This window comes from Helianthus annuus, chromosome 3 (assembly GCF_002127325.2).
Source record: "Helianthus annuus cultivar XRQ/B chromosome 3, HanXRQr2.0-SUNRISE, whole genome shotgun sequence".
In the NCBI taxonomy this organism is placed as follows: domain Eukaryota; kingdom Viridiplantae; phylum Streptophyta; class Magnoliopsida; order Asterales; family Asteraceae; genus Helianthus; species Helianthus annuus.
Genome location: NC_035435.2, coordinates 167,568,289 through 167,640,377, shown reverse-complemented (window position 1 = coordinate 167,640,377; position 72,089 = coordinate 167,568,289). Strand labels below are relative to the sequence as shown.

The 72,089-nt window shown below is 36.8% G+C and overlaps 5 protein-coding genes and 3 long non-coding RNA genes across 24 annotated transcripts; 6 read left to right on the top strand and 2 right to left on the bottom strand.

The window, feature by feature from the left end:
* The first annotated feature begins 19,047 nt into the window (after positions 1-19,047).
* LOC110928270 lies at positions 19,048-22,337 on the top strand. The gene is made up of 3 exons (XR_002586253.2): positions 19,048-19,200; positions 20,196-20,279; positions 22,127-22,337. It is a non-coding gene; the product is annotated as an uncharacterized LOC110928270 (long non-coding RNA).
* A 1,867-nt stretch (positions 22,338-24,204) lies between these two features.
* Positions 24,205-27,490, top strand: LOC110930568. The gene is made up of 3 exons (XR_002587921.2): positions 24,205-24,357; positions 25,353-25,436; positions 27,280-27,490. It is a non-coding gene; the product is annotated as an uncharacterized LOC110930568 (long non-coding RNA).
* A 1,867-nt stretch (positions 27,491-29,357) lies between these two features.
* On the top strand, positions 29,358-32,651 carry LOC110930569. Its single transcript, XR_002587923.2, has 3 exons — positions 29,358-29,510; positions 30,506-30,589; positions 32,441-32,651. It is a non-coding gene; the product is annotated as an uncharacterized LOC110930569 (long non-coding RNA).
* Positions 32,652-32,924: 273 nt separating this feature from the next.
* On the top strand, positions 32,925-43,320 carry LOC110930570 (asparagine--tRNA ligase, chloroplastic/mitochondrial). Its single transcript, XM_022173887.2, has 15 exons — positions 32,925-33,508; positions 36,520-36,588; positions 37,001-37,111; positions 37,249-37,353; positions 38,017-38,154; positions 38,541-38,621; positions 38,719-38,796; positions 38,886-38,954; positions 39,032-39,106; positions 40,052-40,135; positions 40,223-40,309; positions 40,394-40,489; positions 40,563-40,637; positions 41,632-41,758; positions 43,008-43,320. Exons 1-15 carry the CDS (start codon positions 33,080-33,082, stop codon positions 43,121-43,123), a joined length of 1,740 nt encoding a protein of 579 aa, XP_022029579.1. The 5' UTR covers positions 32,925-33,079; the 3' UTR covers positions 43,124-43,320.
* Positions 43,321-48,798: 5,478 nt separating this feature from the next.
* On the top strand, positions 48,799-49,628 carry LOC110930571 (protein DMP2). Its single transcript, XM_022173888.2, has one exon. It carries the CDS (start codon positions 48,876-48,878, stop codon positions 49,425-49,427), a length of 552 nt encoding a protein of 183 aa, XP_022029580.2. The 5' UTR covers positions 48,799-48,875; the 3' UTR covers positions 49,428-49,628.
* Positions 49,629-51,354: 1,726 nt separating this feature from the next.
* Positions 51,355-53,322, top strand: LOC110930572 (putative pentatricopeptide repeat-containing protein At5g47460). Its single transcript, XM_022173889.2, has one exon. The coding sequence runs from the start codon at positions 51,510-51,512 to the stop codon at positions 53,232-53,234; it is 1,725 nt and encodes a 574-aa protein (XP_022029581.1). The 5' UTR covers positions 51,355-51,509; the 3' UTR covers positions 53,235-53,322.
* A 564-nt stretch (positions 53,323-53,886) lies between these two features.
* Positions 53,887-57,609, bottom strand: LOC110930573 (protein NONRESPONDING TO OXYLIPINS 2, mitochondrial). Of its 17 annotated transcripts, none has more exons than XR_004888858.1 (5): positions 57,293-57,603; positions 56,382-56,553; positions 55,080-55,144; positions 54,600-54,640; positions 53,887-54,072 (listed from the first exon to the last, which is right to left on the bottom strand). XR_004888858.1 is itself a non-coding variant. In XM_022173898.2 (4 exons), the coding sequence occupies exons 1-3, from the start codon at positions 57,442-57,444 to the stop codon at positions 54,621-54,623; spliced, it is 291 nt and encodes a 96-aa protein (XP_022029590.1). In that variant the 5' UTR covers positions 57,445-57,603; the 3' UTR covers positions 53,887-54,072; positions 54,600-54,620. The 17 variants fall into 17 exon arrangements, 8 of the variants coding, with proteins under 8 accessions (XP_022029590.1, XP_022029588.1, XP_022029584.1 ...); XR_004888859.1 differs by having other exon boundaries at positions 56,435-56,553; XR_002587925.2 differs by lacking the exon at positions 54,600-54,640.
* A 2,747-nt stretch (positions 57,610-60,356) lies between these two features.
* On the bottom strand, positions 60,357-61,548 carry LOC110932506 (metalloendoproteinase 1-MMP). Its single transcript, XM_022175835.2, has one exon. The coding sequence runs from the start codon at positions 61,508-61,510 to the stop codon at positions 60,413-60,415; it is 1,098 nt and encodes a 365-aa protein (XP_022031527.1). The 5' UTR covers positions 61,511-61,548; the 3' UTR covers positions 60,357-60,412.
* Positions 61,549-72,089: the final 10,541 nt, after the last annotated feature.

The following is a 72,089-nucleotide window of genomic DNA, read 5'->3' as shown; positions in this document are numbered from 1 at the left end:
GTATTTAAGACTACACGTTCTATAAAAATACAGGTATATTAAAACTTTTACAATTAATAAGTTATTCAACATAGCGTGATCGAATCCGTCGTTTAAAAATTTCGACGAGACAATGTGCGGAAGCATGTATCTTTATCGTGTTCGGTTCTTCGCTGAGCTTGATCGTCTTCCGGCATCCAAAATGTACCTACATTTCATAAACATGAAATGCTTTAGTCATACGGGAATTAAATCGTATCCAAGCAAGTCCGGTAAACAACCGAATTTCAAAAGAAAAGAAAACAAGAATTTGAAAATGATCTCCACCGTAACTTACGGTGGCACCGTAAGTTACGGTGGCCTCTGCGTTCATATTCTTCTACCGTACAACAGTAGATCATCACCGTAACCCCATCAGCTCCACCGTAAATTACGGTGGCACCGTAATTTACGGTGGACCCTGCATCCAGCTTTTCCATTTTGTCGTAATTTGACACGAAATCTTTCATATCTTTCGGACCGCTTATCCGTCTGACCTACTGTTTCTTCCTACATGTTTGAAATTTGATTCTCCATCATACGGAGTTGAAATCCGACATTCGGCTTGATAAAATTTATGACTTTTGAGTCTTCGGCTAATTACCCTCTTGCCAAATTTTGACCCGTTCATAATTTAAACATCAAACATGTTTATTTGGTCCTTGTTCTCATGATACTCATTGTTTCTATAATTCTTATCATATTACGTTCTAGTTACGGGTCTCATACGTATCTTAAACCCGTTTACGCTCATATGCATATTTTGACCTGTTAAGGGTATTTATGCATATTTTGACCATGAAACGCTCTCATTCATTCCTAGCATTAACATACAACATTTCTTATCAAGTGATCTTCCACCACAAACTTATTTGTGGTGGACTTAAGGGGGAAATCTATATAATCCGAGTTTTTCTCGTCGGATTACTAAATTGCGACAAGAACTCATATAGAGTCATTTGACCAAAGGTTTACATCTTTTGCGTCTTTATACTTATTTCAATTACTTATTCGATCGTAAGACTCATTTCAAAACTACCTTTAAAGGTAGTTTTTTCCAATTTAGCTTATAAGGGCGTTTTAGTCCGTTTAGCCATTCATTTACGATGAAGGACTTTTGAAAGTATATTTGACCCATAACCCCTCTTTTAACCTATGATTTTTGTTTGAAAAGTCACTAAGCTTTTTAAACGCAACGTTCATTATTCAAAACATTCGGTTTACTTATCAAGTAACCAATTGTTTATTTTGACATCTTTTAGCACTCATTGAACCACATATTCGAAATGGGTGTCACCCTTTTTCACATACCTAGCGCGGATCAATATATTGACCCGTTGTTAAATACCTTGCTTTTATAACCGCTAATCCATAGCGTTGCTAATACCATTTGACACTTACTCCTGAAATAATATAACTCGACAACGATCATTAGTCGTTATAGTCAAAAGGTGATATCTTCACCTTTTGACCCATTTGGTCTAAGTGACCGATTATGTTGACGAGATGATGTTTATTACCATCTCATCTATATGACTCGCTCCGGTTCAAACCGTGCGGTCATTTTATTTATTAATCGTTTCTTAACGCTTTTTAGCCTATCCTTGCTTAAGTCATACATTGCCTTTCAAAACCAAAAGTTATGGTCAGCGCGTGACCAATTACCAATTTAGCTCCTTTTAAAACATCAACATGATTTCTTGTCATGCGCGGCTATCTTGTCCCGTACGTTTACACGCCGGAACATCATACCTCAAATTTTTTTTTGTATTTATCTTATTCGTAACTAATACAATAAGAGAATATTCTAAAATATAGGACTAGTGTTGTCACACCCCAACCGATGGCGGAATCATCGGGGCGCGGCACTGAGCGAAACAGATTGTTCAGAAGTTTCCACAACAACTATCACACAATTCAGTTATATAACACGTCCCATACCGTGTCCCAAATAATAACAAGTTATCATAGAAATCAACTAAACAATATGGGAACTGTTCCGACAACTCAAATTCTTAATTATTACAGACCGAATTAAATATTGTTTTAAGACTTCTAGACGACTAACTGTAGATCTCACTGACTACAGGTGCCAGTACAAGATCTACAGATAATTATGACCCTGGAGCAGGTATGTGGACACTGTCCTAAGGTCACAGGCTCCTAGAAGCTTATTATTGCCTCGCTTCCCTAGCACGCTAGTAGCTTAAACACCTGTCACATACGTTAAAATAAAAGTCAATACATATAATGTAAAGGTGAGTACACAAGTTTGATATAGCATATAAGGTTCGAAAAGTTTACGCATAACCAAGCACGTACACAAGGGCAAACGATGCATGTAAATTATCAACATGGGACCATCGATACCAATGACTTCAAGTTGACTGTCCGAGACAGTTCGCAATACATGATTACCACCGTAATCCATGCAAGTAATTGTCCTTAGCAACCCCCGTGTGAACGGGTGCTGAGTCCAAACTATAGTACTACGTTGCTAAAGCAGGCAGATAGCACTCCACGTGTAAACATAATAAACAGCAATCATTTAGACAAGTAATACATGCAAGTAGGTTAGCGTTCAAATTGTTTGTGTTGTTTGTGAATTTGATAGATTACGTATGTAACACCCAAAAGTGCTGAAAGCAAAAAGGGATCGAGTATACTCACAGTGGTTGGTCGTGGATTGAGAGGAACACTGAGAATAGGTTAGCCTGAATAGTTCGATAACACAACGATGAGTAACGCGGAAAAAAGTAAACAATGTACTTGGATCGAGTAGGCCATTCGATCGGACAGCAGTTCGATCGAGTGGGCTGTTCGATTGGTTTGAAAGTCCGTTCGAACATCCATTCGATCGGCCGGCTGGCTCGATCGGCTGGTTCCTTCAAGTGGATTGTTTCTTCCTTTGATGTGAAGGATGTGTTTGTGTATGATGGTTTGTACTACCTTTCAAGTTGGCCGATCGAACAGCTGTTCGATCGGTTAGCCCAACCGATCGGTTAGCACTTCATTGTTTTCAAATATGTCACTCGATCGGTTGGCATGCTCGATCGGATGACATTCCAATGTTTCGAAAAGTCTAAGTGTTGAAGTGTAGTATCTCATGATTCGAGCAGTAATGATTACAATCGAGTGGCGTAGTCGATCGAACAGTACCTCGTCAATACTACACTTTGTGAGTTTGTGGGACTAAGTGCTAGTCGATCGGTTAGCCTAGCCGATCGGCTGGCATAGTCGTTCGGTTGGGCTGTTCGATCGAACAGCCTAGCCGTTCGGCCAGCTTCTCGATTCGGTTAACCTATCACTTAACACTTGGTTATTCCCGTTAATTGTTGATGTTTTAGAGATATTTTGACTACGAGTTGAACCACGAAGCTGAAGTCCCTACTTAGTCTACTGACTCGAGCAGGAACCACCCAAACTCGGTCAGAGACGGTTTGGAACCCAAGTTTAACGGTTAACCCGAAATCGGTATATCTCTCGGTAGAACCCGAATCTTGAACCATGTGTTTGTTTAGATTGATTTGTAAATCGGTTCAAGTCCCGTTTTCACCTTTTTGAGTGTAAAAGAGTTGAAAGATAGATGAAAACCCATCTTCCAATCCTTTGCCACCGTGAAATGTTAAGATCTTTGGTAGATTTTAGGTTATTTATGTGGAAATCGGTTAGATCTAAGTTATTCATGGTGGAATGATGCCAAAACTTAGTGTTCTTGAAGAACACATGATGACATCACCCAAGAACACCTAGATCTTGGTGATTTCATGGATGAAATCCAAGTTTTGAAAGATAGAAAGATGGAGAATCGATTAATGAACAAAAACGTACAAGGATTAGAGCGAAATACTTACCGGTTTGAGAGAAATCTGAGATTTAGTGAGAAGAAGAGGCTGGTCGGTCAGAGCTTTTCCAAAAGTGGAAAGTTTGACAAGGACAGCCCTATTTATAGGCTTCCAAAAGAGGAAAGGGTCAGCTGATCGAACAGCATCCCTGATCGAGTGGGCTGCTCGATCGAACAGCCTGTTCGATCGGCTAGCCTGTTCGATCAGGTTGCCCTGTTCGATCGGCTAGCCTGTTCGATCAGGTTGCCCTGTTCGATCGGCTAGCCTGTTCGATCAGGTTGCCCTGTTCGATCGGCTTGCCTGGTTTTGAGTGTTTCGCGACGATTTTTGATATTTCGACTTCGATGAACGATGATTTGAGGATGATAGAATTCCTAATCAAATTACTTTTAGTAGTAGTCGAGACTATACTTAACATACAAGCATCCTTACAACCATTTCGGGTTCGATTTCCATTGAGTTTGATTCACCTTTGAGTCTTGATTGATTTGATTGATTCACCACACACTTTACATAAAAGTAAACATGCACAAGTAACACATAAGGCACACACACACGTATAAAAAGTACTAAAATCCCCACACTTGAGTTTGATGATTGATTTGATTAGCTTGATTATTGATTGACTAGCTTTATTGCATTGTTACTTCCTATCATTCACAGTCGGTCGTTGATTCACAGTTCGATTATCGGTCGATTAGTTTGATTATACAACACTTACTCCAAATAATATGAAAATCAAAATGAAACTAAAATGAAATTTAATCTTTATTAACCTTTAATTCCAATAACAGTCAACACTTGACTTTGACTTTGACTTTTTGGAAAACACGGGGTGTTACAGTCTCCCCTCCTTTAGGGAATTTCGTCCCGAAATTAGGCCGAGAACCGTACATCGCCGTGTGATTTTACCAATTTGATGCTTCAGATCTATCTGAACAACTGCGGGTACTTGGCCTTCATGTCACTTTCGAGTTCCCAAGTGAACTCCGCGCCTCGTTTGCCTTCCCATCGCACTTTTACAATAGGAATGCGAGAGCGTCTGAGTTGCTTGGTCTGTCGGTCCATGATTTCGACAGGCTTTTCCACGAAGTGTAGCGTCTCATTGACCTGAAGATCGTCGAGCGGTATTATTGCGTCGTGGTCGGCAACGCATTTTCGAAGGTTTGAAATATGGAAAGTCGGGTGGACATTGCTGAGTTCCTCCGGTAATTCGAGTTTGTAGGCAACTTTACCGATCCTTTCCAGAATCTTAAAAGGTCCAACAAATCGAGGCGCAAGTTTCCCTCTTTTGCCGAATCGGACTACTCCCTTCCAAGGTGATACCTTTAGGAGCACGTAGTCGCCAACTGCAAATTCGCGGGGCCTGCGTCTTTTATCGGCGTACATCTTTTGTCTGTCCCGGGCCTTTACCAAATTTTCCCTTATCTGGTGGATCTTGTCAGTCGTTTCTTGCAGAATCTCGGGCCCAGTCAATTGTGAATGACCGACCTCGTGCCATACAATAGGCGAGCGACATCTCCTACCATACAAGGCTTCGAAAGGTGCCATTTCGATGCTGGAGTGATAGCTATTATTGTACGAAAATTCGACCAACGGTAGGTGTTTGCTCCAACTACCACCAAAATCAATAACACACGCACGGAGCATGTCTTCAATAGTACGAATCGTTCTTTCAGTCTGCCCGTCGGTTTGCGGGTGGAATGCGGTACTCAAATTCAGCGTCGTACCAAGAGCCGCTTGAAAAGTTTCCCACAATCTCGATGTAAACCGAGCATCGCGATCAGAAATGATGTCTCGAGGCGTACCATGATTCTTAATGATCTCGTCGGTGTAGATTTGGGCTAGCTTGGCCACCTTATAGTCTTCTCGTATTGGCAGAAAGTGGGCTGATTTGGTTAGACGGTCGACTATAACCCAAATACTGTCGTGACCTGATGGCGTGGTCGGAAGCTTAGTTATGAAATCCATAGCTATGCTTTCCCACTTCCATACAGGTATCGGCGGTTGTTCGAGTAAGCCTGAAGGTCTTTGGTGTTCAGCCTTGACTCTTGCACAAGTTAAACAGCTACCAACATATAGAGCAATATCCCTTTTCATCCCAGGCCACCAGTACTTGTAGCGAAGGTCCTGGTACATTTTGTCCGCACCGGGATGAATGGAATATCGGGATTTGTGGGCTTCGTTCATGATAATCTTTCGCAAATCTGTCCTCCTCGGAACCCAGATTCGGTCCAGATAATAGAATATCCCGTTGGCTTTGCTCACGAGCTGAGTTCCATCGTGATAGATTCGTTCTTTCTTCAACGTACGCTCGTTAAAGCATGCGTGTTGTGCTTCGCGGATGAGAGCTTCGAGGTTATACTGAGCCTGGATGTTTCGAACACCTATCACGTAATTCTTTCTGCTGAGGGCGTCTGCAACTACATTCGCCTTGCCTGGGTGATAACGGATCTCACAATCGTAATCGTTGAGAAGTTCTACCCATCGGCGTTGACGCATATTGAGTTCTCTCTGGTTAAAGATATGTTGTAAGCTCTTGTGATCGGTGAAGATCGTACACTTTGTACCATACAGGTAGTGTCGCCAAATCTTTAAGGCAAAGACAACTGCGCCTAGCTCGAGGTCATGGGTTGTATAGTTCTTCTCGTGGATTTTGAGCTGTCGAGATGCGTAAGCTATAACCTTGTCTCGTTGCATGAGAACACAGCCCAGTCCAAGGTTTGAAGCATCACAATAGACTACGAAGTCATCGCTTCCGTCCGGCAGTGTAAGAACTGGTGCATGGCACAGCATGTGTTTGAGGGTTTGGAAAGCAGTCTCCTGCGCGGTTCCCCACACAAAAGGCTTGTCTTTATGGGTAAGGGAGGTAAGTGGTACAGCAATCTTCGAGAATCCTTCGATGAATCGCCGGTAGTAACCTGCTAATCCGAGAAAAGAGCGAACTTCTGACGGATTCTTTGGCGTAACCCATCCCTTGACTGCCTCAATCTTTGCAGGATCAACGTGTATACCCCGACTATTCACAATATGACCCAGAAATTGAACCTCCTCCAACCAGAACTCACACTTGGAGAACTTGGCGTAAAGTTGGTTTCCCTGAAGCAACTCGAGAACCAATCGCAAATGCTGCGCGTGTTCGGCCCTCGATCTGGTAACGGTTACACGCGATCATCAGATCCATGAAGACCGCGGGTGCGTTGGTCAAACCAAAAGGCATGACAACAAATTCGTAGTGGCCGTATCGGGTTCGAAAAGCGGTTTTTGGGTATGTCTTCCTCTTGAATCCGCAACTGATGGTAGCTGAACGTAGATCAATCTTGGAGAAACACTGAGCACCTTGTAGTTGGTCAAACAGATCATCGATTCTTGGTAAGGGGTATCGGTTCTTGATGGTCAGCTTGTTCAATTCCCGGTAATCGATGCACATTCGGAACGACCCGTCCTTCTTTTTGACGAAAAGGACTGGTGCGCCCCATGGAGAAGTGCTCGGGCGAATGAAGCCTTTTTCAAGTAACTCTTGGAGTTGGTTTGAGAGTTCTCGCATCTCAGATGGAGCGAGTCGATACGGAGCTTTGGCCACTGGGTTGGCTCCTGGAATAAGGTCGATTCGAAAGTCGATATCACGACTTGGAGGTAATCCAGGAAGATCATCAGGGAACACCTGAGGAAATTCTCGGACAATGGGAACATCTTTGACCTCAACTTTCTTTTTCTTGTCCGTCTCTGCTACAACAATGTTGGCCAAGAAGGCTCGATATTCCTTGCGGAGATATTTGCGAGCTTGAAGACAGGACATGAGCTTGAGATCTTTTGCAGTAGTTTCACCATAAACACATAGAATATCACCACTAGCTAGCACAAAACGAATCATCTTATCGGCACACACAACTTCAGCATGGTTTTCACGAAGAAAGTCCATGCCTACTATGACATCGAAACTTCCGAGCTGCATTGGAATGAGATTAATCGGGAATATATGATTGTTGAGCTCGAGAGTACAATCACGGAGCACAGAATTGACAGCAATGGTTCTTCCGGTAGCGACCTCTACTTCGAAGGGTGACGAAAGATAAGAGCGCTTACGTCTAAGAAGCTTCTCAAATTCAAATGACACAAAGCAGTTATCGGCTCCAGTATCAAACAAACATGATGCATATATACCATTCACGAGGAACGTACCATTGACCACGTTGTTGTCAGCTTGAGCCTGGCGTGCGTTGATGTTGAAAGTTCTGGCGTGAGCGGCTTGTTGTTGAGGCTGCTGTTGTTGTTGCTGGGGTTGTTGGGCTTCTTGTTTCACCACCCTGTTCGGGCACCGGTTTGCGAAGTGGTTAGGGTCACCACATGCAAAGCAGGTCCGAACATTGTTTGCCGGGGCCTGTGCAGCTTGAGGAGCTTGAGGAGCAGGTAGCAGGGCTTGGTTAACAGCGGCTTGAGCTTGCGTTTGACGAGGACCATAGCGGCAATTCGCAGTGAAATGCCCGTAAACGTTGCAGTGGACACAGAAACGGCAGGCCACACCCACCGGGTGATGATAAGAACATGTAGCACAGAGTGGGTGGGGGCCGGTGTACGCACGCTTAGCCGGCGGCGCATTGATCACTGGCGCAGTGCGCTGTGGTTGTTGCTGTTGTGGCGGTACTGACTGAAGAGGAGCAGCATTGGTTGCAGCAGCACAACCCTTGTTCTTCTTTCTTCTTCTCGAGGACTTGGAGGCTTGAGCAGTAGGGTTGTCGGTTGATGCGGTAGTAACTTGATGCAACGACTTGGATGGCTTATCCCAGACACCAGCCTTAACTCGCTTGTCGTTAATCTCGGCAGCGAGTAGGTAGGTTTCCTCGATTGATGCGGGTTTGGCGGCGAACACATAATCTGCAACACAGTCCGGAAGAGCACGGATGTATTTCTTGATGGTCATCTCGGGAGTCTTGACCTGGTCTGGACAGATAATGCTCAGTTGTTTGAAACGGGCGGTGAGACCAGCGTTGTCGCCCTCCTTCTGCTTGATGGTCCAGAACTCATCCTCCAACTTTTGGCGTTCGTGGGGAGGACAGAACTCGTCCAGCATGATAGCCTTCAGTTCCTCCCACGTCAGCTCGTAGGCAGCGTCGTTCCCGCGCTTATTCCTTTCGGCTGTCCACCAGTCCAATGCCCGCGACTGGAAGACACCGGTAGCATTGAGAGTTCGAAGATGATCCGGGCATCCGCTTTGACGAAGGGTAACTTCCACAGAGTCAAACCAATGAAATAAGCCTGTAGGGCCCTCTTCACCGGTGAACTCCTTCGGTCCACACGCCTTAAATTGCTTGAAACTGAACGGAGCTTTGCTGGGTTCAGTGAGGGTTCGGGATTCTTCCGACGACTTGCTGGTGTTTTCGTACACCTCGCTGACAGCTTTCGCTACAGACCTTGAGATGAGCTTGGCGAGACGTCGGTCTCTCTTTTCCTGACGGGTAAGGTTTTGGCGAATTCTTGCTGATGACGACATGGTCTGCAATAGACATCGCCATAGGGCTCAACACAACGAATTCGGATCTCGCACGTCTTAGTTTACTAAAGCTTAGAATCACGTCGCATCTCACGTCACGTAACACATATAAACACATAAGCACATAATCATAGAGGCACATAAGCACAGAAGCAATTAGAGCACATAAGCAATTAAGCAAATAGAGCACTTAATTCCCTAAACACGTACGCATTTTTATCACAGAGGCAGTCAGAAAACAGAAACCTATAACCACAAGTCGAGTGTCGTTCGTTTTGTATGTCGGGTAGCATCACACTGTATCGTCTAACTTAGTCGTATAGCGTAGCATAGCACACTGGTTTCGTTTAGATCACATCAACAGGGATTTGAATCGAGATAGGATAGCAACAAAGGTCACGCAGATTGATAACAAATGGAGTAACCAACGAATCTTAAAACACGTAAACAGGTAAATCACATAAAATCAACGAAGCAACACTCAAAATCGGAAAATGGATTGTCTGCGGCTACTAGACTTTGACTAACCATGGCAATTTAACTATTCACAGTTGAATTGTCGTCACTATCGACTCTAGGGGACATGTTTCTGCCTCGATACTTGGGCATTATGCATGCGCATTCTAGGCCATACTCGTGAGTTCAGGTCGTTGGAGTCCGTCAATTGCCTTGGCGAGATAAAATAAAGTCGGAATAACTGCCAAGGTTAGGGTTTCACCCCTAGCTCAGCAATTTCTTCCTTGTTTTAAGAAAATTTTAGAGGAAAATTTTCATCAAATTTCGGGTTTCAGCCCTGATTTGGTATAATTCTCCCCCGTTTGTTGATAAAATAATTGGCAAAAGTTTGTAATTTTAGGCAGGAATTTGCGGGTTTCACTCCTAATCCCGTCCAAACTACAAAATTTGGCTCGGAGTTCGGATGTAATGATAGAATAGAAGGAATCAACATAAGGTAAGCACATAATCTTGGTCTCTTGGTTCCTAGCTATAGTCTAGGTCTCTAAGACAGCGATCCGGACTAGATCGTGTCTAACCTAATTCCCTATAGTTATGGCTCTGATACCAATCTGTCACACCCCAACCGATGGCGGAATCATCGGGGCGCGGCACTGAGCGAAACAGATTGTTCAGAAGTTTCCACAACAACTATCATACAATTCAGTTATATAACACGTCCCATACCGTGTCCCAAATAATAACAAGTTATCATAGAAATCAACTAAACAATATGGGAACTGTTCCGACAACTCAAATTCTTAATTATTACAGACCGAATTAAATATTGTTTTAAGACTTCTAGACGACTAACTGTAGATCTCACTGACTACAGGTGCCAGTACAAGATCTACAGATAATTATGACCCTGGAGCAGGTATGTGGACACTGTCCTAAGGTCACAGGCTCCTAGAAGCTTATTATTGCCTCGCTTCCCTAGCACGCTAGTAGCTTAAACACCTGTCACATACGTTAAAATAAAAGTCAATACATATAATGTAAAGGTGAGTACACAAGTTTGATATAGCATATAAGGTTCGAAAAGTTTACGCATAACCAAGCACGTACACAAGGGCAAACGATGCATGTAAATTATCAACATGGGACCATCGATACCAATGACTTCAAGTTGACTGTCCGAGACAGTTCGCAATACATGATTACCACCGTAATCCATGCAAGTAATTGTCCTTAGCAACCCCCGTGTGAACGGGTGCTGAGTCCAAACTATAGTACTACGTTGCTAAAGCAGGCAGATAGCACTCCACGTGTAAACACAATAAACAGCAATCATTTAGACAAGTAATACATGCAAGTAGGTTAGCGTTCAAATTGTTTGTGTTGTTTGTGAATTTGATAGATTACGTATGTAACACCCAAAAGTGCTGAAAGCAAAAAGGGATCGAGTATACTCACAGTGGTTGGTCGTGGATTGAGAGGAACACTGAGAATAGGTTAGCCTGAATAGTTCGATAACACAACGATGAGTAACGCGGAAAAAAGTAAACAATGTACTTGGATCGAGTAGGCCATTCGATCGGACAGCAGTTCGATCGAGTGGGCTGTTCGATTGGTTTGAAAGTCCGTTCGAACATCCATTCGATCGGTCGGCTGGCTCGATCGGCTGGTTCCTTCAAGTGGATTGTTTCTTCCTTTGATGTGAAGGATGTGTTTGTGTATGATGGTTTGTACTACCTTTCAAGTTGGCCGATCGAACAGCTGTTCGATCGGTTAGCCCAACCGATCGGTTAGCACTTCATTGTTTTCAAATATGTCACTCGATCGGTTGGCATGCTCGATCGGATGACATTCCAATGTTTCGGAAAGTCTAAGTGTTGAAGTGTAGTATCTCATGATTCGAGCAGTAATGATTACAATCGAGTGGCGTAGTCGATCGAACAGTACCTCGTCAATACTACACTTTGTGAGTTTGTGGGACTAAGTGCTAGTCGATCGGTTAGCCTAGCCGATCGGCTGGCATAGTCGTTCGGTTGGGCTGTTCGATCGAACAGCCTAGCCGTTCGGCCAGCTTCTCGATTCGGTTAACCTATCACTTAACACTTGGTTATTCCCGTTAATTGTTGATGTTTTAGAGATATTTTGACTACGAGTTGAACCACGAAGCTGAAGTCCCTACTTAGTCTACTGACTCGAGCAGGAACCACCCAAACTCGGTCAGAGACGGTTTGGAACCCAAGTTTAACGGTTAACCCGAAATCGGTATATCTCTCGGTAGAACCCGAATCTTGAACCATGTGTTTGTTTAGATTGATTTGTAAATCGGTTCAAGTCCCGTTTTCACCTTTTTGAGTGTAAAAGAGTTGAAAGATAGATGAAAACCCATCTTCCAATCCTTTGCCACCGTGAAATGTTAAGATCTTTGGTAGATTTTAGGTTATTTATGTGGAAATCGGTTAGATCTAAGTTATTCATGGTGGAATGATGCCAAAACTTAGTGTTCTTGAAGAACACATGATGACATCACCCAAGAACACCTAGATCTTGGTGATTTCATGGATGAAATCCAAGTTTTGAAAGATAGAAAGATGGAGAATCGATTAATGAACAAAAACGTACAAGGATTAGAGCGAAATACTTACCGGTTTGAGAGAAATCTGAGATTTAGTGAGAAGAAGAGGCTGGTCGGTCAGAGCTTTTCCAAAAGTGGAAAGTTTGACAAGGACAGCCCTATTTATAGGCTTCCAAAAGAGGAAAGGGTCAGCTGATCGAACAGCATCCCTGATCGAGTGGGCTGCTCGATCGAACAGCCTGTTCGATCGGCTAGCCTGTTCGATCAGGTTGCCCTGTTCGATCGGCTAGCCTGTTCGATCAGGTTGCCCTGTTCGATCGGCTAGCCTGTTCGATCAGGTTGCCCTGTTCGATCGGCTTGCCTGGTTTTGAGTGTTTCGCGACGATTTTTGATATTTCGACTTCGATGAACGATGATTTGAGGATGATAGAATTCCTAATCAAATTACTTTTAGTAGTAGTCGAGACTATACTTAACATACAAGCATCCTTACAACCATTTCGGGTTCGATTTCCATTGAGTTTGATTCACCTTTGAGTCTTGATTGATTTGATTGATTCACCACACACTTTACATAAAAGTAAACATGCACAAGTAACACATAAGGCACACACACACGTATAAAAAGTACTAAAATCCCCACACTTGAGTTTGATGATTGATTTGATTAGCTTGATTATTGATTGACTAGCTTTATTGCATTGTTACTTCCTATCATTCACAGTCGGTCGTTGATTCACAGTTCGATTATCGGTCGATTAGTTTGATTATACAACACTTACTCCAAATAATATGAAAATCAAAATGAAACTAAAATGAAATTTAATCTTTATTAACCTTTAATTCCAATAACAGTCAACACTTGACTTTGACTTTGACTTTTTGGAAAACACGGGGTGTTACAAGTGTAAGCTATACTTACCTTGCATCCGAATTGTGCTTTTCCTCCATTCTTGATTTGTTTGACCCGCTTCCTTTCCCAAGCCTCCACCTAGCTCGTTAGGCGTCAAACTATTTTAAATCATTTACGAGGCGGTTAAATTAGTCATAAAAATCACGACTATTCCACCTCACTTATTTTCTATGCCGAAGCTACTATTCGACTTCATGGTTAGTTAACTTAGCTTATCAAAAGTTAACTACTTTTTGATCACATGGTTTACGCAATTAAGTCGAATCAACATTATGATTAGAACCCGCTTTACCCCATCTTTCACGTAATTAGTCAAACAAGGCAATTATGCGTTTCATTCAAAAAGTCAAAATATGAATATTCACTTAGGCAATCAATTTTCATAACTAGTTATTTAGCCAAGCTTAATACCAATTAAGCATGTTCATATCAATTTTCACATTAACAAAAATCTGAATTCACTTCCTAGAGCTCAAATTACACTAGAACAACAATCAAAATTCTAGTGTTTAACATATTCTTACAAAACCCACTTATCACCTTCAATGGTGATTGTGAATTAACAAGAATTAAGCAAAATTTCAACAAGTAATTGACTAGGGTTTATCCCTAATCACTATCTCATTCCTATTTCATCCAAGCAACTATCATGCATCATGAATTTCGAGTTTCAAGTATTGATTCAGAATTTCAATTGGAATCATTCAACGAAATTTCACATACCTTATGATCATTTCACTGAGGTGATCACTAATTTGTGTTCATGCATTGATTTGGCTCTTGATTTGGGCTTCAGTTTGATCGATTTGTTGAACTAGGGTTTGGAACCCCTTGTTCTTGCTCCTGAGCGTACGCACACACACACACAATGTGTGTTGTGTTTTAACTTTTAGTTTTTATAATTCAAGTCTCCTTTTTGGCAACTTAGGTCCCTCTAGTTTAGTTAGTCATTAAGTAGACCATAAACCATCTATTTCTAGTAATATTCCCCTTATTAACTAGGTTAAACATTCCTAGTTAACTTAACGGGTTCGGGAAGTCATAACCCGTTTTTATTTTAAGTCCCGTTACTCAGCCTCTTATAAATTTCTTTTCATTAAAAGCTTTTATTCACTTCTTATTTAATATTAGGATTAATTATTTAAATCCTAATATTTACCGGGTAAGTTTTACCGCTAACGGTATTTTGCCCGTTTTTTAGTGCTAATGGGGTTTGATCACCAAACCCATTTTCGGGGTGTTACATCTATATTCATGGATTAATATCAAATACAAAGACTCCTAATTGTAAAAAGGGTACAAAGGCTCATAAAAAAACCATCACCCACCAAAAAAATATTTTTTTTTTTTGGCCGTGGGGGGGGGGGGGAGGGGGTTAGGTTTTTGGGTGGTGGTGGGTGTTTAGGATTTTTTTTAGGGATGGGGGGGGGGTTAGGTTTTTTGGGTTTTTTTTGGTGAGGTATATATATATATATGTATATATAGGGGAAAGTTCATTTGAGAAGAAATTTAATGTGAGAAAAAAAGAAGAAAGGGCATATTAGTAAAATATTATTTCATTTATAACTCATATCATTAATTTTTAACTCTTTAATTGATTAGTCAACTAATCATTAATTATCCTACATGTAATCTACAAAAGCTACACATATCAAAATTTTCCTACATATACCCTACACATTATAGAATTTTATCCTACACAGTCGAATTTATCATACACACCTTGAAATATATCTTACACAACTCGTAATTTATCCTACACAACTAGTAATTTATTCTACACTTTAAATTAAATTGTTTTTTTTTAATTTGGAAAAAAAGTATTGTAACACCTCGAAAATTTACGTCCTATAATGTATTGACACGTGTCATAAGCTTGAACGTGTTAATGAATACCATAGAAGGACTAAAGTTGACAAACGTTGAAAGTATGTGAATTCAAGGGTTAAAAATGTCAACAAGGGATAAATATACTTTACAGTAACCCTACATGATGCTCATAGCTTCAAACGAATAAATCATGGATCATACGGAACTAAATGTGGAAGAAAGTGAGAGATTTCAAACTACAGGTGTTACAACATGTTTAAGTTATACCTCTGAGTGACCCTTTAGCAAACTTGTAACGCTAAATTATGCTCACTAAAATGCACGACAAAAATTTCATAAAGTTTCGTATTCAAATGAGAAAGTTATGATCGAATTCGTACATGAGGGGTTAAAAGCGTCAACATTGAAAGTTATGACTTTTCGGGTAGTAACAAAGTAACCGAGGACTTAACAAGATGGGTAAAAGTCTCGAGGCCCTTGTACGTAAATAAAAGGGGTTCATAATGCAAAGTTACCCCTTCGCAAAACCAAGAGCCAACTGCAATAATTGAAAAAGATTTGAAAAATCTTACAGCAAGTGTCAGGCGGGCCGCGTAAAGATGAGAAGAACCTTTACACGGGCCGCATCTGTGACCGAAAGCTTGAAATCTGACAGCAAGGCTCAGGCGGGCCGCATAAAGATTATAAGGACCTTTACGCGGGCCGCGTCAGACGCCCAGATGCAGAAAACGTTGGCAGCAGCACTGTTTGGTGTTTTAACCGACTTAAAACCATTATTGCTCAGCATGGGCGACCCCTAAATGACTCCTAGGCTCTAGGGACGTGTGTTGATGATCAGGGACTGTTGGTAGAGTTGTGTGGCATGATCTTGAGCCACCAAGAACACTATAAAAGGCCTTAGTGTTGCAACTTTGTAACCACACCTCATTTCTGCATTTCTGATCATCTCTGGAGCTCAAGAGTCTTCTCTAAGCATCTCTGGTCATTCATTAGACTTCAGTAAGTATGCTTAACCTTTCTTAGTTTAGTTTTTGCTTAGTTTTAGCTTAAAAGTCAAACCGTCGTAATTAGCGGTTGACTTAGCAATTAATCACTAATGGTCCAGTGATTAGTCGAATTAAAGGTAATTATATGTTGGTAATTATGTGGGCATTAAACCCTTAAAAGGGCACCCTCTAATTCCCACTCTAACTAGTTCAAATGTCGGGTCAAAGTTGCTTAGAAAAAGTCAACAGAACCTTAATTTTCGGATTAACGCATAATTAACAATGTAGAAGGCATGTAACCTATTTTATCACTCATATAACTTGATAATAAGTTTAATAACTGGTCTAAACTTGTTTGATCCGACAATTTCCTATTTAGACCCGGTTCGGAACCGAAAGTCGCAAAACTTTGACTTCAGTTCTGACCCGTTTTAGTAGAGTTTAGAAATGCCTTAGGACTTCCTTAGGACCAGGTTACATGATGGTATGACCCTCTGTGACTGGTTCGTTGTTTGACCGAGTCATTTGCACATTTCCGTTATATGCTTAAAAGTCGACCATAATGCCCTTTTGACCTTAAAACGAGAATTTTGGATATGTGAAGGAACAATAACCTTAGTTACTGATTTCTAAACATGTCCCTAAAATTTCATGTCAATTCGAGGTCTAGAATAGGAGTTATGCTAAATAGCGCAATTAAGAAAACTTTTGTTAATTAAACGGCGCACTTAGCATAAAGCCTATCTAAACCCAAATTTCGACACTAAACCTTTTACACACTGATGTAATATAATATTTTGAGATTTTTAAAGATTTTTAATTATTTTTAATCTGCTCATAACCTAAGGTTATGACCTTGATTCGGTAAATACCGAATATACCCTTTTCGGACATAAAACAAGTTCTACATAGCATTTTGACGCCAATCCAATTGCTACTGATTTTAAATAATAAATAAAGTATTTTGAACTATATAACCTGATCAGAAAACTCAGATTTCCTGTATAACCCGGAAATCGCTTAAAACGACTTTATACGCGTATTAAACGCATAGTTTGCGTTTAAAACCATTTTTGTCATAAAGACTTATTATCTACTGATGCAACTTGTTAAAATAAGTGGTTTTACTGATTTCTTCAGACCCGAACATCAGAAGTATAAATAATCTCTTTTATAATCTTTAAAATGACCAAAATACCCCTACGGGGGGTATTATGGGATTAAACTCGTCATGAGCATAATGGAAGGTATCCTACTGATATCACAACTTAGAGCATATTGACTTAGGAAACCTGTATGAGACTCTTACGGTTACCCGTTACGCCATTTACGGGTTCGGTTCGGTTTATGTAACTTTTACATAAATTAGCCGAAACGGGTCAAACCTTATCGTTTTTATCTCAAAATCCAGAATGTGGTTGGGTTACCCATATTATACAAGTCTTCAAACTTGTCGGGCTTAAATCACATTCTATTCCGGTCTTCGCTAAATCATGCTTCGAACCGTATCTTTCGTTAAAACTAACCGGTCTAAGTTTAGGCTTAATTAAAGACCCGTTAGGATTCTAATAGGTTATTATAAACCTTCGTTCCAGAATAGGAGACCCGGTAAAAGCTACTTGCAATTGCTGTTTGTGAAATATACTTGCAAAGGTAACTACTTTTAACTTAATTTCCCTTATACGGGCTTGGGTACGGTATATAGAAATACCGCTTGGTCCAGCATTGAATCTTTAATCGAATAGAGATTAAATCATTGATATGCTTTGTTTTGAAATGTTTTGTTTGCTTAAAGCCTTTGGGGGGTTAATGACCATGTCCCGGATATCCTTGGCATCGTCTTACGAGATGGCCACGACCTGAGCACGGGGTGTAGGCGTACACCCGTCAGTGCATAAATAAATAAATAAATAATGTGGTGTGTCTATTGATCTTTAACCCGGTCTATGGAACGGGCTACTGAACGCATAAGGAACATGTAATTCGTTTACAAGCATTATATTCAAATAATTATCCCAAGTTATAAAAGTTTGTGCCACGTGCATTCAAATCAATTTTTATTAAACCTTTTTCAAAAGTGTCGGTTGAATGTATTTACCAGTGTAAACTGACGTATTTTCCTAAAAAGGTTAAGTGCAGGTACTATGCGAACTAGGCTGGCTTTCTCCTAGCATCCACAATAAGTCTCGCAAGCTTGGATGTCAACTGTTAAACAATATTTCCTATTTATTTTTGATCCCCCTGTGGATTATTTTCAACTGTTTGTGATACATGATATTACAATAACATTCGGTTGAAATATATCCATCTTTTGCTTCCGCTGTGCATTTAAATATTGTGTTGTTTGACTGTAATGTTACCAACTACGTCACGGTAATCCCCCACCGGGCCCACCAGCGAAACATGGAAATGGTTACCGGGTTTTTCCTGGAATTGGTGGTGGACTCGGGTTACTCTCGGAATACTCCGTTTGTCCAGTGGGTGCCCCGAGAGTGCTCGGGATTGAGTTTGTTGGCCATTAAAAAAAAAGGAGTCTTTGTAGAATAACTTAACCCCTATATTCATATATCGTTAGATTAGCTATTATATTTCATAGAGTTAAATGTCATTTTATTCCTTGTGGTTTGGGTCATTTTAAAAGTTTAGTCCAAAGGTTTCATTTTCCGCCTGTGGGTCCAATAAGGTTTCATCGTTGCCATTTTAGTCCACTGGTGTAACACCCCAAAACCCGAATATTTATATTCGTTAAAATGCTGTGATATGGTACCTCAAGAAATAAACAACTAGGCTAATTAACCTACTTAGATGTATGGTTAAAACTATTAAAAGATGGAATGTAATAAAATGTTTAACAAAGCAAACAAGGGAACTAACTTGAGGGACCAAAGATGAACAAGGGGGAAAGTTATGTCTTAAGTAACAAACACACCCACACAAGCACACACACATTTCGTGTGTTCTAGAGCGATCAGGGGGAACTCCCCATGAACCAAACCCTAGTTCTAACACAATCATCAAATTGAGGAGTCAAATGAAGCTCAAATTCACAACCAAACATGAATTAAGGATCACCTACTCAAGGGGATCATGAGGTATGTCTCAAAATTTAGATTTATGAAGTTGTATGAAGTGGGTTATGTCTTAATCCGTGAATTGGTACGAAATTGTTCATGTATAGGTGTTAAAATCACCATATAGAACATGAATTATGCATGATTTAACTTAATTTGATGTTTAAAGGTGAAACCCAATTGTTGGGGTGAAGATGATAGCATGGATATCTCATCTAGGTCTAATTCTTGTTCAAAAATTTATGTATCATGTTATGTATGATGGATTCTTGTTAGAAGGATTGGAAGAAATGTGATAATTGTAGGTTTGATGGTTATGCATGTATGATTTGTGTTGACTAGAAGGAAGAAATTGATGAATTGTGTATGAGATTAGAATGATATGCATGAACTAGTTGTACACTATGCTTACAAGGTAGTACATATATCAAAAGCATGAAGAAACTATGAAGAACTTAAGATTAGATCACTTGTAAGTGATTAGAAAAATAGTCATGAAGTGGGTTTTGATGATATGATGAAAATGATAATATGTTCATATTATTGATGTTTGATTTTAAATACTACATGTTGATTAGTAGAAGGATTTGATGCACTATGTATGAAATTAGAAGATTGTGCATGAATTAGTTGTGTGTTATGCTTAAAAGGTGGTACGCACACCAATCGTATGATAAAATGTATATAGTGTCGTCCGTATAGTCTATCATGATGATACGGGTATAAAATGATAAGTCGAAAGTTAAATAAGATGAATTGTTGACTTTCTGGAAGTCAACTACGAACAAGAAGCATAATTTAACTTCTTGTTGTGAAGGTAAGATATTAGGAAGTCATACGTTACATGTTACATCAATACACATTATATGTAATGACATGATGAACTACATGAGGGCAAATGGATATGGATATGACTATATGGGTTATGCTTGTTAGAAACAACTAATGATATGATAGTCAACATGTACAAATGAATATGCTAATAAGAATGTGATTTCGATGACATGGAAGTATAGGAATCATGTCGAGACGGAATCAAGCACGGATGGATAATGGGTCAAGAAGTGGCGAGGAAACGAATATGAACACGGATGCATGAGGTAAGTGATTCCGTAATCGCTTCTTAGTTGTTTATGTAAAGTTATATGCAATTTAATTAGATAGGGTAATTGAAGTCAAATAGAAATGAATTGTATGATATCGATGAGGTATTAAACGGATCTTAGTTTTGATCCGAGCAAGTTATGTGTGAATAAGATTTGTAGTTAAGTAGTAGGATCGGTTACTTATGCAAGGAAATCTTTTGTTGTTAAGGATAGCGTAAGTTGACAAAAACGCCCTTGATAGGTATATCGGGCAAACGACCTTAAAAGTTGTTTGGAAATGAGCTATTCGATTAAAGTAATGTCTTTGTCAAGTATGAAAGCGTAGTATAGGGTTTTGTATGTCATAGACCAATTAATGCACAATTACCCATAACGGGTCAAAATAAGCCTTTGAGCGAGAACGGGTTAAGAGAACGCTAGACATCCGAGAAATCAATCTTTTATGATAGGCGTCAATGAAATTATTAAGTTCATATGAGATTGAGGTCAAATAAACAGATTATGTTAATAAATGCACGAACGGGTCAAATAATTAGAAGATAATAATAAGCCGAATGCATGTAAGTTAAGAATTTCCTTAATCCGGATGTGGGATTTTAAGTTCATATGATAGAATATGAATTTACAAGCATGTAGGAAGAAACGGGAGGTTAAACGGGTAAACGGTTCAAAAGTTATGCGCGTTTTAGTGCGTACGAACGACGAAACGGAGCTGCAGAAAAATGCAAAATCTAGAGGGCGTCGCCGACGGGCATGGGGGCGTCGCCGACGGGCTCTAGAAAACCAGCTTTTGTGCTGACGGGTTAATTACCTGTCTACGGGTTTTTGGGCTACGGGTAAATGCAAGGCCCGTCGCCGACGGCCCTAGGGGCGTCGGCGACGGCCTTCCCAAGTCCCAAAAGCTGAAATCTTGTTATTTAAGTTAATTTATGTACCGTGGGCTTCGGTTTGATATCCGTGGACTACGGTGGACTTTCCAAACATGATTTTGATGGTTCCTTAGATGTTTATGGGCTATAAAGCTAAGTCTAAGACCCATGTTAAGGATGTATGATTATGTAAGAGGTACGCGTGATCTAGTACGTGTTTGTTAAAGTATGTACGTATGTAAATGTGTATGTATGCATGTATAAAGATATGTACGAGTGTATGCATGTACGTAACGATGTAGGAAGGGTATGTATGTATGTAGAGGTGCATGTACGTATGCATAAAGATAGGCATAAGCATATGCGTGGATGTAAAGAGGTAAGAAAGGTATATACGTATGAATGTCTTTTGCGTTTAAATGTATGTATGTTGGTGTGTAGGTAGGTAGAACGTACGTATGCGTTTAGATGAATATGGGCTCACGAGAGGATCCATACACGAAGGTATGCACGTATGTAGGTTTGTGTGAAGGCAGGTAATAAGTATGTATGTATGTATGTATATATGTATGCATGTATGTAGGTATGTATGTATGTATGTATGTATGAATGTAGGTATGTATGTATGTAGGTAGGGATGGATGTAATTAGGTATGCACGTACGTAGGTACGTACGTATGTATGCAGGTACGTATGTAGGACAGTTGCTATTTGTGACCGTAAAGGTATGTATCAGTTTGTATGAAAGGTATGTACGCATGCATCTAATGAAATTGAGTACTAACGGTAATAGTTGCGTGCTTGGTGAATGAAGTGTAACGCAGGAATACCAAAGAAGTCTCACTACGGATCATATGATCAGGATGGGAACGCTGGGATGTAAAGAGTTAACGAAACGAGAAGTAAACGTGAACAAACCTTGTATGTTTATAACGCGTACTAATGATGTGAAATTTTATGTGGTGAGCGCAGGTAGTACCAGTCATGAGGATATCCAAGGATTGGAGATCGAAGATCGAGTCACTAGAGAGATTGTACGGAAACGTTGATGTACATAATGTAGTAAACATAAGCTATGTTTTTAACTAGTAAATAAGAGGATGACGGATTTATGAGAAAGAACTGTGTTAAAGTTAAATCTTAAATAAGTTGAGGTATTTATAGTGAAAGAAATTTTATGGTACGTGTTTCCGCTGCGACTTTTGACAAATACGAATTAGGGCGTAACAAGTTGGTATCAGAGCCCTGGTTTGAGAGAATCAAGTAATAGAAGGTAAATGCTTGAACTCAAACCAGTGTGCTCTCGTAATCAAGAACCCGTACAATCCAAGACTCGATCGAGGCCTAAATGCAAAAGCAAATGTAAGTATGTATTAGATTATGTATTTGAAGGAAACTAATAGTATGTTATGTGCAAGGTAAGCTTAAGAGTTTGAAGAGGATGATCCGGGAATGCAGAATAGGATGAACGCTAAGGCGGGCAAAGGTGCAAATAGGCAAACTAACCCCAGGTACACACTACTAACATGTATGAGTACCGATGTCAAAAGAAAAAAAAAAGGAAGGGGTCTCCTTGGGAGGGTAATTATTAAACGAAAGACAATGATGTGGTCTTGGGGAAGTTTTAGAAATATGCACGAAACTGAAACCCATTTCTCGGGCATAAGGCGATGATTACACGAAGGCACGAAACTAGTGTGTGAATTGCGCACCTGGCCAGTACGCAAGAAGCATATGACGTTCGTGAGACCGTGGCAATTATTGCAGGTATGTCCGGTAGAACTGGGTAGCAGGTGGGCGCTATGTTGTAGCGAATGCGAAAAAGCAAATCCATTGCGGATTTGGTTATGCTAACGAAGGTTATGAAAAGTTATGCGAGTCGACCGGTTCTAGCGAACAAGTCGAATAAGAATAAGCTACCATCTGTTTTTAAACGGGTAATTTTGAATACTCTAATGAATGCTAGAAGCTTAATCCGTTATACGGATTGAAAGAAGAAGTTATGATTAAAAGCGAAAGACCCAGTTATTTGGGCAGTGAAGTATGTATGCTTAACTCTCGTTGAGAGTGTTTATGCCAAACCCAGTTATTTGGGTAGTGGAATATGTATGCTTAACTCTCGTTGAGAGTGTTTATGCCAAACCCAGTTATTTGGGTAGTGGAATGTGTATGCTTAACTCTCGTTGAGAGTGTTTATGCCGAAACCCAATTATTTGGGTAGTCGAATGTGTATGCTTAACTCTCATTGAGAGCGTTTATGCCGAACCCCATTTACTTGGGTAGTTGAATGTGTAAGAAAGAAGAAAGCTCCTATATGAATAGAACTAAAATGAAGTAATTATGATTCGACAACTAAGATGACTAACCTTAAAACCTTGTTGCTGAAGGTAGGTAAAACTTTAAGTTTTTGTTAAACACATGTAAGAAAGAAAAGGTAAGAATGACATGTTTGAAACCGCTAGATGGATTCAAACATAGAAGGAATGAAGGGTATGGATGTTACGTTTAAATCCGTGGGACGGATTTAAAACGTAAAAGGATGTAATGAATGCCTTTATAAGTAAGCATTAATATAGGTTTGAATATATAGGGACGATGAACTATTACTAGTCGGTCAAGGAAATAAGAATGTTATATGAAAGTATACCATGAAAAGTACAGCCTTGTTAAGAAGAAGAAGCCAATTACATGAATAATTATGAAATGAGTTAGGATGATTACTTATGAATGTGATGAGGGTGTTAAGCCAAACATAAATGTGTGTGTGTGTAGAGGAAATGAGAAAGGTTTCGGGGACGAAACCTTATTTAAGGGGGGTAGATTTGTAACACCCCAAAACCCGAATATTTATATTCGTTAAAATGCTGTGATATGGTACCTCAAGAAATAAACAACTAGGCTAATTAACCTACTTAGATGTATGGTTAAAACTATTAAAAGATGGAATGTAATAAAATGTTTAACAAAGCAAACAAGGGAACTAACTTGAGGGACCAAAGATGAACAAGGGGGAAAGTTATGTCTTAAGTAACAAACACACCCACACAAGCACACACACATTTCGTGTGTTCTAGAGCGATCAGGGGGAACTCCCCATGAACCAAACCCTAGTTCTAACACAATCATCAAATTGAGGAGTCAAATGAAGCTCAAATTCACAACCAAACATGAATTAAGGATCACCTACTCAAGGGGATCATGAGGTATGTCTCAAAATTTAGATTTATGAAGTTGTATGAAGTGGGTTATGTCTTAATCCGTGAATTGGTACGAAATTGTTCATGTATAGGTGTTAAAATCACCATATAGAACATGAATTATGCATGATTTAACTTAATTTGATGTTTAAAGGTGAAACCCAATTGTTGGGGTGAAGATGATAGCATGGATATCTCATCTAGGTCTAATTCTTGTTCAAAAATTTATGTATCATGTTATATATGATGGATTCTTGTTAGAAGGATTGGAAGAAATGTGATAATTGTAGGTTTGATGGTTATGCATGTATGATTTGTGTTGACTAGAAGGAAGAAATTGATGAATTGTGTATGAGATTAGAATGATATGCATGAACTAGTTGTACACTATGCTTACAAGGTAGTACATATATCAAAAGCATGAAGAAACTATGAAGAACTTAAGATTAGATCACTTGTAAGTGATTAGAAAAATAGTCATGAAGTGGGTTTTGATGATATGATGAAAATGATAATATGTTCATATTATTGATGTTTGATTTTAAATACTACATGTTGATTAGTAGAAGGATTTGATGCACTATGTATGAAATTAGAAGATTGTGCATGAATTAGTTGTGTGTTATGCTTAAAAGGTGGTACGCACACCAATCGTATGATAAAATGTATATAGTGTCGTCCGTATAGTCTATCATGATGATACGGGTATAAAATGATAAGTCGAAAGTTAAATAAGATGAATTGTTGACTTTCTGGAAGTCAACTACGAACAAGAAGCATAATTTAACTTCTTGTTGTGAAGGTAAGATATTAGGAAGTCATACGTTACATGTTACATCAATACACATTATATGTAATGACATGATGAACTACATGAGGGCAAATGGATATGGATATGACTATATGGGTTATGCTTGTTAGAAACAACTAATGATATGATAGTCAACATGTACAAATGAATATGCTAATAAGAATGTGATTTCGATGACATGGAAGTATAGGAATCATGTCGAGACGGAATCAAGCACGGATGGATAATGGGTCAAGAAGTGGCGAGGAAACGAATATGAACACGGATGCATGAGGTAAGTGATTCCGTAATCACTTCTTAGTTGTTTATGTAAAGTTATATGCAATTTAATTAGATAGGGTAATTGAAGTCAAATAGAAATGAATTGTATGATATCGATGAGGTATTAAACGGATCTTAGTTTTGATCCGAGCAAGTTATGTGTGAATAAGATTTGTAGTTAAGTAGTAGGATCGGTTACTTATGCAAGGAAATCTTTTGTTGTTAAGGATAGCGTAAGTTGACAAAAACGCCCTTGATAGGTATATCGGGCAAACGACCTTAAAAGTTGTTTGGAAATGAGCTATTCGATTAAAGTAATGTCTTTGTCAAGTATGAAAGCGTAGTATAGGGTTTTGTATGTCATAGACCAATTAATGCACAATTACCCATAACGGGTCAAAATAAGCCTTTGAGCGAGAACGGGTTAAGAGAACGCTAGACATCCGAGAAATCAATCTTTTATGATAGGCGTCAATGAAATTATTAAGTTCATATGAGATTGAGGTCAAATAAACAGATTATGTTAATAAATGCACGAACGGGTCAAATAATTAGAAGATAATAATAAGCCGAATGCATGTAAGTTAAGAATTTCCTTAATCCGGATGTGGGATTTTAAGTTCATATGATAGAATATGAATTTACAAGCATGTAGGAAGAAACGGGAGGTTAAACGGGTAAACGGTTCAAAAGTTATGCGCGTTTTAGTGCGTACGAACGACGAAACGGAGCTGCAGAAAAATGCAAAATCTAGAGGGCGTCGCCGACGGGCATGGGGGCGTCGCCGACGGGCTCTGGAAAACCAGCTTTTGTGCTGACGGGTTAATTACCTGTCTACGGGTTTTTGGGCTACGGGTAAATGCAAGGCCCGTCGCCGACGGCCCTAGGGGCGTCGGCGACGGCCTTCCCAAGTCCCAAAAGCTGAAATCTTGTTATTTAAGTTAATTTATGTACCGTGGGCTTCGGTTTGATATCCGTGGACTACGGTGGACTTTCCAAACATGATTTTGATGGTTCCTTAGATGTTTATGGGCTATAAAGCTAAGTCTAAGACCCATGTTAAGGATGTATGATTATGTAAGAGGTACGCGTGATCTAGTACGTGTTTGTTAAAGTATGTACGTATGTAAATGTGTATGTATGCATGTATAAAGATATGTACGAGTGTATGCATGTACGTAACGATGTAGGAAGGGTATGTATGTATGTAGAGGTGCATGTACGTATGCATAAAGATAGGCATAAGCATATGCGTGGATGTAAAGAGGTAAGAAAGGTATATACGTATGAATGTCTTTTGCGTTTAAATGTATGTATGTTGGTGTGTAGGTAGGTAGAACGTACGTATGCGTTTAGATGAATATGGGCTCACGAGAGGATCCATACACGAAGGTATGCACGTATGTAGGTTTGTGTGAAGGCAGGTAATAAGTATGTATGTATGTATGTATATATGTATGCATGTATGTAGGTATGTATGTATGTATGTATGAATGTAGGTATGTATGTATGTAGGTAGGGATGGATGTAATTAGGTATGCACGTACGTAGGTACGTACGTATGTATGCAGGTACGTATGTAGGACAGTTGCTATTTGTGACCGTAAAGGTATGTATCAGTTTGTATGAAAGGTATGTACGCATGCATCTAATGAAATTGAGTACTAACGGTAATAGTTGCGTGCTTGGTGAATGAAGTGTAACGCAGGAATACCAAAGAAGTCTCACTACGGATCATATGATCAGGATGGGAACGCTGGGATGTAAAGAGTTAACGAAACGAGAAGTAAACGTGAACAAACCTTGTATGTTTATAACGCGTACTAATGATGTGAAATTTTATGTGGTGAGCGCAGGTAGTACCAGTCATGAGGATATCCAAGGATTGGAGATCGAAGATCGAGTCACTAGAGAGATTGTACGGAAACGTTGATGTACATAATGTAGTAAACATAAGCTATGTTTTTAACTAGTAAATAAGAGGATGACGGATTTATGAGAAAGAACTGTGTTAAAGTTAAATCTTAAATAAGTTGAGGTATTTATAGTGAAAGAAATTTTATGGTACGTGTTTCCGCTGCGACTTTTGACAAATACGAATTAGGGCGTAACAAGTTGGTATCAGAGCCCTGGTTTGAGAGAATCAAGTAATAGAAGGTAAATGCTTGAACTCAAACCAGTGTGCTCTCGTAATCAAGAACCCGTACAATCCAAGACTCGATCGAGGCCTAAATGCAAAAGCAAATGTAAGTATGTATTAGATTATGTATTTGAAGGAAACTAATAGTATGTTATGTGCAAGGTAAGCTTAAGAGTTTGAAGAGGATGATCCGGGAATGCAGAATAGGATGAACGCTAAGGCGGGCAAAGGTGCAAATAGGCAAACTAACCCCAGGTACACACTACTAACATGTATGAGTACCGATGTCAAAAGAAAAAAAAAAGGAAGGGGTCTCCTTGGGAGGGTAATTATTAAACGAAAGACAATGATGTGGTCTTGGGGAAGTTTTAGAAATATGCACGAAACTGAAACCCATTTCTCGGGCATAAGGCGATGATTACACGAAGGCACGAAACTAGTGTGTGAATTGCGCACCTGGCCAGTACGCAAGAAGCATATGACGTTCGTGAGACCGTGGCAATTATTGCAGGTATGTCCGGTAGAACTGGGTAGCAGGTGGGCGCTATGTTGTAGCGAATGCGAAAAAGCAAATCCATTGCGGATTTGGTTATGCTAACGAAGGTTATGAAAAGTTATGCGAGTCGACCGGTTCTAGCGAACAAGTCGAATAAGAATAAGCTACCATCTGTTTTTAAACGGGTAATTTTGAATACTCTAATGAATGCTAGAAGCTTAATCCGTTATACGGATTGAAAGAAGAAGTTATGATTAAAAGCGAAAGACCCAGTTATTTGGGCAGTGAAGTATGTATGCTTAACTCTCGTTGAGAGTGTTTATGCCAAACCCAGTTATTTGGGTAGTGGAATATGTATGCTTAACTCTCGTTGAGAGTGTTTATGCCAAACCCAGTTATTTGGGTAGTGGAATGTGTATGCTTAACTCTCGTTGAGAGTGTTTATGCCGAAACCCAATTATTTGGGTAGTCGAATGTGTATGCTTAACTCTCATTGAGAGCGTTTATGCCGAACCCCATTTACTTGGGTAGTTGAATGTGTAAGAAAGAAGAAAGCTCCTATATGAATAGAACTAAAATGAAGTAATTATGATTCGACAACTAAGATGACTAACCTTAAAACCTTGTTGCTGAAGGTAGGTAAAACTTTAAGTTTTTGTTAAACACATGTAAGAAAGAAAAGGTAAGAATGACATGTTTGAAACCGCTAGATGGATTCAAACATAGAAGGAATGAAGGGTATGGATGTTACGTTTAAATCCGTGGGACGGATTTAAAACGTAAAAGGATGTAATGAATGCCTTTATAAGTAAGCATTAATATAGGTTTGAATATATAGGGACGATGAACTATTACTAGTCGGTCAAGGAAATAAGAATGTTATATGAAAGTATACCATGAAAAGTACAGCCTTGTTAAGAAGAAGAAGCCAATTACATGAATAATTATGAAATGAGTTAGGATGATTACTTATGAATGTGATGAGGGTGTTAAGCCAAACATAAATGTGTGTGTGTGTAGAGGAAATGAGAAAGGTTTCGGGGACGAAACCTTATTTAAGGGGGGTAGATTTGTAACACCCCAAAACCCGAATATTTATATTCGTTAAAATGCTGTGATATGGTACCTCAAGAAATAAACAACTAGGCTAATTAACCTACTTAGATGTATGGTTAAAACTATTAAAAGATGGAATGTAATAAAATGTTTAACAAAGCAAACAAGGGAACTAACTTGAGGGACCAAAGATGAACAAGGGGGAAAGTTATGTCTTAAGTAACAAACACACCCACACAAGCACACACACATTTCGTGTGTTCTAGAGCGATCAGGGGGAACTCCCCATGAACCAAACCCTAGTTCTAACACAATCATCAAATTGAGGAGTCAAATGAAGCTCAAATTCACAACCAAACATGAATTAAGGATCACCTACTCAAGGGGATCATGAGGTATGTCTCAAAATTTAGATTTATGAAGTTGTATGAAGTGGGTTATGTCTTAATCCGTGAATTGGTACGAAATTGTTCATGTATAGGTGTTAAAATCACCATATAGAACATGAATTATGCATGATTTAACTTAATTTGATGTTTAAAGGTGAAACCCAATTGTTGGGGTGAAGATGATAGCATGGATATCTCATCTAGGTCTAATTCTTGTTCAAAAATTTATGTATCATGTTATATATGATGGATTCTTGTTAGAAGGATTGGAAGAAATGTGATAATTGTAGGTTTGATGGTTATGCATGTATGATTTGTGTTGACTAGAAGGAAGAAATTGATGAATTGTGTATGAGATTAGAATGATATGCATGAACTAGTTGTACACTATGCTTACAAGGTAGTACATATATCAAAAGCATGAAGAAACTATGAAGAACTTAAGATTAGATCACTTGTAAGTGATTAGAAAAATAGTCATGAAGTGGGTTTTGATGATATGATGAAAATGATAATATGTTCATATTATTGATGTTTGATTTTAAATACTACATGTTGATTAGTAGAAGGATTTGATGCACTATGTATGAAATTAGAAGATTGTGCATGAATTAGTTGTGTGTTATGCTTAAAAGGTGGTACGCACACCAATCGTATGATAAAATGTATATAGTGTCGTCCGTATAGTCTATCATGATGATACGGGTATAAAATGATAAGTCGAAAGTTAAATAAGATGAATTGTTGACTTTCTGGAAGTCAACTACGAACAAGAAGCATAATTTAACTTCTTGTTGTGAAGGTAAGATATTAGGAAGTCATACGTTACATGTTACATCAATACACATTATATGTAATGACATGATGAACTACATGAGGGCAAATGGATATGGATATGACTATATGGGTTATGCTTGTTAGAAACAACTAATGATATGATAGTCAACATGTACAAATGAATATGCTAATAAGAATGTGATTTCGATGACATGGAAGTATAGGAATCATGTCGAGACGGAATCAAGCACGGATGGATAATGGGTCAAGAAGTGGCGAGGAAACGAATATGAACACGGATGCATGAGGTAAGTGATTCCGTAATCACTTCTTAGTTGTTTATGTAAAGTTATATGCAATTTAATTAGATAGGGTAATTGAAGTCAAATAGAAATGAATTGTATGATATCGATGAGGTATTAAACGGATCTTAGTTTTGATCCGAGCAAGTTATGTGTGAATAAGATTTGTAGTTAAGTAGTAGGATCGGTTACTTATGCAAGGAAATCTTTTGTTGTTAAGGATAGCGTAAGTTGACAAAAACGCCCTTGATAGGTATATCGGGCAAACGACCTTAAAAGTTGTTTGGAAATGAGCTATTCGATTAAAGTAATGTCTTTGTCAAGTATGAAAGCGTAGTATAGGGTTTTGTATGTCATAGACCAATTAATGCACAATTACCCATAACGGGTCAAAATAAGCCTTTGAGCGAGAACGGGTTAAGAGAACGCTAGACATCCGAGAAATCAATCTTTTATGATAGGCGTCAATGAAATTATTAAGTTCATATGAGATTGAGGTCAAATAAACAGATTATGTTAATAAATGCACGAACGGGTCAAATAATTAGAAGATAATAATAAGCCGAATGCATGTAAGTTAAGAATTTCCTTAATCCGGATGTGGGATTTTAAGTTCATATGATAGAATATGAATTTACAAGCATGTAGGAAGAAACGGGAGGTTAAACGGGTAAACGGTTCAAAAGTTATGCGCGTTTTAGTGCGTACGAACGACGAAACGGAGCTGCAGAAAAATGCAAAATCTAGAGGGCGTCGCCGACGGGCATGGGGGCGTCGCCGACGGGCTCTAGAAAACCAGCTTTTGTGCTGACGGGTTAATTACCTGTCTACGGGTTTTTGGGCTACGGGTAAATGCAAGGCCCGTCGCCGACGGCCCTAGGGGCGTCGGCGACGGCCTTCCCAAGTCCCAAAAGCTGAAATCTTGTTATTTAAGTTAATTTATGTACCGTGGGCTTCGGTTTGATATCCGTGGACTACGGTGGACTTTCCAAACATGATTTTGATGGTTCCTTAGATGTTTATGGGCTATAAAGCTAAGTCTAAGACCCATGTTAAGGATGTATGATTATGTAAGAGGTACGCGTGATCTAGTACGTGTTTGTTAAAGTATGTACGTATGTAAATGTGTATGTATGCATGTATAAAGATATGTACGAGTGTATGCATGTACGTAACGATGTAGGAAGGGTATGTATGTATGTAGAGGTGCATGTACGTATGCATAAAGATAGGCATAAGCATATGCGTGGATGTAAAGAGGTAAGAAAGGTATATACGTATGAATGTCTTTTGCGTTTAAATGTATGTATGTTGGTGTGTAGGTAGGTAGAACGTACGTATGCGTTTAGATGAATATGGGCTCACGAGAGGATCCATACACGAAGGTATGCACGTATGTAGGTTTGTGTGAAGGCAGGTAATAAGTATGTATGTATGTATGTATATATGTATGCATGTATGTAGGTATGTATGTATGTATGTATGTATGTATGAATGTAGGTATGTATGTATGTAGGTAGGGATGGATGTAATTAGGTATGCACGTACGTAGGTACGTACGTATGTATGCAGGTACGTATGTAGGACAGTTGCTATTTGTGACCGTAAAGGTATGTATCAGTTTGTATGAAAGGTATGTACGCATGCATCTAATGAAATTGAGTACTAACGGTAATAGTTGCGTGCTTGGTGAATGAAGTGTAACGCAGGAATACCAAAGAAGTCTCACTACGGATCATATGATCAGGATGGGAACGCTGGGATGTAAAGAGTTAACGAAACGAGAAGTAAACGTGAACAAACCTTGTATGTTTATAACGCGTACTAATGATGTGAAATTTTATGTGGTGAGCGCAGGTAGTACCAGTCATGAGGATATCCAAGGATTGGAGATCGAAGATCGAGTCACTAGAGAGATTGTACGGAAACGTTGATGTACATAATGTAGTAAACATAAGCTATGTTTTTAACTAGTAAATAAGAGGATGACGGATTTATGAGAAAGAACTGTGTTAAAGTTAAATCTTAAATAAGTTGAGGTATTTATAGTGAAAGAAATTTTATGGTACGTGTTTCCGCTGCGACTTTTGACAAATACGAATTAGGGCGTAACAACTGGGTTAACTTTATCAATTTTTTCTGTTAACGAGAAGGGCAATTCGGTCATTTTATATGGCCGAATTGCCTTTCTAGTTAACATAATTACATATAAGATGACCGAATTTCCGTTTTCGTTAACAGAAGAAATAGATGAAATTAATCAAATGGACTAAAATGACAATGATGAAACTTTTTTAACACACAGACGAAAAATAAAACCTATGAACTAAATTTGGAAAATGACCCAAACCAGTGGACTAAAATTACATTTAACTCTATTTCATATTGATATATCGTTAGAGAAAAGGCGTTAAAGAAAAGCAAAATACGGGCCAAAATTCCTGTATGTGGTAAGCCAAGCCACAAGCAGCTACCTCAGATAGAGTCACTCAACCAATGGCTACGGCGGCCTTCTCACCCGCCACCGCATCCCTCCGCCTCAAACCCTTCTCCTCCACCGTCCGCCTCCTCTCCTTCTACAACCACCACCACCGCCACCACTTAAACCCTAACAAACTCAAACACCAAATCATCCTCACTCCTCATCACCCACCCAAACTCTTCCACTTCAACCACTCAAACCGTTACATAACTAATCGTCAACGCTTTTCCACCGTCGTATCCGCCACCGTATCTTCCGGCGAGACCGTAGAGAAGTTGAAAACTGAATCTACTGAGGGACTGGTTGGGGAATTTCGTAAGCGGCTGAGGATTGCTGACATTAAAGGAGGGGAGAGTGAGGGTTTGGATAAATTAGGGCAAACCCTAACGGTTAGGGGCTGGGTTAGAACACTTCGTGTTCAGAGCAGTGTCACGTTCATTGAGGTAATTGATGACGTCGATATGTTTTGTTTGGTTTATGAATTCATGATTTGTTTGGTAATTCTTCACATTTTGGATATGAATTGCAACAAAATCTGTAGGTAACATTGAACTATTACTCTATGTGTTGTGGAATAACTATCCATTAATCAGGTGTTGTGGGTTAACTAATAAATTAAGTAAAAGAAAATAGATAAATAAATAAATAAATAATAAATATGTATGTGGTTGTGATCAGTGGAAATGTGGAAAATGGTGGACCCTATGAGCTTAGTGCACGTTAACCCGACGGCTAGAATGTGAATGGCGTCCCCCAATAACTAGGCGGCGTGGTATTTGGTGTCTCCCCCCATGGTGAGCTTGGTTTTAAAAAGCGGGAGGCGTACAAAAGCGACGAAGTCTAAAACCGAGGCGCGAAGCGCAAAAGCGGCGGGCTTTTCGTACCCGAGGCGCAAGCTAGTTATATATATTTTTTATATATGCTATAGGTTTTAAGCTTTCCCTACCCAAAATGTAGCTATAAGTAAGGTTTTTGTATGATTTTAGCTGCATGTACAAGCCAAAAAATCCAAGGTACAACATTTAGATGCATAAAAACACGTCGGGTACGAGAGGCACACGCCTCAGGCCAAAAAAGCGCGCCTTTTTGGCGCTTTTTGTAATTACTCTAACTCTAGGCGCTGAGCGAAAAAGCCCTAGGGTGTGCGCCTTGCACTTAAGCGCACCTGGGCTGCACTTTTAAAACCAAGATGGTGAGTTGGCATGAGCTTGGTTTTAAAAAAGGCGCACTAAGGCGCAACTTCTGGGGCTTTTTTGCTCAGCGTCTTGTGTAAATATGTAATTACAAGAAGCGCCCAAAAGACGCAGATTTTTGGGTTTTTTTTGGGGGGGGGGGGCTTTTTGGCCTGAGGCGCGCGCCTCATGTATCCGAAGCGTTTTTTCTGCAGAAAAAAGTCGTACCTTGGGTTTTTTGACTTGTACATGTAAGTAAAATGGTATAAAAGCCTTATTTATAGCTATATTTTGGTTAAAAGAAGCTAAAAACCTATGGGATATGTATGGGATATATAAAAAATTATATAAACACCTTGCACCTCGGGTACGAAAAGCCCACCGCTTTTGCGCCTTAATTTTATACCTCGTCGATTTTGTGCGCCTATCGCTTTTTAAAACCAAGGGCATGAGGCCCCAACCCACAACACATAGTCTTATTATTGTTCTGAAGACATGATGTATGTGTAGTTTGGAGACTAGAACTTTAGTTTATGGTAGAATTGGATTATTGATGTGTTTTAGTTTGGAAATTCAAAGAGCATTCACATCCCATTTGGTACAATTCTCTTTATCTTTATCTTTATATTTTAAGGGAAATTTAATAAAAAAGTCAAAATCACTTCTCCATCCCATTCTTTAAAGTAATCCTCATCTTAAGGTAATTTTTTTTGGTATGTATAGTAGTTTTTAAATTTAACAACTTATGTAGACTTCATTGAAGGCCCGGGATCGATTGATAACTTGGATCAATTGGTTTATGTTTGGATGAAGAATAGGAGTATGCACGAGATTTGTGCAAGGACTCAAGGAATGACAAACAGAGACTCGACACACACAAAATTCACACACACACACACACACACACACTATATTCACACAAATGTCGGTACATATCAACCTATTTGTAGGTTGTGTTTGACGGTAACAAATAACCGTTTTTAACTACCTAACTACTAATGGGTTGGATCCCAAATATGTTTTCTAAAACTCAATTTGACATTCCAATTACACTAAATTGCATAAGATTTCTTGATTATAATCTTCCAACATTCATATCCTTATCTTTATAGTTAAGGAATGAGATGGGTGAGGTTTTTCGAAAATGAGATTTAAATATAACGGATGATGATTTTTAGTTAATAAATATGACGAATTTAAGGAATGGGATGTGTGAGTTTCTTTGGTATTTGACATGATTTCCGTTCCAACAATGGGGGAGCCTGAGAGGGGGCGTTATAGTAGTTGTATTACATGGTCAATCAGTTGTACATAGTTCTTGTGCGTTGAGTTTGTTTCATCTTAAGCAGTAGTTGATATTATATGTGTTCATTTTTGTATTGTTAAGTCCTCTATTTAAAGGAATAAGCTAAAATATGTTATGATCCTAAACCTATTACTCTTAGAATGCAAACTTGCTTCATTTGGTGCAAATTATAACACACTTGTAGTAACCTATGTGGCTATGTGTGCTACATTTGGTTAAAGGTCAAAGAAAATGATGCCTTTTGCCAATGTTGTTGAAACCGGACCGGACCGGCCGGCCGGACCGGTCAAACCGGGAACTGTCACCGCCGGCGGTCCGGTCATACCTTTAGAACCGTTTCTGCAAAAAACCGGCCGGTTCCGGCGATCCAGTGGTTGAACCGGCTAACCGGTGACTGTGGCCGGACCGGATGTCAGGATTTAAACGACCAAACTGAACGGAAATGGTGATGACCGATCTGAACATTGACGGTTATGACGAATCTGAACCAGATTTGCGATGGTGATGAAAGATCCAAACAACATCGACAATCGTGAAGGAGATATTGTCAAGAACATAGATGAATAGAAGTGCTTACCTATGTTATTATTTTGATGATGGTGAACGGGATAAAAAAATAGATCTGAGAGGAAGACATAAGAGAGAGGGTAGAAGAAAAGGTTATAGGAAATTGTGCTCACCAACCAATCAAAATTTACTTATTTTAATAATTTATGTTTTGTTATCCAATTTATATTTTTACTGGATAAAAAAAATAGATCAAAGAGGAAGACACAAGAAAAGGTTATACCTTCCGGTTCTTACGTCCGGTTCGACCGGTCGGACCGGTCGGACCATTGAACCGGTAAGAAGACCGTTCGATGTCCGGTCTGGTTCTGAAAACATTGCCTTTTGCTCAAATAATTTCAAACTATGTGAAATTAATTACATATGTATGTTTTGGGTGGATAGTTACTTAGTGATGCATTCAGTGCAGGTGAATGATGGTTCATGCGTTTCGAACATGCAGTGTGTGATTGACTCAGATGCTGAAGGTTATGATCAGGTAGCAGATTAAAATCATATTTGGAAAAGAAAATGGCATTTGATTTCCGAAATCTCATTCTTGTAATGTTTAACCATTTCCCTTGTTTTGCAGTTTAGAAAATCTGGTCGCTTTTTCCTCCACACACACACACATACACACATATATATAGTATATATAGTATTATTAAATATTACTAATCACTTGGAATCACCAATAGTCTTATCAAGTTTGCTGCAACCAGCAGCAAGACATTTAAATTTTTAACTGATCCTTTGTTCATCAAACCATACATTTTTTTTACAATTCTTTTTTACATGATATTATTTCCATTTGGCTGATATCATCGGAAAGTATAAATTAGTCATCAATTCATCGTTCGATTTCTCTTTTTTACAGAAATAATGTTCTTTATGTTGCGGATTTTTGATAGGTTGAGAGTGGGTTAATAACAACGGGGGCATCAGTCTGTGTACAAGGAGTTGTGGTACCTAGTCAAGGAAAGAAACAAAAAATAGAGTTGAAAATTAGCAAACTTGTTACGGTATAAATTTGACATATCAATATATCTGAAACTTATTTGAGGATATTGGTACAACTTTTTAAAAACTGATTTGAAAATTAGCAAACTTATTTGTGTTTTATAAAATTTTATAATCTGATTTTTTGATATACCTATAGGTTGGTACAAGTGATCCATCATTTCCCATCCAGAAGAAAAAGGTCACCCGAGAATTTTTAAGAAGCAAGGCACATCTTCGTCCTAGAACGAACACATTCGGTGCGGTATGATTTGGATTACTAACAAGCTCTCTCTCTCTCTCTCTCACACACACACACGCACGGACACGCATAACTGTGCTAACTTAGTCAGATTGTAGTATTACACTATATAATTTACTAGTAAATTTCTCCCGCGCATTGTGGCGGCGTCGAAACGTAAAGTAACTCGAATTGATACCATCTAATGAAAACGTATTATATTTGACCTCACTCGTTTCCAAACAAAAATTACACCAAACATACACCAACGGAAAACGTACCTAAAAATAAGCACAAAAACGTATTATAGTTGTCCCGACAAAATTTACATCGAAACGTAAACCAACTTGAGTTTATACCACTTAAAACTCGAGAGGGTCATAATGACATTTCATAAAGTTTTTAGAAAGTTAAGGGGGTCTAAGTGTAACAACTGAAAGTGAAAGGGCTAAAGTAAAAAAGACAAAAAGAGTTACTGTAGCGCAATGTGACGGACACTACAATAACTTTGAGTTGTTTTTTTAATAATATTTATAATGAGATTAAGTTTTATTATGGAGGTTGTCTATCATTTTTAACATATTTTTATGGTAATTGGTTTAATGGAATATGTGAGAACCTCGATTCGTAGTTGAGTTCTTTCTGTTATGCTGACTATAACTCATTTAATATTTATTATAACTTTAGGTAGCAAGGGTTAGAAATGCTTTGGCCTATGCTACGCACAAATTCTTTCAAGAAAACGGGTTTGTTTGGGTCGCAAGTCCTATTATTACTGCTTCAGATTGTGAAGGTGCTGGCGAGCAGTTTTGTGTAACCACACTGGTATGTACCATATGTATTTTTCAATTTTATTACTTTTATTTTAGGAATAATGGAATATAATAATCCTAACTATTAGCTGTTGGCCGGCAACGGTCCCAACTTCAAAAATAACCAGTGGTGGTCCCACCTTTTCATATATTGTAAACCAATGGACTTTTACTAAACCGAAAAGGATAAGGGGACAAAAAGAAAATAAGGTTCTGTTAGTAAAAGTCCATTAGTTTACAACATGTGAAAAGGTGGGACCACCACTGGTTATTCTTGAAGTTGGGACCGTTTCCGGCCAACGGCTAATAGTTTGGATTATTAAAATCCATCATTCCTTTATTTTATTATTGAATTAGTTTTTTTTTTTTTTTTTTTTGCTAAATTTGTCGTGTTGACAGATTCCAAGCTCCAAAGAAGCCATTGATTCTCCAGTTGATGCCATTCCAAGAACAAAGAATGGTTTAATTGATTGGTCACAAGTGAGGCTCTTGTTTTATTTTTTATGTTTTAGCTATAATATAATTGGCTTACATAATATTTCAGATTTTATAAATTAGTTGCTTTCTAATTTCACAGGATTTTTTTGAAAAACCAGCATTCTTGACGGTTTCTGGCCAACTTAACGGTGAAACATATGCAACTGCTCTTTCTGATGTACATTTTCTTTCATATATCAATTACATTTTTAAATGAATTCGATGCATGCATATATTTTATTACTTTTGGAAAATTTTAACTTTCAGGTGTATACGTTTGGTCCTACATTCAGGGCAGAAAATTCTAACACATCTAGACATTTAGCTGAATTCTGGGTATTCTTTTGGTGTTCTTACATTACAGAACTAAAGAATAAGCTTTTTAGTTTTTAATTTTGGTTTATATTGTGAAGATGATTGAACCTGAGCTTGCATTTGCGGACCTGAATGATGACATGGCATGTGCCACTGCCTATCTCCAGTATGTCGTATGTTACTTCATTGACCCTTGATTATTGGTAGACTAGGTTAGAACCCCGTGTATTACACGGGTTGAATAAATGTAATTTTATATATTAAATAATAAAAAAGTTATATCTTTATGAACTCTGTATATTGTACGGGTTAAATAAATGTAATTTTATATATCAAATAATAAAAAAATTATATCTTTAAAAACCATGTGTATTACACAGATTAAATAAATATAATTTTGTATATTAAATACTAAAAACGTTGTATCTTTAAAAAACCCGTGTATAGCCGGGTTGAAAAATCTACCAAATAATAAAAAAAATTATATCCTAAATAAATGTAATTTTGTCTATTAAATACTAAAAACGTCGTATCTTTAAAAAAACCCGTGTATAGTCGGGTTGAAAAGTCTACCAAATAATAAAAAAAATATATCTTTAAAAATCCCGCGTTTTACACGAGTTGAATAAACATAATTTTATATACCAAATAATAAAAAAAAGTTATATTTTTAATAAAGTAGGATAACATTTAATATTAATTTATTATTTATATATTTAATATAAGATAAGTAGATAAAAGAGGTATTTGTTTTAAAAATATATTAAATTAACAATTTAGATTTGAGGATAATATTTTATTAAAGTATGATAAGATTTAATATTAATTTATTATTTATTTATTTAAATAAATATAGATTTGAGGATACCTTCAATGAATGACACGTGTACAAAAGTTGGTTTCTTTTATTATAGTAGTTAGATTATCTTATAGCCCCTCTGTTCTAATAAAAGGTTCCGTTTTATATGAATTTGTTCAAAAATATATTATAAAAATTAGGTCTTTTATATCCAGATACATTGACTGATTATCAGATAGAGAAAGTCATAGTTTGAAGCTACTTTTGGCGAGCTTTGATATCAAGTTATAAATTTAATATGGAAAATTTCAAATTTTAGGTGAAACATGTTCTTGAAAATTGCAAGGAAGATATGGATTTCTTCAACAATTGGATTGAGAAAGGGATCATCGATCGTTTGAGTGTAAGATTATTCTGTGCAACTTATAATCATGCATCTTTAAATTTGTTTTCCTGTTATATATGCGTAACTTGTGATTTTGCGCAACAGGATGTTGTTGAGAAAAGCTTTGTGCGAATGACGTACACAGATGCAGTTGAATTGCTTCTAAAATCAAAGAAGAAATTTGAATTTCCGGTACTTCTTTTACACATTTTAAAGTTGCCAAATACTTTTGACTTTTGAGAGTCAACCAGTTGTATGCTGAATATATTATTATAGGTGAAATGGGGATGTGATTTGCAAAGTGAGCATGAACGTTATATAACTGAGGAGGCTTTTAACGGATGTCCTGTTATTATAACAGACTACCCTAAGGCATGATTTCTCATCTCTTTCACCTAAAACTGTTACCGAGTTTAATCAGTGGTAGTTTTTTTAAAATATCCAGGATATTAAGGCATTCTACATGCGACTAAATGATGATGGAAAAACTGTTGCAGCCATGGATATGCTGGTTCCACGGGTATTATTTGCATTCAATTTTTATTTCTAATTAATAGTCTTTTGAATACCGTGTATCTAATAATATCGATCTCAATCAAATGGCGAGTTTAATTTCCCAATAAGTTAATGTACAACTTCATTTGTCCCAAAATAACTGCACCTCTCTCTCTCTTGCTATATATATACGCACACATATGAGGGATCCATATTAACACACGTGAGTACCGTGGATGAATTTAAAGCTGTTTGACCCATTTTCCTTTGGGAAATTGGATTTTAATAATTCCACCTAGAGGTGGTTGGCCAATAATGACCCCACTTTCAAATATTGTCACTGGCAGTCCCACCTTTTAAATATTTTTTTCTCACTGGACCTCCGTTAAAAAAACTTAACCACGTTAAGTTTTTTTCCGAATTTCAAACTGATGTTTTAGGGCTTTTGATCAGAACAAGGACACGAGTCGATTGATGAAAACTTAACTCGAAACGGTGCTCCAACGGCTTTTTTTTGTTAATTGGAAGTTTAAACACCCTAATTGAAGCACTGTTTTCGTTGTTTGGAGCACCGTTTCAGGGTAGGGGTGGAGCTACCTTATGCCGTGGGGCAACGTCCGCTACGGCTTGGCGCGGAAAAATTAGTGTAAATTTTGGAAAAAATTGAGGTTTTTCCGATTTCGTTACGGCTTATTTATAAAACGTTACGGCTTGGCGGATTTTCTAGATCCGCCATTCAGGGTAAGTTTTACATTAATCGACTCGTATCATCGTTCTGATCAAAAGCTCTAAAACATCAATTTGAAATTCGGAAAAAAACTTAACAGAGTTAAGTTTTCAACGGAGGTCCAGTGAGAAAAAAATATTTAAAGGGTGGGACTGCCAGTGACAATATTTGAAAGTGGGATATTAAATTCCAATTTCCCTTTTCTTTTTAGCTGAACTTTTTAGTTTTACTCATATTACCTGTTACCTATGAGATAGAATATAAACTTAAGTATAATATTTTTGTCTGCTAGGTTGGTGAGCTTATTGGTGGAAGTCAAAGGGAAGAACGTCTCGATTACTTGGAAACCCGCCTAGATGAACTCAAGCTCAATAAGGAGAGCTTTTGGTGGTACCTGGATCTTCGGCGTTATGGAACAGGTTAGCATCTTTCTTCTTCTAAATTCATATGTTAGTTTCTTGAAAACAGCCTGTTATATGCTCATAATAAAAATATATTATTAAGTTAACTGCCAGTTTCGTTCCTGTGGTTTGTCCAATTATGCCAGTCCAGACCAAATTTCAAATTTGTACCATTTCCGTCCGTCCCTAACATTCTTGAAACATGACAGTTCCATCCAAAAAACTAACGTCTGTTAAAACCTGATGTTTAAAGAAGCGTAAAAACATCATTTTCCATTTTTCTTATATTATCCTTTTTTTGAACTTATTAAATCCCACCCCTTTTAAGAAACAAGGAAAATAAAAAAAGAAAATGATTTTTTTACCATTCATTAAACAGCAGGTTTTACCAGACGTTAGTTCTTTGGATGGAACTGGTACAAAATTGAAATTTGACTTAGACTGACATAATTAGACAAACCACAGGGACGAAAATGGCGGTTAACTCTATATCATTTGATCATACAGTTTGCATGGCAATGGGTAGCTATTGGCATATTTGAAGTTATAGAAGGAAATGTTGCAACTAATAAGAATTAAGAAATGGAAATTTATACATTCTGAAAAGATATTTGAATCCAAATTCCATTGTTAAGCATAGTTATTGATAGCGCAGATAGCGTTCGCTATTGTGCGCTTCGTAGCGAAGCGCCAAGGTCTCGCAATCTATATGTAGCGACTGAATAGCGTGATTGTAGCGGGATTCCGACCATGAATTCCGGCTCCGGTGCTGTAATTTCTGCCGGAAACCTACCGGAAGTCAGGAAGAAGAAGAGCGGCTGTGGTCTGTGTGTTTAGCTTTTTAGGGTTAAATAACTTTTTGAATTTTAACCTTTAACCCCTCTATCTTTTCACTAGTTAACATATAGTCCCTAAAACTTGTGAAAATTTACATAAAAGTGTAAAAATAGTTTGTGTATTTTAACATTTAACCCCCTCTATCATCACTAATTTACATTTGATCCTTAAACTTCAAAATCTATACATAAAAAGTATAAAATTAACATTATATATATATATTAAAAAATTACAATTAGCTATTTTTATTTCTTAAATTTTTAACTACCTTATCGCTAAACACAAAATAGCGGGCGCTATTTCGTCGCTATCGCTACGTAGCATATAGGTACCTCGTCACTATTTGTCGCTATTCGCTATCGATAACTATGTTGTTAAGTGAATAAAACATAAAGTCAGCAACTTGTACTAATTGTTTTGTCCTCTGCAGTTCCACACGCGGGGTTTGGATTAGGTTTTGAAAGGCTTGTGCAATTTGCAACTGGAATCGATAACATTCGAGACACAATTCCATTCCCCCGAGCACCTGGTTCAGCTGAGTTTTGACATTGAACAAGTCTGAACAGGTTCTTTTTTTTAATCCGTGAACGTGTTTTTCTGGTTGTAACTTTTCCATCTACAAGTTTAGACGTACAAAAGGGAAGATTCTTTTTTGATAAACTTATTCGATTATTTGTCACAATGTATTTTCAAATATTTATTACAAAATAGTTGTACACATGCATGATTACAGCTTAACCACATACTTTTGCTGCTACATTTATGTTAGTTACATCTTTTGACTAATTATCAACATCTTGAAGGGTGGTATGTATCATTGATAACAAAATAGTGGTTATGCTATATTGGACCCAAAAACCATCTTAAACTTGTATTCTAAAGTTCAACCTCATCAAGATCATCATCTAAACTATCACCATTAGGGACAAATGACCTTGAAGCCATACCTAAAACTGGCCCATTTGGTTTCATTTATCCCTCTTTAGGTAAACCCGATGTACTTGCGAATGTGGGAATGATGCCCCCTCTTGAGATATCATTCATGCTTGCAAATCTTTGCATAGAAGATTGGTATGGAGGAGGTTGGAACAGATTGTGTGATGAAGTTGGTCGACGATTTTCATTTACGGTTGTAAATTGTTGCGAGTTTTTTCGAACTGGGTCAACGGGTTGGTCAACTGAGTGTAACGCCTTGGGAACGAAAGTTTGTGGATTTGATTTTGCGACATGTTTGATGGAGGCGGCTGAAGGAGATTGGAACTTTGTCGGGCTCCCACTGCTTTCGTTGAAAGTGTTGAAAGTGTTAACGTACCTGCAAAGAGCATAGAAAAACATGAATCATATCGTTTTATTAAAAGATGTGTGTGTCACTAGGTTTGGGTTAAAATGGGTTCGAGTCAACTTTGGTGTTTTGGCATATTCTAATATTGTTTTGTGTAATTATAATTACTTCTTTAATATTTTTACTAAAATTGTGGCAATCATATGGATTTGGGACAATATCAAGTATCAATGCGACCCGTTTCTCTTATAGTTAAATTTTGTTGTTTGATGTGTTAAAACTCAAACTGGCTCATTCATAAGTAAACGGGTCAACATACTACATCTGTAGAAATCCTTTTGGTAATTCTAACAAAATAAGATCAAAATCAATCACCTTTGTCGAACACCGGTTCTCCCAATAAGATGATACTAAAATAAATATCCGTAGGTTTGTGTAAATAAATTGTCAAACAAAAATCTCCAATTTGTGGTGGATAGAAGTACTAACCAAACAACTTGCTTAACATCTTTAAAACTTGTTGTCGATAAAATTCATCTTGCATGAGATATGTATCCAATTGTATGGTCAAGATTCACCCACAACAATCAATCTATACATATAAAATAAATTTAGAGAAAGTGTAAAATACGTTACGGTTTAACGTACATCACGTACGCGACCAAATTATGCATGTTATGTTGAAAATCACGCACGTTATAAACTTAACAAAACCTAATCACGCATGTTGAAACAAATATTCACGCACGTTATCACGCATGCCCTACCTCTTACTTCAAAAATCGCATCCCCTGTTCTACGATCTGAAACCATTGTTACTGCCATCTGACTCTAATCGAATCAAAGCTTGGTCATGTTCATGCATCCTCTGTTCTATGGTCTGAATCAAAGCTTGGACATGTTTCTTCATCTTTTGTTCTACGGTCTGAATCAAAGATTGGTCATATTTTCTTCATCCTCTGTTCTACGGTTTGATTTCGAGGGTCGATATTTTGATGAAACTTTTCAAAATCAACGATGAATTTGAACCCAAATTCGATGAAATTGACTGAACAATACCCAATTTGAAGTGAAACAAAAAGAAATTTGAACCCAATTCGATGAAATTGATCAAACCTGGGCTAAATGAAAATTTGATATAATCACGCATGTTATATGAAATAATCACGCATGTTGGTTTTTTGAGTTTATAACGTGCGTGATTTTCAGCATAACGTGCGTAATTTGGTCGCGTACATAATGTACGTTAAGCCGTAATGTACGTTAACCTTCCTCAATAAATTTATATGCTTTAGAGATATATTTACGACGACTTTAAATATATGAGACTTTGGAGATTACATTTACCGATTGCCACTTCTTGTTAAACCTACTATATATCGATTGGTAAAAGAAATAAAAAGATGTACACCAACGATATCCTTGAAAGAGTGGCAAGCTGACAATTTCAATATTAGAAGCTAGGTTGATTGTCACTCACTGTCAACAATTTATGAGGAAATTTCGATCTTTAAACAAATTACAAGGCCAAAATTTCAAATAAAACGTGTAGCATAACAATATAACATGACATACATACTTTGTATATTTTGCAATGAATATATTGTTTGCTTGTCGTGTTGATTGTATTCCGTTTGAAATAACTAAAATAGTAAAAAATATCCTTATCCGAAAGATCATTCACGTCATCCCCTTACAGAGAAACATGGGACTTTTTTCGGTTTTATGAATTCGATACGTAAAAAATTACATTACTTAGAACACAAGCAAAGGCTTGTTGTTGATGTAATAAAAAAAGTCTTTAAAAATAATTAGATGAATTAAATAAAAAAACTTGGAGAAAATGACACTTAGGAGTTGGCTTAGGTGGAAGTGTAACTGGATGTAAAGTGAAACCAACTTTTTTTTAACGGTAAATTTGGATCACTGACGGACATCAGCAGAACCACCCGATCATATCCATCTTCACATATACTAACACCAGTTCAGGAGGAAATCCATTAAATCTGGGAGAAACTCCCTTATAGGAATCGAACTCAAAACCTAATGATCCCTAAGAGTCTAAGACTTATCTCACTCCGTGATTTCACTATTTATTTTTAGTTTTATATACAGATATGGTTCTGGATAAAGGTTAATTTTTACTTGTGAACTCCATTGATTAACCAATCATTGCTAAATAGTATTGATTTTTAGTTGTTATATAAATCGGGTGCTTACATTCTTATAATTATAGTACCTCCAATATAATCGAATCTCAATTTACAAGACTTCTTTTCGTAACTTTTCAAGCTTAAAAAACATCTTTGTTGTCTCTCAATTAAAAAAAAACCTGTCTAAGGGGATCAGCCCCATGGACCCCGCCAAGGGGGCACTGCCATGTTGAAATCCGATAGTACATCGATGTTCGAAAGTCTCAAACTTTCTAACTTGTGTAGATATATATTCACATTTCTTTTCGCCTTAAGGGTGTATGCGCAACGGTTTTTACCCTCAACTACTTTGAAATACCTTAATCATTGGCGTCACTCCTTTTAAGTGTTCTAAACTATTTTTCTTTTTTAACTAAAATTAAATAATACATTTAAAAACACAAAGAAAACTAAACTTTCATTTTTATTAAAATATTATTTAATTCAAACTAAAAAAAATCAAAATACGAAAGCATGAATAAATATTACATGCATGTAATCTCCATTAGAACTTTGTAACCTTTTTCGTTCTCGAAACGTATCTTCATTGTATTTTGGGTTGTCGACGAAATAATCTTCCACCAAAATTTGGTGACCTTTTTTGCGATCACATGGCACATATCGACTTTTAGATGTTGTTGTGTCTTCATCTTCGGTTTGGACGACAACATTCATTAGAGATTGGAGGCTACTATCGTTGGAGAATATATCATCGCAATTATTGGGTGAAATGAATAACCCTTGATCATCATTATCCATCTTGCAGTAAAAAAATATAGGGAGAGGAGAAATGGTTGTAAAGTTTGTTTGTGAAAAAAGTGATATATGTATATAGAGAAAGGTTTAAATAAGAATGCTAAATATTGTGAGAACGAATGAAAAAACCACGAGAATTTGGTTAAAAACAATTCAAATTCAAAATTTGTTTTTGCACTTATCATTTTTATTCGAATACAATATTAGAAATTAAATTTACAAATTTAAATTAAGTGAATTCGTAAATAAAGAAAATTTACACATGTGTAAGTTTACCTTTTACACATGTGTCAATTTGTTATATTTTAGGGCTGTTCAAAAAGCTCGTGGCTCGGAGCTCGCTCGGATTTTGCTCGGAAAAAGCTCGCTCGATATGGCTCGGTTTGAAAGTGAGCCGAGCCAAATTGGCTCGGTTTGGCTCGCTTGGTAGCTCGGCTCGGCTTAACTCGAATTATTTTACTTATAAAATATTTTATTTTTATATACATATAATATATTACAAAAAAGTGATTATTATTTACATGTATTTAGTCTCGTAGTTTGATATCTATGACATATTTAAATGTTGATTGCCGTGCTAACGAACAAATATTGTATTTACTTGAAATATAAAACTTATTTTGCATTGTTGAACATGATTTTGGCTTGTAATTTATTAGGTTGAACTTATTTTGAATATGTTCTTTTGAAGTATTGAATAATATTTTAGAATACTGAATTTTGAGAGCTATGTATTAATTTTTATTTTAAAATCGAGCCAAACCAAGCCGAGCTGAGCCAGCTCGGTTTAAAACCAAGCCGAGCCTGAGCTTAGATTTTCAGCTCGGTTTCAAATCCGAGCCGAGCCGAGCTGAGCCAGCTCTGTTTATAACGAGCCGAGCTCAAGCTTGCCCTAGCTCGGCTCGGCTCATGAACAACCCTATTATATTTACACACGTGTAAAAAAGCTAATAAGAGTGATTTTGAGAGAAGAAATGAACTATTTGATGTTGTAAATTCTTTTTTTGATGTTGTATTTTAACCCTTCCCAAATACACTAGTGTAGTAGTAGTGTTCACTCTAGAACCCCACCCTATATTTATGGGGTTAAAATTTGTTATATTTTTTATTGTTCCAACAGTCTCATTTGGCCAAACCCAACGCCTCAATTTCCGAATTGTATTCGGTGAGTGGTACCCGTGTACGGTACCCGAATTAACTACCGTAAAGGGTGACGGCGATGTACCCACACGGGTTTTGATACCAGCACAAGGGTTTCAAGGGGTACCTCGTCCACCCAAAGTAAACCCCTTTTAAATCAAACTAGTTATTAGTACCCGTGCGTTGCGCGGGACTGTGAAACCAAACAAAAAATAGACGTAAAAACACTGAACCAGACACGTGCGTTGCAAAATTAACTCGTCAAATTTAGAATAAAACGTAAAATATTATCATAGTAAAAAAATCTAAGTCAAAGCATTAACAAAACTCACCTAAATGGAGGTTGTGCAATGAATGTATAAAAGAAAATTTAGATAAATAAGTGTAGGCTATGCAATGAGTGAAAGTACTGTAAGCATACAAATTTATACAAAATTGAATAGTGAAAGTAACTCACACAACTATTTTACTAGGGGAAATTACTTAAACACTAAAATCTCCCACTCTCAACTACCCATTCTTAACCTTCAATGACATCCATTGAAATCCACCTTTAATCCTCTTTGTTAATTTCAAAGATAAATTCCTTTTTTCTTAACACGTTGAACTAATTTTGGAACATTTCAACACACTTTTTTTCTTAATTATAAGAATATTTATACTTTTTATTATTTAAAGAAAGACTTGCATAAACCTTAGAAGAACCGTTTGTTAATTGATGAGTAGAAGTAACCCATTGCTACCTCACCCTACTTCTAATCAAAGCCTTTCTCTCTCTCTCTCTCTCTCTCTAAACACACACATATTACATATCTATACATGCATATATATACACATCTACGTATACATGTATCCACTCATACACAACCTCTATAAATCTCTCACATACAACTACATCCTTAACCTCACAAACCAAAACATCACAAAAATGGCCACAACCATCAAAAACAAGACACTTTCCGGCGTCGGAAACCTCATAAAACTCCTTCCAACCGGCACTGTCTTCACTTTCCAGTTCCTAAACCCGGTCCTAACCAACAACGGCCATTGCACCACCATCAACAAATACCTAACCTCGATCCTCATCGCTCTTTGCGGCCTCTCTTGCATCTTCTCCTCCTTCACCGACAGCTACGAAGACGAAGAGGGATCTACCCGCTACATAATAGCCACTCCCAAAGGTATCTGGCCATCCCCAGAAAAATCTTCTAGTGTTGACGTCTCAAAGTACAAGCTTCGGGTTGGAGACTTTGTGCATGCGGCTTTCGCGGCTGTGGTTTTCGCGGTTGTGGCTTTGTTGGATGATAATACTGTTCAGTGTTTGTACCCTGAGTTTGAGACGAATGAGAAGATGTTGATGATGGTGGTGCCTCCGTTTATTGGGACGGTTTCGGGGTCGGTTTTTATGATGTTTCCTAATACTCGTCATGGGATTGGGTACCCACCTTCACCTACAAGCCAGAGCCAAGGGGACAAGTGAGATATACATATTACTATGTGTATAATGTTATTTGTGTGAGATTTTATGCTCAAAGGAGCATGCATGCATGTTGTTTTATGCTATGTGTTTGTTATCATGTTTGGGTTTGAAGTGTGACATGAATTGTTTTTTTTTTAAGTTTGAAATTTGAGGAATGTGTTTGATGAATATAGTGACTATATATGTTAAGTTGTTGGTTAATTGTATATGGCTTTATAGCATAGTGGCATCTTGTTGGTGGGATAAGATTTTGGGACCAATAGGTCATGTGTTCGATTCCGCTGGTGCCTGGTAACACGATGATACTTCAGTAGTCCGTCAGTTATCTAATTTGCCGTTTAAAAAAAGTTGTTGGTTAATTGGTTTCACAAATAATTTTTTAAGAGCTTTGTGTATTTTGTCAAGAAAAAAGCATGAATTTGATACCCACGTCTCCTTGCATACACCCCATGTCTCTCATGTAATTCTTTTGTTTAGTATTTCCTATTTGCAGTTAATTTAGTAGTGTACTAAGTGGGTGGGTTATTGGTGTAGTTATTTGCAGTTATTCCATTCCACCTTTCATTCCTTCATACCAAACGCTACCTAAGTGTTAATCAGTGGTGTTGCGCATCTTTTACTTATCGATAAGTAGGGGAGGCTCTTAGTTGGGGCTTGACCCTCTTTTTTTCGCTTCAAAATGTAAATTTTATCGACAATTTTATATACACTGAGACCCCCCCCCCCCCCCCCCGCCCCCTATTTTTTTTTTCTTCGGCCCCCATATTCTAAAGTTTAAGATCCGTAAATGTCGGTAAGAGTTGCATTATTCCTATAAGATGAATAGATGATCATTAAAATCAATACCCATTACAATTACAAATGTAAATAATCATTAAGTAAATTCAAATATAAGTAAATATAAATATATAAATATATAAAATATTAAAAGTAATAAAAGTGTAGGTCTATGGTGAACAATTTACCTGTGTTTTGTCTCTCTAATAAACGTTATACCAATATTCATTTGTTGTTGTATTTCTCATACTCTTATTTTTCTCGAATTTTTGCCTAGGTCTATATCGTGTATAAGTTGTTTTGGTAGCCTACACTCCTTGTCTGTAACACATTTTTTTTCCAAGAGAGTTGGAGAGGATATCATCAATATATCACTTTAGTATAAACTTACACATTGTCAAAATAATTAGTTATAAACACCTAGCAATAGGACTGTAAACGAACCGAACGAACATGTTCATTCGTTAAGGATATAATGTGTTCACGAACGGTTCATGAACACTTATCGAACGAGATTTTATGTCCGTGTTCGTTTATTAAGGAAAGGAATGTGTTCACGAACGGTTCAGAACACAAACGAACACTATATAAAATCAGTGAAGACGATGGGGGCTAGAGGTGGATGGTGAGAGGGAGCGACGCTAGACCTTGAAGCCCTAATGGTTGAACGAAAGTCGATAGTACTTTTCGATGTAAATAATGAGAAGGAAAGTGGAGTGATGCATAAACAAGACGGAGATAGAGTTTCATATTTTATTTATTTGGATTAGAAGATAAATAAGAATTAAAGAATATAAAAGGTTAAGATAAAATAAATAAATGCTAGAAAATATTTAATGAACATAGACAAACGAATGTTTACGAACACATTACCGAACGTTCACGAACTCAATTGAACAAACAGGACATTTGTTTGTGTCCGTTCATTTAACTAACCAAACATAATTTCTTATTCATATTCACTCATTAACTAAACAAACAAACATAAACGAGTTTCCCGCTGAACATGGGCGAAGCTTTTAAGGGGCGGGAAGGGGCGGCCGACCCCCCGAACTTTTCGCTCAGTAGTGGAGAGTATGTAGTTTAGGTATAGAAATTTTTGGGTATATATGTTTACGACCCCCCGGTTTTATAGAAAATTTTAGGTCCGGTTACTTCCGCCCCCTCGATCGGAAATCTCAAGCTTCGCCACTGCCGCTGAACGTTCAATTCATTTACAGCATCCTTAGCAAAGCACCTATTTCAAAGTATTTTCTTGCCAATACCTTTTTCTCTTAGTAAAATACACAATAAATTCAACCACTTATGTTCCTGAGCAAGGGCCTTATGAACACGAAATCATATCTATCAAATCACAAACATTCACAACACGTTTTCTTGCAAAAACACTTGATCACCAGCAGTAACTTTACCCAATCAAACCCCTTTAATTCTGATTCTAAACACACTTCAAATCTCCACGAAAATGTCTACCACACTGAAATTACTAATAATGCATATGATCTGGTTCACAAGATCCGAGAATGCACACATTCGGGTCTTCATAACCATGGCCAACAGCTTCATTGCTACGTTTTGAGATCTGGGTTCATTTCCGATGTATATGTTTCATCTGCACTCATCAACTTCTATGTTAAACTGGACCTAGTAAAAGATGCACATAAAGTGTTTGATGAAATTCCTGAACCAGGTTTAGTTGCTTGGAACTCGTTGATCTCCGGGTATGTTCGATCAGGGAAGTTCCGTCAAGCTTTGAGTTTGTTTCTTGAGCTGGAAAGGTCAAGTATTTGTTCGGATTCATACTCGTATACTGCGGTTTTAGCTGTTTGTGGACAGCTAAGGTTTATACGATTAGGCGGAACTGTTCACTCCATGATTGTTAAATCTGGTGTAGAATGTAGTAGTTTTGTGTCCAATTGTTTGATTGATATGTACGGAAAATGCGAGCATGTTGAAGACGCGATCAAGATTTTTGACAAAATGCGGTTCAGGGACGCGGTTTCTTGGAACTCGGTGATTGCTGCGTGTACTCGAAACCGAAGAATCGAGCAAGCGGTTGGTTTTCTGAACCAAATGCCAAACCCGGATACGATATCATACAATGAGATAATCACTGGGATTGCACAGTTTGGGAACATGGAAAAAGCCGTTGAGATTCTGTCAACAATGCCAAACCCGAACTCATCTTCGTGGAACTCGATTATAACAGGGTATGTGAACCGTAACAATCCAAGAAGCGCACTTAAGGTGTTTGATCAAATGCATTTGAATGGCATACGGATGGACGGGTTCACGTTTTCAAGCATTTTAAGTGGCGTAGCGCGTGTTGGAGCGCATAGACGGGGGACGTTAATCCATTGTTGTGTGGTGAAGCTTGGTTTCGATGAATGTGTAGTCGTTGGCAGTGCTTTGATCGATATGTACTCTAAATGCGGGCAGGTAAACGCAGCCGAGTTCATTTTTGAATCATTACCCGATAAAAATCTAGTAACTTGGAACGCTATGATATCGGGATTCGCGCATAATGAGAATTCAACGAAAGTGATTGAACTATTCGAGCAGTTGAAACACACGAAAGATTTACAACCAGATGGGATCACGTTCCTGAACGTGTTATCGGCTTGTTGGCATAACAAGACGCCATTAGAAGTTGCAACCCGATACTTTGAATCAATGATACACGATTACCAAATCGATCCAACGGTTGAGCATTGTTCTTGCATGATCAGGCTTATGGGTCATGAAGGAGAAGTTTGGAGAGCCGAAGGGATGATAAAGCGGCTCGGGTTTGAGTCGTGTGGGGGTGTTTGGAGGGCGTTGCTTGCGGCTTGTGGGGTTTGTGGGGATTTAAAGGTGGCTGAAACTGCAGCTAGAAAGGTGGTTGATCTTGAAGGTGATGGTGAGTTTGTTTATGTTATGATGTCGAATATTTATGCGCGCTTTGGTAAGTGGGAAGATGCGGGTGCGATGAGGAAGATGATGAGAGACAAAAATGTGTCGAAAGAGGCTGGTTATAGCCGGATTGAATGATACCTTGCTCTTCGTTTAATATATATAGCTCTCATTTGTCTGTTGATTTTGGTAATTTTCTTTATAACACATTTGTTCATTTTCGTTCTTTTAACCCTAACCAAAAAAATGCACGAAAACAAACAGTTATACGAAATCTTGTTTGTGTTCATTAAGAAAATGATTGCCCGCGTGTGTTTATGTTCTGTTGTTAATTTTTCAAACGAACATAAAACATAACTAGTAACCCTCAACGGTTAGTGATGCGGATTGTAACTTGAGATGTAATGTTACTATGTTAGTATTGCACTATTGTCTAAGGGGCTGTTTGTTTACCTCTTAATGAGGCACTTAATGGTTCAGACCTCTTACTGGTTCAGCACTTAATGGTTCAGACTGTTTGTTTCACGAGCAGATGTCTGAATGGTTCAGTCATTTGCCTCTGAATGGTTAAGATTTATACAGAGTCTGAATGACCTCTAATCTGAATTGGTCAGACATTTGCCTCTGAATGGTTAAGCATACAGGCTCTTAATGGTTCAGACCTCTTACTGGTTTAGCACTTTATGGTTCAGACCTCTTACTGGTTCAGCACTTAACCATTCAGATGTTGAACTTTTAACAATTTTGATGTGAAACATTAAGCAAAACAAAAGTAAAAGAAAAGGTGAAAACAGAATGTCAACACAAGAAACATCTTAAAGTTGTATTATGTAATAAACATCTTAATGCATGACTTGTTGTAGTTCAGCCATCTTTTATGAACTGCAAAAATAACTGGGATGAATTACAGAACCTGCCTTCTTGTTCAATGATTTCGGCCTGCTAACGGGTCACCTTGGAACCGATAAACCCAGCTCTAGTTCAAACAAAAAGAACCCATATCAGAGACGGATACCACCTTCTATGTAGTCATTTTACAACCAAAATGTCATGCAAAAAGGTAAAAAAAAAAAAAAAAACATAAAATAAAATATCCTTGTGAATCTATCTAATTGTTTTACTTCCTATGAATTGTGAACGTCGATAATAATTAAATTAAATATATATAATCCAAGTAGAGTTCCGTCTTATTAGCACGATGAAGCAAGCCCGCCTCTAGAAACAGCATAACGTATCACGTTCCATCAAATTCATCTGAGGAAAACGAGAATCTCGTGTTACTACAAATACTCTACTCTCAGCTATACGGATATCACACCATGAATGCAAATACTTGTAGATTTAGATTATTTCAACGATTATGTTGTTATCAAATAACAAGGACCCTACTTTCAAACAAATCACGGGGTTCAACAAACAGTTCACATTTCAAGATCAAGATAATTAACGATTTTGCAAATGAGTAAAAAGTTCCTCGCTATTAGCATGACGACTTGAGCCCACCTCTACATACAGCAAAACGTATCACGATCCATCAAATGCATCTGGGAAAACGAGAACTCTTGTTACTATATACTCTAGTTTCAGCTAATTGAGCACTATACATTGCTTACGGAAAAATTATGTCGCATTCGAAAAGACAATGAATAATATACTAAAATACAATGAACAGCAGACTAAAACACAATGGACAACAGACTAAAAACACAATGAACAGACTAAAACACATAAAATACGCATCCAATAGGTAAACCGCCACAACACTACTATGAAAGTCAATGTATTAAATATCAATAAAAAAAAGTTAAGTAACCGATAGAACAAACACTAATAGCTTCTAGCCAAATAAATAACAAATCTTTGTCCGTTTGCATATAATAGCAAATAAATAATATAACTAAACACTCAAAGAGTTTTCCTCGTTGACTTGCGCCCAGAGTCTATTATTAATCCTAAAACTTTTAATTTTGTAAATAGTCGTACTTGACACGAAGACAGGTCTTGTAAATCCCAGTTCATTTCTTTCATGCATTGAGAAAATTATGTGCCTGCAGGAACCAAACTCCAGTCAGATACCTGATCAATGCATCCTCTCACACTCTAGATACTAATTCAACTAGGAAACGTGTTTCTAAAATCTCTCACGCACAAGAATTTTAACTATACTCATTTTCATAATATAAGCAAGTGTTGTTTATGTTCTCGTTGAGTATGAACATGTATCATGTTCTGGCGTTTTTTATTCCAAATCAACCGCGAAAGCACTGGGACTTTGTTTGGTACGCCGTATACAATTATTATTATTATCTATTCTACACTGATTCTCATTACGTCATCTTTGAAAAAGAGATACAAACTTATTTAGTACTTACATGTATAGGCAAAAGATCAAATACAAATAATCTTAACATACTAAACATACAAATTGAAGGAAAACTCAAAAAGACAAGGTGGCATTTTTGTAATTACCACCAACTATCAAAGTTACTATACAAATGTGAACTCAACCAAAAATACCTAAAAAACACAAAGAAAAATTTTTAACATTTTTTATTAAAAAATCGCTACATTTCGTTAGCCAAAAAGAAAATTTTGTTTTTTTTTTTTTTTTGCTGCTACTAAAAGTAGCGATTTTTTAATAAAAAAATGTTAAAAAATAAAATAATTTGTGTGTTTTTTTATTTTTTAGATTTTTTTAGGTTTTTTGGGGGTTTAGTTTTTAGCATTTTAGCTTGGGTGGGGTTGGGGGGGGGGGGGGGTTAGGTTTTTTTTAGGTATATTTGTAGAGTAACTTTGATAGTTATTGATAATTACAAAAATGGCACCTTGTCTTTTTGAGTTTTCCTTCAATTTGTATGTTTAGTATGTTGAGATTATTTGTACAACAACTTTACCCTACATGTATAAACTGTTAAAACAGTACTAAAGCACTAATATTTGCACAGTAGAAATCGAATCGATACATACTAGTATACTACACCTTAATGCACATTTAATATTAAGAATGATAGAAAAAAATGACGATCATGCCATTAACTCATAATATATAGCCTTAGGCTGAGAAACATGCAACACTCCTGTTTCATATAACAAGCGCACACAAAAAGCACCTTCAAAGTTAAAAAGCAACGAATAAACATTTTCACGTATCAAAGAATCACGTCCACCGCCAGGTGAACATTGTAATACAAATTCAGCAAAAGTAACACAATGGGGAAAACATATTATCGTGCAAGCAAGCAACGTATAGAGCACACATATCGCACGGGAGAAGTTGTGACTCACTGTAAAATAACACAAAACATATTAGAGGCCAGGAGAGGTACGGCAGAGTGTACCCTGTGAAAGAGATCTGCAACTCCTTGAAGTAGTGCTCAAGCAGGATGTCAATCTCGCTGCAGCAACCGCATTATGCAGAGGTAATAGTGACTGCACACATCCAAGCTCTGATGGACACCTGTTAGATACATTATCACAAACTCTTTAATAACGTGTATTTGCAATGACTCGATAGTACAATATCAACCACATCACATTAATAGCAAAAAAATACACAACCACGTGAATATAACACGGGGTAGGGATAGTGTACATTAATTCAAAAGTGTGAGAAGTGTATTATAACACTATATATAACACCATATAAACACCGTATAACACTATGTAACACTATATAACACCATATAACACTATGTAACACTATATAACACTGTATAACAATATATAACACTATACATATCATAGACATGCTATCAGACAAAATATAGTGTTATATTTGTTATATAGTGTTACATAGTGTTATGTGGTGTTACATATTGTTATACGGTGTTTATATGGTGTTATATAGTGTTATATATAGCGTTTATATGGTGTTATATATAGTGTTATAATACACTTCTCACACTTCTGAATTAATGTACAGGATCCTCTACCTATATGAGGGTTAGTTAACTAGTTATAAACACACAAATATAAATAAACTTATATATGAACCAGTACCTCATGTAAATACGCCTAATTTCTGAACTTGTCTATTCAAACTCACATAAATAAATAAACAAATAAATAAATAAACACTTCTTTAACTAATTTGCAACTTCAACCCTTTAATTCCCCCAACGTATTAAGATCAATTGAGTGCACACACATGAACAGTAAAACGGAAATGGAAAACCATATGGATGGTGTTATTATACCTTGAAATTGAAAAGCGAGGGGCCGGTGAGGCGGTTGGAAGGGGAAACTTTGGGGATGAAGGGGCAGATTTGGGAACAGAGGCGGACCGAAAAGCGGATTTGAGATTTGAAATTGAAGCTTTGTTAATGAATCTGTTGCATCTTGCAGCCATTGCGAGATTGGAGGAGATCTGATGATGAAATAATTTTCAATACAATTTAGGGTTTTGATTGATTTTAGGGTTCAGGGTTTGAAGGTTAGTGGATATTAAGATGTCGCATATCGGGTACTGATGAAATCCGACCCGATATGGGTGGCCTGTGACTCCGTGAGCCCAACAAATAATCAAAACTTTTTTGAACGATTAAAAAAAAAAAGGAGATTGTGTTAAACATGTCCTAATCTTTTGTACTTTTTTTAACATGTCATATTAGTAATTTCCATCTCTCTTTCTTTTAACACAACACAAAACGACGAAAAGATTTATTTCATTAAAGATTATCGGGGACTGACAAATTAACGGCGAAATGAATTATTTCATAAGAGCTAGCAAGGACTAGCAAGAAGAGTACAGACACCAAGATACAAAATGGGTATACGATATAGAGCTAGACAATATTATCAAAATCAAAACCTCGCCATTTTCCTTGTCGAGAGAAGCTAACTTGGATCTATTCGTTACTTAAAGAAAGCTAAGTGTTTTAATGTCATCTAAGACCATTCTTATTCACAACCTAACTCAACCCAACCTTTAATATAAAACTAATTTCTCTCTCTTCCATCTACACAACCCAACCCAACTCAATTTTTGATACACATTCACAACCCAACCCAATCTAAGTTTTTATTAAATAAATGTAATACATTGTTATTTTTTATTGTATAAAAATAATTATATTTAAAATAATTATTCTATATTAAAATAAACAAACGTTATTTATGTTAGATATAAAAAATTAAAAAGTTAAACCATCAATATATAAATAATATTCTAGAAAAATATAAATTTCTGAACGAACTCCATTTTTAATAAAATTTATATCGTAACGTTCACAATTTTTTTCTAAGAAATACAATGTATTTAGTTGTTTTATTTAGTTTAAGAATTACAAGTTATTTGATTAGTTAAATTAATGGGGGAAATGAATAAAATGAAAAAGGAAAATTAAAAGATGGCACCAATTAAGTTTTGACAAGTGGCAAATTGACATAAGCAACCCATTGCAATCTTGGGTTGCTCCAACGACCAGGTTGAGGGAAAAAACCATATTTTTCATTTATTTTAATTATTTTTCACAACCTAACCTAAGATTTGGTCACCAATGGGAGTAGTCTAAGATATTGGACGGGGAGGTAGACTAGTTGAAATGCTTGTTCATTACGAGCCCTCTAAATGCATCAACATGCCGTTATTATGACCGTGTTGACAACTTTCTTTTTCACTCTGCTGACCCGAAGACTATCATATAGCCGAAAAAGGTCTTGAACCTTAAAGGCAAAAATAGCCAGAATTTTACGCCATGAACTCAACCATCCAAATATACGTTGCAAATCTACTAAACAAACCTACTTGACTTGATGTTTTCAAAGGTGAGATACAATGGCAACTTAGGGGTTGAAATATGTTTAGCTAGCCCCTCTACTGCTCTACACAAGTCGTCTATATGTTTTATTTATTGTGAAATTGGTTTATATAACAAAATCAAATTTGTCTACACAAGATGTTTTATAGTTTTTGTTTATGATGTTTCACTGTATATATTGTCTTTTTATATTTTTAATATTCAAAGACAAAATTGAACAAAGCAACCTTTATGCAAGGTGACTTAACCAAGAAATTTAACAGTGTTAGTCTAAAAGATTGATCCCTATAATAAAATATTAAGTTAAAGGTTGATCTGGTCGATTTTTAAACCGAAATGTTGTTTTATCCAATTTTGTTTATAGAAAAAATAAAAAACTTCAAAGATTGGTTTTTTTCTTTTTGTTTTTTAACGACTTCAAAGATTAGTTACCAACTGAAATACTAAAATGCAAAATCAGTATCACAATTACTATCAATACATAACACTTATATTTACATTATCATTATCACTTGAGATTGGATAAATACACCTCTTCTTCCTTAAATTTTCATAATACTCCCTTGAAAACATCAACTAGTTTCGAAACCACTACGAGTATATATAATAACAGCTATTAGGCATATTAGTTAGGTATACCGCAAACCATCGCTAGTGCTCTAGTGGTGGCCACGTGTATTTAAGTTCCACCTATGGTGGATTCGGGTGAGTTTTCCCCTCCAGGTCTCAAGTTCGAGTTTGGTGATAGGGTTTTCTCGTTAAGAGGTTTAAATCGGGATCTATTGTGCGAGGAGGCTCTCTAACGCGGATACGACTTAGACAACGTATGCTAGACCTTCCGACATTCACGAATAATTCACACCTTTTCAAAAAAAAAAAAAGGTTCCGTATATCGCAGAGACAATTCTAACTTTTTAAAAGATAAAGACTTGTAGGTCGCTTAAGTTTTAAAAACTTCAAAAAATTCCAGATATTTATGCTGGTTAAGAACCTCTGGGCATCACTTTCTTCCTTCATTAATATGTGATTACAAATATTTTTTTTAAATATGTTTTTTTAATCAATTAATATGTGATTACAAATATTTTTTTTTTCTAAAATATGTTTTTTTAATCATATTCACCGGTAAAAGATGACATTTTTTTTACATTATTCGAAGGAATTAATTACAAAATTTATCTTCAAAAGCTCGAAATTAAATTTCCATTATGTGTGTTCGTGAAAAATACAAACCTAATTTTCAAAACCTTAACATGCCTTGTTTATTCTTGTAAATTACTTGTTTTTTTTTTCAATGAAAATTAATTACAAAATTTATCTTCAAAAGCTCGAAATTAAATTTCCATTATGTGTGTTCGTGAAAAATACAAACCTAATTTTCAAAACCTTAACATGCCTTGTAAATTACTTTTTTTTTGTTTCTTATTTATTTCTACGAGGTCAAACACATGAAATAAAACATAATAACACTTGATTTTATCTGACCCATTTCACCATACCATTTCCTGCTCTATAATCATTATTAGATCCTTATTAATAAAAAGAATAAATTAAAAGTCACCAAAATGATAAACCCACAAGTAAACCAAACAAAGTCATCAATTTAAACCATCTATTTCTCCCGGGCCGATACCCGGGAGAAATATCCGACTCCATAGACGGACTATACCTAAAATTCGGGTTCGACCCGTATAAATTCTGTACCCCCATAATATCATCAATCTTTAGATCCACTTTTCTAGTCCTCGGACCCAAACTCGGGTACATGACCGCTTCCTTAACCGAAGAATGGGCCAACCCGAGTATATGCCCGATCTCATGAGTCGCAACCGACTCCAAATCAACGGCCACAACCGATCTACTAGCTTCCAAATCAACGGCCCACGTTTCCGCTTCGTCTAAATGTAGCCTACCGTTTTCCGGTGAAAATGCATGAGCCAACACCCCTAAAACACCATCAAACGGCACTCCATCGCCGTGATCGCCTCCGTAAAACGCGATTTTTATATCCGCTTTTCGATAATCGTCTACCTCGGTGAAACTAACGGGGATCGTAGACGCCCACCGGGCGAAAGACCGTTGGAATGCACCTTGTATTTCGGAGTAACTAAGGTAGTTAATCATATGATTGTCCGAAAAGGCGTACGTTAGCGTCATGGTATCCGTTTTTTCGCCTTTTCCCCCTTTTTGCCACCTCGGCTCGCCGCTAAAATACGCATAGTGTTTACTCACGTGGAATTTAAATTTAAATTTAAATTTATTTTTACGTTTATGTGGGACATCATCGGAGACGCCGCACCGCGGCGACATGATCAGGCCGACGGTGCCGGAATCGAGTTTTCCGGTGACCGGTAACCCGAGTTTTTTTTGGTAGGTTAAGACGGCGGCTTCGAGGTTGTCGTCGAAGGTGTCGGAAAAGTCGTCGGAGTCTAGGTAACCGAATCGGTGGAAGTATCGCTTTAGCTCGGACATGCCGGAGAAGTGATCGCCCTTTCCTGCGTCGGTGAATTTTGAAAATTGTTGCCACTTGTTGATATGGGATAGGTCGTTGACGGTCAACTCCGGTGGGGTTGCCGGAGGAATGGTTCTGGCGGGAAAAACAGTTTGGAGGAGAGAGAGAATGAGAAGTATGCCATAACAGAAAAACCTGTGCATGGCGGTTAAGTTAGTTTGTTTTAGGATATCGTACGTTTATATATTATACTTTGAGTATAATAGAAAGTAAACTTTTCTTATATTGTAATATTGTATAGAAAGATATAATATTATTATACCTTTGATTATGTATTAATACGATGATATATTTTAGACTAAATTACATTTTTGGCCCATGTGGTTATATCACTTTTACCATATTAGCCTAAAATAAGAATTTTTAACGTATCTGCCCCTATGGTTTCTATAACTAACCATTTTGGCCCTTAAGTCTAGAGATCAGGGGGGCCAAAATGGTTAGTTATAGAGACCATGAGGGCTAAAATGGTTAGACTTAGGGGCCAAAATGGTTAGTTATAGAAACCATGGGGGCAGATATGTTAAAAATTCTTATTTTAGGCTAATATAGTAAAAGTGATATAACCACAGGGGCCAAAAACGTAATTTACTCTATTTTATTTGTTTTTGTCATAAATAAACTTTGTGAAGTGACCCAATATTGGTGACAACGTCCCAAATTAGAAAAATGCATTGGGAGGGTTGGTTGGAGTTGGACAAATTGAATGCAACAAGAAAATGGGTGGAGAAAGTTAGGAAGATTCTTTGGTTCACCGGCTTACATTGGTCAACCACTTGGGTGGGATTCTATTTCTATTTCTATTTTATTTATATAAAAAATAATTATAGGGGGTTTATGTTTCTACTTATTAATAAGACACACGTGTGTTGCGGCGCAGATACATCGCAAATGTCGAACATATTAGTCTGAGCGTTATGTACGTGTTTTTGTTTGAATAACCATATGAAAACGTTTCAATTGAACTTAATGTTATACAGTATTACGATTAGATCAAAACGTAAAGTAAATCTAATACCGTACAATGATAACGTATTATATGTGACCCGACTAACTCAAATTTTACCGTCAAGTTAAAATGTATTATATGCAACACCATTCTTACGTAGGAAATAAGCACAAAAGCGTACATCAAATTCATGTCAAAACGTAGACAAACTCGGATTTATAAAAAAAAGTATACCAGAACAATCGAATATTGTACCAACTATGTGGCCCGATTATGTATGACTTATTATCGACCATTTACGTTAAAAAATAGACCAACTCAAATTTTTTACCCGACTCGTTTTTAAACAAAAATTTACGCCGAAACGTACATGAAAAGAAAGCATGAAAAAGTATTATAAATGAAAACAAACTCTACATCAAAACGTATATAAAAGGTAAGCATGAAATCATATTATATTTGACCCGACTCGTTTTCAAATAAAATTAACGTCAAAACGTAGATTAACTCGAATTTATACCAATACGTGTACATAAAAAACACGCAACAAATTAAAGTTTTTTAAGTTAATGAACGGAACTATCATGAAAAAAAAAATCAGATTATATATATACTCTTGAGGGGGGTCAAAGTTATATCTTTTTCGATCGTAAAAAAGGTAAGGAGTTAAAAATCATACCTCCTAAACTTAAGTGCCAAGAATGGGTGAAAATAAGAATTAACAAAGGAAACTTCCAAATTCAAAAGGTTTTTAACAAACTTGAGGTAAAAACGAAACTATCAAAGTCAAGGGTCTAAATTTGAAATTTTTTGAAACTATAGGGGGAAGACAAACCGGTGGGAAAGCCCACCGACTTTGTCTTTTAAGATTGTATGAATTTGGCTAAATATAATTTATAGAGCAAAGATCTTGTACAAAGTATCCTATCATATGTTTGTACGAATGGCATGCAAAAATAATAAAACACGGTGTTATTTTCGTAATTATTTTACTCGTAATTACCCTACGTATCTGTTGGCAATCAGGCCCAAGGACACGAACACACAATATGATCTCAACCAAGATCGACTCTTTCTGTTTATAATATAACTTACTCTCCAAACATATATGGACCCTAACCATCTATTTATAATAAACTCATACTCCTATCTTCTAAACATCCAAATACTAGATAAACATTAAAACTAATACTAATCCTACTAGACAAACCAAACAATTTAATTAAAACTAATTAAATCAATCTTTCACGTTGACCCCTTCGACTTTCGTTGTTTTAGGATTAAAACTTTCACATTGACCCCTGCACTATTGTGCCATAAATGTTGTATGATGTTTGCTATCTGTTGCAGCACCAAACAAAACTCTTTTAGGGCATGCCCAGGGTTTGAGGTGTTACCCGGTGCCCAGTGGCGGGCGGATCTAGCTCAAAAATTCAGGGGTATTCCTATTTTTATTTTTTTTTTTTTTTTTTTTGGATCAGGGTATTCTTTGTATAAAACCGGAAAAGCATAAAAATTTTACTCAATGTAGACGGAGTTGAGGGGTATTTTTATAATACGGAGACGGAGTTGAGGGGTAGCCCGTGCTACCTTTGCTTGTACACTACCTCCGCCCCTGCCGGTTCCGGTGGGTGTTGATTGTCGGTTGGTGATTACTTTTCATCAATGAGCCTGATCAGGGTCTTTAGTGTTATTCGTAGATCACTTAATGCTTAGGCTTCAAGTTTTACAGAAAGTAAACCATAAGTAAAGGAGACTAAACTATGTGTTTATTGGCTTTAATCAACAAACCACAAAACTAACTCGTTAAACCATTTAACATTTTTTTTCGTTAGTTAGAACTTATCTTAGGCCCACACCCTGCGCTAGTGGGCTGCAATCCTGCTTAAGAAATAAGCAGGCCTTATATTGGCCCACTTATAAAGAAACGTTCTCCCTTTATAGTAAAACTAAAATTTTGACGTTGAATGAAATCCATTTTGTTCAATATACAAATTTGATTTCTAAATGCTCTAATGGGTGGTGCGTTCTTCTCTGGCCTACTTAAGAAATAAACAGGCCTTAATCCAGCTTAAGAAATAAGCAAGCCTTTATTAAGCCCACTTAAAAGGATTTGTACCCTCTTTATCATAAACTAAAATTGTAAAGGTTAAAAGTAGGGATAAGCGTAGTACCGGTATCGTACCGAATCGGTACCGGTAACGAAAATCTTCAAAACTGGGTACCGGTACCAAAAATGTTCGGTACGGTACGATATCAGTATTTGAAGGTAAACATTGGTATTTTACCGGTACTGAAAATGCCTAAAAGTGGGTACCGGTATCGGTACGGAAAAATTGGTGCCGGTGCCCAGTACCAAATGTTCATCCCTGATTAAAGTTTTTGTTCAATATATAAATTTGATTTCTAAATGCTCTAACGGGTGGTAGGGGTAAACGTCTGAGTCCCTTTAGCAAAGATCATAGATATAAATCTAGCTTTTATTGGCTTTTATTGCCTTTATTCACTTTTGAAGGCAACACTTCCAATTCAATTTGCAATTTACATGAATTTATTGGCGAGTTTGTCGGTTTATTAATGAAGTTTAATTTAAAAAAAAATGTTTAGTTGATCACATTCCTTGGTATTAGTGTGGTCCTGTAATTTACAAATACAGGTTCTAAATATAGTACCCAACTATTTTATCTATTTATTGGTGTAATATAAAATTTATAGCTTGTGTTAAAAAATCACCTACCCTTTTTTTAAGAGTAATTAAGGTTTTTTATTGGGGTCTAACTATCACGTGAAAAAATTTGTTTGAGACTGTCCCATGTGCCTCGTGATAAAATAATGATTAAGACACTCAAGCACACATAACACTCATTCTATTATATTCCATACAGCCATACAGATAAAGTCATAATCATCAAATTAACTATAAGGAGAATGGGAATATCCTAGGAGGAAACATAGACAGCAGTGGCCGGAACATCAAATGCGGAACCAAGACGGAGGTAACACGACAACTTTTTATGTGTCCAACCTCCCCAGGAATTGTTCAGTTGCTATGCTATGGCGAGAATTCCGGGCTTGTGGAAGGATGAAAGATGCGTACTTAGCAAGACGAAAAGACAAAGCCGGGAGATATTTTGCTTTCATAAGGTTTGAAGGAGTTAAAGACAAAGAAAAAATGGTGAAAGCGCTGAGATCGATAGTGATAGGTGAGTCAAATGTCTTTGCAAACGTAGCAAAATTTGAGAAGGAGGAAGAACCAAAGAAACAATACAATGCAGGTAGCAACAAACAACCAATGTCATGGCAGATTCCTCCATTGACCAAGGTAGCATGGAGACCAATAACAACCAAGGGTCCTGGAGAACATGAAACCATGAAAGACCAAGAAAAAGTAGTGGGGAATAGAGTGGTGAAGATTCCAAACAAGGAGTTGTTGGTTCAGTTCTGTTTATACATGAAGGAAAACATGAAAAACATACCTTTGATTGCATCAGTACAGGCCAGCAGAGAATCTAGATGTAGATGCAGCAATAGTGTTTGACATAGTTGTCAGTTTTGGTCTGGTTCCTCCTTAGGGTGCAATCTAATGATGGTGGCTAAGAAAACCGAAAAGGGTATCGGTTGTAGGAGAGGAGGTCGAGCATTATGATGTTATGGCTAATAGGGTGTCTGATTGTGTAACTGAGTAACCCCTTAACCTCCACATAAGTCTCCTTATATAAGCTCCCAGGAGGAAACCCTAATTAGTTAATAAGGGTAATATGGTCCATCAACAATTACCAACTAATTATTTAATAGGTTCTAATATATTTTGATCTCTATAATGTAAAAGATTATGATGGCTATAGATTAAATACCAATACGTAATATATTTAATCTTACATTCTCCCACTTAGCCGAGTAATCATTTACTATGAGTATTAGATAAGCCTGATCAGGAGTTAACACTCATTTTAGCCTTAAACAAGTACTATAGCAGAAAAATACAGCCGTTGAGTCATTATGCGACTCAGGACCCCCATTAATCATACTATAGCCTTAATTTAAAACCTAATCATCATGATCAAAATACGCGTAAGCCCTTTGTTTGATTTGTAACTTTTATTTGTCTATATGCCATTATGCTAGCTTGACATATTCTTAGAGACATACAAAATCAAACTGATGAGGAAAATTAACTAATACTTAGTCATTCATAGTACGATATGCAATTGCGCACGACTATTAATTAATACCCGTCTATGAGCTCTCTTAATAAGACTTATGGGTAATAGCCCTTCAGTTATAGGATCCTTAAGCATATCATGAATGTATTCGATACAAAACTTAGTTTCCTCAATTCGTTCATAAACGAATAATTAATTGCGTATCGAAACTTAATGCAGCACCTCTTGAACTGTTACTGTTCAAGGAGTTATGGTAACTGACTTTATCACACTAATTCTTCAAAACATTAATTATATGGAGTTAATAAACTTATGAGTCCACTGATAAATTTCCAACAACATTTAGTGACTATATTATGTCGTTATAACTTAGGTTGTTTATATCAGTGCATTATGACTCCTCCATGAAATAGGTTTTGTCTGCTGACATAAAGATATACCCGAAATTACATTTTATCATCTTTGAATATCTCAAAGTTAGAGTAATAAACCGGTTTTAATTCTCACTTCTTCTTTAAATTGTAGTCTCTCGTTTCTTTTAAGGATATTGTAATACTCCATTAGATGCTACACATTAATCTAGACATATCTAGTGTGTTGCAATGTGAGTAATATCTAAACGAGTATAGACTTAAACTTACATAAGGCTTCTAATTAATGAAGCATAAGGAAATAATCTCATTTATCCTATTATCCTCTAAAGGAGAGCAGTATTTTGTTACATGTGTAAGGACCCATTTAACGTTAAACTTATAGAACGAAACTATTGTCCCATTGGGTCTATCTCGGTACGTTATGATATCTGTTACATAAGAGATATCTCTGAGATCTATTATATCAAAGTTTGTGTTAACAATGCTTTGACTTATGTAACATATACTTGTCAAAAGAATGTCATCTATATAGACAAGTTTATTTTAGTTGCTCCCACTCATTTTGAGGTAGGTACATTAATCCACTTGATTCTTGATGAAAATAATTACGTTAGCTTTTCATCACATTATGATGTTTGCATTAACCCATACATGGATTTTATTGGCTTACAAATAAAGTGTTCTTTAACCTTCAGTTTGAAACTTTAGGTTGTTATCTAATGAACATGTAAGTGTGTCAGCCATTTGTTAGGGAAAATCGTTTTAATGTTCATCTAATGTAGCTTAAAACTATTATAAGCTACTAGAACAGTGATGATCCTCAAAGAAATCTTTTGTTAGATATGTAATAAAGATTCTTTAATAATTTATCTCTTCCTGAGTACAACCTTTGACACCCAATCATGCCCCTTTGTGTCTTAACGCTTATATTAGGATTTGATTTAGTTATGAACACTCTTAGGTAATTCAATCAAATCCCAAACGTTATAAGAATACAAAAAAATCAGTTTTACTAGAAAACAGTTTTATTTCATTCAGAGGATTGATTGACACTAATGGCTTAATTTGAAGAGATAGGATCAGTAAACTTTTCCAAAATCCATTTCATCTTCAATTAGGGAGGTTATGTAATCATCAAAGTTTCAGTTTTATGGATTAGCTCTTGGTTAGGTTGCTATCATTTTCATTCTAAGTTTGTAAGGGTTGGTGCAGTATGGTATACAAGAGGTGTAATCGGAGTTAAATTCGGAGTTAAATTTAATGACACTCTTCCCCCCGCCTCTTGTATTCCTTGCAAGTCATGATAAGGACTTTGACTGCTCCCACCGAGCTTAGAAATCTTTAGGAACTCAGCATGCGTAGGGTCAATGTGTAACGACCAACAAATTCTAATAGAGAAACAAGTTAATGACGTTAGTCGTTGTGATTTCTCTTGTTGAGGATTATGTTAGTGTAGGCAAGAAATCTAAATGTGCCCACAATTAAGCAATAATGAAACTTTTTGTAAGAGTAGCATTAGATTTAAGGAGATAAGGTTTGATAGAACAGTGTCGTGATGGAGCGATGTCTTGTACAAGAGGTGTAAATTTAAAATTTTCACTCCCCCACCTCTTGCAACTATTGCAAGTTATTATTAAGACACTTAATGCTCCCACTGATCTTTAATATCTCTAGAATGCTACAAGAGAAGTTTCAATGAGCTACGTGACGTGGGAACCTATCACATATACGTTAGACTTTATTTTATTTCTTTAATGTCCAGATATCATAAGAAACTTAGGGACATATTTAATAGAAATCTTATAAAGTATATATATGAATAGATTTCTTCTAAGACCGTGGGCCATATGTGACAAAATTTATATACAAGTTGATAGTCTGTTAAATGATAAATGAATTATGTCTGAATATTCCATTTGGAATAAGTTCCACGAATGTCAATGAATGACTTATGATGGACCTATGCTTATTCCTCAAGCCAAGTCATATTTTAGGGCTTTAACGTCATGATTTAAAATCACTTAAAATGAGATTAGATGAATAATCATCCTCATTAACCATGTCATGATTTCTCATGAATTTTGGTTCTAATGGATGAAATTTATAAGTCTCATTTTCCTTTTGTCAAATTCTCGTTAGCATGATGACAAAGGTTGTGAAAAATAAGGTATCATCTAGTTTCATCTTAGTAATGTTTCTATCCAGATATTTAGAACAAATAAGAGGAGAGTTTAAGGTAAGTGTGACTTTATGTTGACTATGCAAACCTCACAACCTTCATAACATTGCTTAATTATGATACTATATTCTGATTAATCTTCAGAATATGTAAGGTATCGAAAAACGTTGTTGGAAAATTGTTCATTATGGTTCTTATAGTCTTAACATTTAATTTTGTCACTAACTCTCATGTTAGTTATTTGTCAAGCTCTGGTAAGGAAACGTATGGAACTAGAGTCAACTAATCATGTGTTAATTGGAATATTAAAATTATCAGACTTAAATATCATTAGTAAGTTACTATCTAATTAATTTATCCAACTGTTCTTTAGAATAATGGATAGTCTCGTTGCTTATGCCTAGTCTAATGACATAATTATGCAGTGAGATTTTTCCCTTGAAGAACCTTAACGTTGGGATTAGCACTTGTAATTTGTCTATGGACCTTAGAACAATCCTCTCTTAAGGTTTTATTGGTTGTAAGGTGAATAACATCTTATTTTCCAGTTTCAAACATTTATTTCTATGTACATATGTTGCTTATCAACACACTCGTTATACTTTGGTACTTTTGAGTGTTATAGCTGATTTATAATGCATCAAATTGTACAAATGAAAATCTTAGTATGTAATGTACTGGAAAAATGTACCCATTTCCATGCGTAAGCCCTTAACCTTATGGGTCATGGTATTGTACATTGTTATGTATTCACATATACCACTTAACCTTATAATTTATAATTTTAAACGAAGACATGCACCTTAGGAGTTCTTGTGATTATTCCAGAATTATAGATTAGTCTTAGGAAAACTTAATCTGGAATAACTTTAGTGATAGCAATTATGTAAGAGAGTTCTTGATTATCATAAGAGACATCATGTTCGATTTATCCTAATCATCACGCTCTACTTTTCTTCTGTAGTGCCTTATCAGAAGAGAGCAATAGGGTTATCGTGTCTTAAGAGATAATCAAGTATTTAATTTAAGAGCTAATTCTTATAGAAACTTTAAATAAAGCAAACATTTTAGGTTTAGGAATTAGAGTGGATGAGATTTATAGAAGAAAATTATAGTGAGTAAAATTATGGGTACTAAGAATAAGGCAGACAAAATGATCACAAAAAAAATTAATTGAGGATCATTAATATAAGGATCATTATGTGAAGAGATTGTGATACGTCTATTACTAACATCAAAATAATAGATTACTTAAAGTTCTACTTAAACGAAGACAAAACAGCTTTGGCCAGAAGTGTAATCATTTAAGCATGTGTGCAAAGTGGTTGTAACAAATCAGCTTTGGCCAGAAATTGAGACAATCACTTTAGTTATGCACTTGTTAAGTATGCCATCTATGAAGGAATTAAATCAGCTTTGGCCAGATATTAAAACATTCATGCTTATGATGCACACTTAACATAGCTTTCGTAATACTTGAACGATAAGTAGATGTATCAAGTCAGCTTTGGCCATAAATGATATATCAAAAACTCATTCAAGTAAAGCCATTTTTGGTTTTGTAAAAACATTATTTGATCCTCATTAATTAACTAAATAATTACAAAAACCAATCATTTAATAGCAAACCACCCTTTAGTTCACATTTAAACAACTTAAAATAATGAGATTTCGAGTCGCAACCACGATTTCGAGTAATGATGTTATGGTTGCGAGTCGCAACTACGGTCTCGACTAATGACGTTATGGTTGCGAGTCGCAACTACGGTCTCGACTAATGACGTTATGGTTGCGAGTCGCAACTACGGTCTCGACTAATGACGTTATGGTTGCGAGTCGCAACTACGGTCTCGACTAATGACGTTATGGTTGCGAGTAGCAACCTCATGGTCTCGAGTAGCAACCTCATGGTTGCGAGTAGCAACCTCATGGTCTCGAGTAGCAACCTCATGGTTGCGAGTAGCAACCTCGTGGTCTCGAGTAGCAACCTCATGGTTGCGAGTAGCAACCTCGTCAACAGCTGTTAATTGTGATATCATAACCGAAAATTCGAAATCTAAGGGATTTTATGATAGTGTTTCCTGTTTTAATAAAGATTTAATTTTATCAAATATTTCAAAATCATAATCTGTTTATCTAATAACAGTTTTTCGAAATCTTTAGAGGACAAAACATATCAAAAACAGGAAAAACACTTAATAATCCGAATCATATTCCAAAACATAATAGAATTTTCGAATTTTCTAAGAACAAGTGATGAACCCTAAAAAAGTAAAACATAAAATTCTGGAACCCGAAACCTGAAAATTAATAATTTTCTAAACAGATTTCGGCTAAAACATAAACCAGTTAATTTCGAATAAACATATGATTAAGCTTTTATCCGAAAACAATGATCTCGAGTGGACAAGGCCGACTCGAAACCGGCTGTTATGATTCATAAGGTTTCAAAATTCCGTTTTCCAAGTTTCAATCCCAGAATTATGGATACGAAAACAGAACTGACTAATCAACATATGCTCTGATACCACATGTTGGTTCAGTTCTGTTTATACATGAAGGAAAACATGAAAAACATACCTTTGATTGCATCAGTACAGGCCAGCAGAGAATCTAGATGTAGATGCAGCAATAGTGTTTGACATAGTTGTCAGTTTTGGTCTGGTTCCTCCTTAGGGTGCAATCTAATGATGGTGGCTAAGAAAACCGAAAAGGGTATCGGTTGTAGGAGAGGAGGTCGAGCATTATGATGTTATGGCTAATAGGGTGTCTGATTGTGTAACTGAGTAACCCCTTAACCTCCACATAAGTCTCCTTATATAAGCACCCAGGAGGAAACCCTAATTAGTTAATAAGGGTAATATGGTCCATCAACAATTACCAACTAATTATTTAATAGGTTCTAATATATTTTAATCTCTATAATGTAAAAGATTATGATGGCTATAGATTAAATACCAATACGTAATATATTTAATCTTACAGGAGTTCCAGACCAAACGATCGTGGGGAAAATTCTCGTTATTAGGGGTCGTCCGTGATGCTATTCGACTATGC

Bases quoted from the DNA above. Each gene is read 5' to 3' on its own strand.
- LOC110930570 (XM_022173887.2), top strand. From the start codon at position 33,080: ATGGCTACGGCGGCCTTCTCACCCGCCACCGCATCCCTCCGCCTCAAA. The intron at 37,112-37,248 runs GTATAAATTTGA...ATATACCTATAG, and splicing joins AAATTAGCAAACTTGTTACG to GTTGGTACAAGTGATCCATC. The intron at 40,638-41,631 runs GTATTATTTGCA...TTTGTCTGCTAG, and splicing joins TGGATATGCTGGTTCCACGG to GTTGGTGAGCTTATTGGTGG.
- LOC110930573 (XM_022173892.2), bottom strand. From the start codon at position 57,444: ATGGCTGCAAGATGCAACAGATTCATTAACAAAGCTTCAATTTCAAAT. The intron at 56,554-57,292 runs GTATAATAACAC...TGTATCTAACAG, and splicing joins CCTCGCTTTTCAATTTCAAG to GTGTCCATCAGAGCTTGGAT.
- LOC110932506 (XM_022175835.2), bottom strand. From the start codon at position 61,510: ATGCACAGGTTTTTCTGTTATGGCATACTTCTCATTCTCTCTCTCCTC.
- LOC110930571 (XM_022173888.2), top strand. From the start codon at position 48,876: ATGGCCACAACCATCAAAAACAAGACACTTTCCGGCGTCGGAAACCTC.
- LOC110930572 (XM_022173889.2), top strand. From the start codon at position 51,510: ATGTTCCTGAGCAAGGGCCTTATGAACACGAAATCATATCTATCAAAT.